General features: G+C 38.1%; 1 protein-coding gene across 1 annotated transcript; it reads right to left on the bottom strand.

The window, feature by feature from the left end:
- Positions 1-26,374: 26,374 nt before the first annotated feature.
- On the bottom strand, positions 26,375-30,856 carry LOC149158003 (high mobility group B protein 13-like). The gene is made up of 12 exons (XM_089436082.1): positions 30,274-30,856; positions 29,382-29,519; positions 28,855-28,989; positions 28,657-28,764; positions 28,257-28,285; positions 28,053-28,158; positions 27,894-27,959; positions 27,713-27,778; positions 27,364-27,468; positions 27,126-27,223; positions 26,903-26,987; positions 26,375-26,812 (listed from the first exon to the last, which is right to left on the bottom strand). The coding sequence occupies exons 1-12, from the start codon at positions 30,769-30,771 to the stop codon at positions 26,621-26,623; spliced, it is 1,626 nt and encodes a 541-aa protein (XP_089292208.1). The 5' UTR covers positions 30,772-30,856; the 3' UTR covers positions 26,375-26,620.
- Between the last annotated feature and the right edge of the window lie 41,233 nt (positions 30,857-72,089).

The raw sequence follows: 72,089 nt of genomic DNA on the forward strand, positions 1-72,089 counted from the left end.
CTTCACGCCCAGATTAAATACAAGGGGAACACAAGGAGGCCGCAAGTTTTTAAACCATTTGGGACGTGATCATGGCTACAGCTCGCATCCAAGGTTATGCTCATGGTCTTAGTTAGGGATGAGACAATAAATTTTCATGGTCGAGTCATCTTTCCAGAAGTTGTGGCTGCACTTGTGATCTTGCGGAGGTTGAGCTGCCAAAATTTACCTGTTTGTTGTAGAATTAGGAATCAGCATCGATGAGTTTCTAATGAATTTTTGTAGCATGAGGATCGAACCTTACAGAGTGTGATCCGGCGTGTTGGTTATCCGTGTTGGATTCAACTCAAGCATAGTAAGTACTTCTTTGCAGACTTAATAAAGCTAATTGAAGATGCATCTACATTGTTTATATTACTTTGAGAGAAGATTATTGCTTCACTCTGAGTGAGTGATCTATGTTTAGGGAGGGTCTGATTGTTGCGTCTTTAAGTCATTAAAGATAGAATGTTGTATGGCATGATGAAAATAGTTAAGCCTCAGTTAGAGGTTTCATGGTTTAGCTACCACTAGCAATGTTGCTAGGATGGTTAGGTGTATGCAAGGACTAGTTTGATGTTATCTATAGAGTTGCTTTTGTTGTATTACTACCATATTCAGCCACAACTATCGAGTGAACTATTTATATTGCAAAGGTCTTTATGTTATTGTGAGTATAGGTTTCTAGTTGTATGATGATTATACAGGAGTAGAGTCATGTCTATGAGGTCAAATTTATGTCGCTGCATATCAAATCAGTTATAATCATTGTTGAAGTGCTATGACATTGATATAATCAAGGTATGAGTGAGTGCCATGTGAAGTCTTGTGTATTAAGTTGGTTGGTTATTATTGTGTGCTTATGTTGTGTTGTCATGGTCTTGTATGAGTCAGTTGATCATTATTTGTTCTTGTCCTCATTAAACTAAACCATGGAGAGACTCACAACACCCATGAATGAATTGAGAAGATTGAACAACACATAAATGAGTTCCTTGAACCACCATGCATCATTGGATCAGAAACCCAAGCAAGACAATGAAATTTTATCAAGAGGGGTATGTGTTATCCTTCAAAAAGAACAACCAAGGGATCTACAGAAAGGGCTGGAGATTGGACGCAATATCCTAGCACTTGGGATAGATTTGAAGCACATGAGGGTCACATGGAAAGTTATTTTCAAACTAGATGAAGTAGATGCACTCACGGGGGCTTCACTCAATGAACTTCTGACATATCACGTGCGTTCATGTCATATTAAACAATACCCTTAATTTGAATACATATTGGAAAATACCTCTAAACATCACATTATTTAACCCCCTACCAATACAAACCCAATACACCTTCCCAATTTAAAAACCCCTACTTTCACTGGATATTGTAGGTATCCATTTTTTCATTAACATTTTTTATACCCCTTTATATTTTTTCATTAACTTTGGACTCCATTTTTAATACCTGCTAATATAAAAACCCTCTGCTCTCTATATATCCCCCAATATATTATGTCATTTTTTCCTCAATAAATATCCTCCAATATGAACCCACGTGGTATGGTATTTCTCCCCAAGTGAATCCCCTGTGGATGCACTCCTTTCCGAAGTGAACCAATTAGAAGGGAAGAAACTAATTTGGGCTCTAAAACTAGCTATGCTTTCTCTCATACAACACAAGTTCTTGGGGGGACTTTGTGAAGGGATCAAACTTCCAGTTGCATCTTGTCTCAGTAACATTATGAGGTTGACCACACCTATACCTCCTTACAACGATGATGTTATGAGGAGAGTTTTCAAATTGATAGTAGAGACCTTTCAGGACTTGGATAACACTATGGGTCTTACCTTTGGGAAAAAGCTCCGGATTTTGGAAGATATGGCCAAACTCCAAACCTATGACATCATGTTTGATCTAGAGTGTGATGACTTGATTCTTCAAATGTTCTAATCCTTTTTCAGCATTAATAAACATCATCCAGACACGGTCAAAGCACACATGCAACCCATCTTGTCTTCAGTTATGGGAGACCGTGATGCCATCTGTAAGAAGTTACGATCTAAGTTGTTGGCCATTTGGAGAGAGGAATAGATGGTCTTTCCCACTGCTTATGAGCTATTCGAAAGTTTGGTTGAGCATAATATTAGATTGTTCCAGAGACAGATTACTAGGGAGGAGATGCTTAGGATTGGTGGACCTTGTAGCAAGAATGAGTTAAGGAGGAAGGGTCTTTGATTCACCTGCAAGGAACCTTGGGGACTTGACCACCTATGCAAGATTAACACAGAGGTGATGGAAGAGGTAGATCAGGAGGAGGTTCCCTCTGACATTCCAGCTGAGGATTCCTTTTTTAGTTGTGTCCATGGGTTCTTATGGGGATGCCTTCGAGGAGCACGAGAATTCATATGACAGTAGCCCAGATATGCATCCATGTGTGGTAGAGGGGTGTGATGAGCAATCGATTATTCCCATGAGGGAAGGAGATCAAGGAGCAGATGAGTGATTGATGTTTCAGCATAGAGAGCACATAGAGGAGCATGAGTTAGATGATAGACACAGTGTGTTGGATGGGCCATTTTTGGAGAGTTAGCTAGTGGCTTATGTCGAGACCATGATGGAGGATGAGTAGAAACCCTTGGAGCCTGTTATGAAACCAGCTCAAGAAAAGATAGAAAAGATAAACCAACGCCTTAGAATTCAGCCTCTTCGAGGGGGCAACCTCCTTTACATTACACAAATGAACAATTCTTGGATGATACAAATGACAAAACCTCATTTCTATATATAGGAGTCTAAGGAGTCACAATATAATCCAGCCGACCTAACAATAATAATATAAAGCCACAAAAATAACAATAGAGGGATTCTATGGGGCACAGTAATAACAATATGAGGGCAATAGGGGCACAACAATATTAATAAGGGGTATAACTACAATAGTAATGGGGTAATCACTAGTATTATAGGGACCCAACATGCCCCTCTCCTTCAAAAAAGTGTTGTCCTCAACGCTTGAGTAGTTCTAGATACTTCTGCATAAAATTCTCATCCTCCCATGTGGAATCTTCAGCAGATAAGTTCTTCCACTTGATAAGATACTTTGAAATTGAACGATTTCATAGCTGTCAAGTTCTTGTTTCTGTGACTGCTTCCGGTTCCAATATAATTTTTCCTTCCTCGTCAAGTTCTGGCAATATTGTTTGAACTGGGAGCTTGTCGCCTATAACCTTCTTTAAACATGAAACATGGAAAATTGGGTGCAATCGAGAAGCTGCAGGAAGCTCCAATTTGTATTCCATAGTACCAATCTTTTGCAACACCTTGTACGGACCATAATACTTTGGTGATAATTTATTATCCTTCTTAGCTTGCTTGAGGGACATTTGCTTATATGGTTGTAGCCGTAGGAATACCCAATCACCTACATCAAAACTTCTTTCACTGCGATGTTGATCTGCCTGTTGTTTCATTCTATTCTGTGCCAACACGAGGTTATCCTTTAAGAGTTGGAGGACTTGTTGTTGATGTTCGATGTGAGGTTCCACTGCTTGAACCTTAGAATTTTCTCTTAAATATGATGTGATGGATGGTGGTTGATACCCATAAAGTGCCATAAATGGGGTCATTTTTGTTGCTGTATGGAAGAAGTGTTATACCACCATTCAGCCAGAGGCAACCATTTGACCCATTGTGTCTGTTTATCAGATACAAAGCAATGAAGATATCCTTCCAAACATTTGTTTACTATCTCAGTTTGCCCATCAGATTGAGGATGATAAGATGAGCTATGAGCTAACTGAGTACCGAGACAAGAAAATAATTCTGTCCAAAAATTTCCAGTGAAAATGGGATCTCTGTCACTTACAATAATCTTTGGGTTTCCATGTAGCTTTTGAATTGTTTCCATAAATGCAGTAGAAACTGTACTGGCTTTAAATGGATGTGATAATGCACAAAAGTGTGCATACTTGGTAAGTCTGTCAACTACCACCATGATGACACTCTTTCCATCAGACTTGGGTAAACCTGTGATAAAATCCATTGAAACCTCCTCCGAACATTGGCTTGGGATGGATAAAGGTTGTAATAGACCCGGTGTCTTAATTGTTTCAACTTTATTTTGTTGGCAAACCAAACATTCCGCCACAAACTTTTGAATATCTGATTTAAGGCCATCCCAAAAAAATTCCTTCTTAACCCTGTGGTAAGTTTTTAAAAATCCTGAGTGCCCTCCTAAGGGAGAAGTGTGCAATTCCGTAAGAATCTTTTGTTTTAGCTGGGAATTCTTACAGAGGTATAAGCGATCTTTGTACCATAACGAATCATTTTGCCAGCTAAATGTATCAGACGTACTAGAATCTTGTTGTAACTTTCGAATAAGTGCCCACACTTCTTCGTCATTCTTCCATTCCTCCCTTGCTTCGTTTATCCAATCTGGTTGGATAATAGAAATGGCGCACAACAATGCTTCCACATCCTCATCCTTTCTTGAGAGTGCATCTGCCACCACATTTTGCTTCCCTTTTTTGTAGATGATTTCAAAGTCATAACCCAACATCTTTGTGACCCACTTTTGTTGCTCTTCAGAGGATAATCTTTGTTCTAAAAAGTATTTAAGGCTATCATGATCCGTTTTTACCTTGAAGTGTCTTCCCATTAGGTAGGGTCGCCATTTCTTAAGTGCATGGAGTATTGCCAACATTTCCTTCTCATAAATAGCTTTGCTTAAAAACTTTCCCTTGATTGGACGACTTTCAAAAGCAATGGGTCTTTCATCTTGCATTAGAACAGCACCAATTCCATTTCCTGAAGCATCACATTCCACAATAAAGGTTTTTGTGAAGTCCGGTGTAGCTAAGACCGATGCTTGGCACATTGCCTCTTTAAGATGTTCAAAGGCCTTTGTTGCTTCCGGAGTCCATGAAAATGCATCTTTCTTCAATAATGTTGTTAGAGGTGCTGCTATTCTCCCATAATTCTTAACAAACTTGCGATAATACCCTGTCAACCCGAGAAATCCTAGCAGATGCTTTATGGATGTGGGGATTTTCCATTCCTTAATGGCTTTAATTTTGCTAGGGTCTACCTTAACTCCTTCATGAGATACAATATGACCCAAATATTCCACCTCCTGGACTCCAAAGAAACATTTGGATCTTTTTGCATATAATTGTTTCTCCTTCAATAGTTGTAGCACCCTGTCAACATGTTCAACATGATCCTTCCAAGACTTGTTGTAGATTAGTATATCATCAAAAAATACTAACACAAATTTTCTAAGGAATGGTTTGAAAATTGAATTCATCAAACCTTGAAATGTTGAAGGTGCATTGGTAAGGCCAAAAGGCATGACCAAAAATTCATAATGACCCTCATGAGTTCTAAATGTTGTTTTCGGAATGTCTTCAATCTTCATTCTGATTTGATGATATCCTGAACGAAGATCCAACTTGGTGAAGTAAATTGATCCATGCAATTCATCCAGTAATTCATCAATGACAGGAATGGGGAACTTATCTTTAATAGTGAGCTTGTTGAGCTCCCTATAATCCGGACACATGCGCCATGATCCATCCTTCTTGTGCACCAATATTACTGGAGCAGAGAAAGAACTTTGACTCGGTTGAATTATACCAGCCTCTAGCATTTCTGCAACCATACGTTCAATTTCACTCTTTTGGACATAGGGATATCTGTACGGCCTGATGTTTGGAGGAACACTTCCTGGAATCAAATGAATAGCATGATCATGATCAAGCATAGGTGGGAGACCTTTGGGAGTCTCAAATACCTTGGAATGATTTTCCAGGACTTTTTGGAGATCTGGAGAAATAGATGATTCCGATGTGGAAACATCTAGCGAACATAATTGTGCAATTACACCTCTTTGCTCCTTTTTTAGAAGCTTTGTCATACCATTAGAGCTGATTATCTTTCCTGGTTTCCCTGCAATACCCCTTAATTCAACTTCCTTTCCTTCCGTAGAAAATTTCATGAAAAGTTCTTGAAAATTAAAAGCTATTGTACCCAAGGATTGTAGCCATTGAACTCCTAGTACAACATCAGCACCTCCCATTGGAATAGAAAGCATTGGGCTAGTCAATACATATTCTCCCATGGATAGCTTGATATTATGGCACTTTCCAGAGCAATTTATTGTTCCTCCATTTGCAATCATTACTTGACACTCTGGTGCTGGATATAGGAAGCAATTCAATTCTTTTGCTACCTTACAATGAATAAAATTGTGGGTGCTTCCTGAATCAATCAAAACTATTACCTTTTTCTTCTTGATTTGTCCTTTTATCTTGATGGTTTGAGGAGTGGTAATTCCCGCTAATACATTACAAGATATGGTTGGATTTATTTGTTCTTCATCTAGGCTTTGTTCCTGGAGTATATCCTCTTCTTTTGACCTTTCTTGCTCCCTTTCTTCCTCTTCACAATCTATGTAGAATAATTTCTTCTCAACGCACTTATGACCTTTAGTGTATTTGCTATCACAACTGTAACAAAGCCCTTTTTCTCTCTTTTCTTCCAATTGTTGTGGTGTCAACCTTATAGGTTGTGGAAGACTAGGGGCAACAACACTTCCGTCTTTATAGTTGTGAGTGGTATGCTTCCTGGTTGCCATAATTTTGCTTTCCATTTTTCTTGCTAACCTGAATGCCTTCTCTAATGAATCAGGTTCCCAAATGCGAACATCATGTTGGATATTATCCTTTAAAGACCCTATGAACACATCAATCCTATGCTCCTCTGGAATATCTTTTACCCTTATGTTCAATTTTTGGAACTCCTCAATGTGCTCCATTATTGAACCCTTTTGTTTGAGACTTATCAATTGGCTAAAAAAAGTGTTGCTTTTTGTATCCTCATAATGTGCTACCAATTCTTCCGTAAAAATGGCCCAAGTGATAAATTGTTTACGAGAGCAAAGCCATTGATACCATACAAACTGATTTGGTTCCAAATATAAAGTTTTCATACGTACCTTTTGTGTGTTTTGCACATTATTGAGATCGAAGAATTGCTCCATCTGTAATATCCATGTGGCAGGATCCTTGCCATCAAACTTCCTCATATCGATTTTTGGAATATGGTGAGTCTTCGATCCAACATTAGCATCTATGGAATCATGATTAACATTTCTTTTATTCTCATCATGAGTTTCCTTTAGTACCCTTTCACCCTTAGTGCCCATTTCTTGTAGCAACTTATTCATATTTATCTTCAATTCGTCCATGTCTGTCTTCAAATCTGTCTTCAAATCTGCCATGTCTCTCTTCAAATCTGTCTTCGAATCATCCATCTTAGCTTCCATGCCCTTTATCTTAGATTCCACACCATTTATCTTAGCTTCTGTTAGCTTTTGTGAGCGTGACATTTGTTGCACTTGTTCTTGTAATTTTGATATATCATGTAGCATTTCTTCTTCTTCTTCATGAGTCATGCTAGAGCTTTCAGGTTCCTTACTAAGTGTTTGCATTTTCTTTCCTTGAGGCATCAGTTACCGATAATAATGCTTTACTATTCCCTTTGAATTTCTTCAAACCAAGCTTACGCAAAAATTTAAAAAAAAACTACACACCTTTTTTCACTTTGTAGAAGCCTGATATTGAATCTGATGTATCTCTGTAATTTCGGATCATCCAGTTTTGAAATTGCGACCTGTAGTAGCCTTCTGCGTCCTCTTTCCAATGCCACAAGTCTAACCCAAATTGGATTCTCCAAGGAAGAGTTATGCGAAATCTCCCACAGTGACTTGATTTTAGACTAGTTCAGTAGAGCAAACTTGTACGACGTGCCACAAGTCACTGTTTCGACCTATGGATCTAAAAAATGCATACAAAAAACTACAGTCCGTCCTCTTTCTGTACCTTCTTACGAAATTTCAATCCGATCTTCAGAGAGAAAGTTATGACGATTTTCCCCAGGTCACCTGTTTAGAATGTAATTCAGGAGTCTACAAAAAGACCAACTTCCTCAGATCATATCTCCGCAAATATAGTGCGAAAATATCTGAAATTCGGACCCAAGGTTCAGCGCGATTTCTTCTCAAATGGGTTTTGTTTGCGACTTCTGAAACGTCACAGAAAAAAAGTTATAGCGAAAATTCCACGATGACCTGTTTGGAGCAGCGAAACCCTAGAATCCAAAGCTTTGATACCAAATGTTATGAAACCAGCTCATGAAAAGATAGAAAAGATAGACCAACGCCTTAGAATTCAGCCTCTTCGAGGGGGAAACCTCCTTTACATTACATAAATGAACAATTCTTGGATGATACAAATGACAAAACCTCCTTTCTATATATAGGAGTCTAAGGAGTCACAATATAATCCAGCCGACCTAACAATAATAATATAAAGCCACAAAAATAACAATAGAGGGATTCTATGGGGCACAGTAATAACAATATGGGGGCAATAGGGGCACAACAATATTAATAAGGGGTATAACTACAATAGTAATGGGGTAATCACTAGTATTATAGGGACCCAACAGAGCCAACCATTAGAGAGGAGTAGGAAGATGTGCAGGAAACCACCAGGGAGGTAGTATTTGCATATATTGGTCATCAGGAAGTGTTTGGGCCTGACAGGACAATTTTGTAGGTGACGTGTTAGGTCCCTATACTACTAGTTTAACCCCTTATTATTATTAGTACAACCCTTTTATTATATTGTTGTGCCCATGTAGTCCCCATATTGTTATTATTTTGCCCCATAGAAGCCCACTATTGTTATTATTGTGCCCTTACATTATTATTGTTATGTCGGCTCTGATTATATTATGACACCTTAGACTCCTATATATAGAAAGGAGGTCTTGTCATTTGTATCATCTAAAAATTGGTCATTTGTGTAATGTAAAGGAGGTTGTCCCCTCGAAGAGGATTATTTCTAAGGCATTGATCTATCTTTTCTATCTTTTTGTGAGTTGGTTTCATAACATTGGTATCAGAGCTTTGGATTCTAGGGTTTCGCTGCTCCAAATACGTCAGCATGGAGTTTTCGCTATAACGTTTTTTCTATGATGTTTCAGAAGCGAAAAAAAAAACCCATTTGAGACGAAATCGTGCTGAACCTCAGGTCCGAATTTCAGATCTTGTCTCATTATATTTTCGGAGATATGATCTAAGGAAATTAGGGTTTTTGCAAGCTCCAGAATTTCATCTAAAACAGGTCATCGTGGAATTTTCGCTATAATGTTTTTGCTATGAAGTTTAAAAAGCTAAAGACAAAACCCATTTGAGAAGAAATTGGTTTAAACCTCGGGGCCAAATTTCAGATCTTGGCTCGCTATATTTTCGAATATATGATCTGAGAAATTTAGGGTTTTTGCAGACTCCCGAATTACATCCTAAACAGGTGACCTTGGGAAAATCATCATAACTTTCTCTTTGAGCATCAGATTGAAATTTCGTAAGAATTTGCATAAAGAGGACGAACTGTCTTTTGTTTGGGTATAATTTTCAGAACCTAAGGTTGAAACAGTGACACGTGGCATGTCGTACAATTTCACTCTATTGAACTAGTCTATAATTAGGTCATCACGGGAGATTGGGAATAAATATTTCTTCGGTTATCCAATTGCGATCAGACTTGCAGATTTAGAAAGAGGACTCAGAGGGCTATTACAGGACAAAATTTCAGAACTTAAAGATCTGAAAATACAGAGTTACAATCTCCTAAAATCAATAAAAAGCGAGATGAGAAAGTTTGATGGCAAGGATCTGGTAAATTGGATACTACAGATGGAGAAATATTTTGATCTACATGGTGTACCACTATTACAAAAGGTAAGTATTGCATCTAATTATTTAGAACCGAATCAATTTTTATGGTATAAAGGGCTTTGTTCTCGTAAACCACTTGTCACGTGGTCAATTTTCACAGAGGAAATGATAGCACATTATGAGGATACCAAGAGCAACACCTTCTTTAGCCAATTGATAATTCTCAAATAAAAGTGGTCAACGGCCAAGCACATTGAGCACTTTCAAAATTGAATATAAGGGAAAATGTTATTCCAGAGAAGCAGAGGATTAATGTCTCCATAGGGACTTTAAAGGATAACATTCAACATGAAGTTCGTCCTTGGGAACCTAATTCATTGGAGAAGGCATTCATATTGGAAAGAAAAATTATGGCAACAAGGATGTCTACCCCTCACAACTATAAAGATGGAATTGTTGTTTCTCCTAGCCTTCCACAACCTACAAGGTTGACACCACAACAATTGGAAGAAAAAAGAGCAAAAGGGCTTTGTTACAATTGTGATAACAAATACATTAAAGGTCATAAGTGTGCTGAGAAGAAATTATTTTACATAGATTATGAAGAGGAGGAAGAAAATGATCAAGAAACATCAAAAGAAGAGGATATACACCAGGAACCAACCCCAGAGAAAGAATAAATGAATCTGACCATATCTTGTAAAGCATTAGCAAGAATTACCACTCCTCAAACTCGCAAGATAGAAGGACATATCAAGAAGAAAAAGATTCAAGAAGTGAAAGATCACATCAAGAAAGAAGAAATGAATCCGAACATATCTTGTAATGCATTGGCCGGAATTACCACTCCTCAAACTATCAAGATAGAAGGAAATATCAAAAAGAAAAATGTTCAAGAAGTGAAAGATCACATCGAGCATCAAGAAATGAATCCAACCATATCTTGTAATGCATTGGAAGAAATTACGACTCCTCAAACTCTCAAGATAGAAGGACATATCAAGAAGAAAAAGATTCAAGCAGTGAAAGATCACATCGAGCATCAACAACAAGTTCTCCAACTTTTAAAGGATAACGCCACTTTGGTGTAGAATCGAATGAAACAACGGGAAGATCAACATCGCAATGAAAGAAGTTTTGATGTAGGCAACTGGGTATTTTTAGGGCTGCATCTCAAGCAAGCTATGTATGAGAAGGAAACGTTCGCAATGCTACATGCACTTAAGAAATGGCGACCTTACCTAATGGGAAGACACTTCATGGTAAAAGTGGATCATGATAGTCTTAAATAATTTTTAGAACAAATATTATCTTTAGAAGAACAGAAAAAATGGGTCACAAATATGTTGGGTTATGACTTTGAAATCATCTACAAAAAAGGGAAGCAAAATGTTGTTGCAGATGCACTCTCAAGAAAGGATGAGGATGTGGAAGCATTGTTTTGTGATATTTCTATTATCCAACCAAATTGGATAAATGAAACAAGGGATTAATGGAAGAAGGACGAATAAGTGTGGCCACTCATTCAAAAGTTGTAGAAGATCCCAGTTCAAACAATATTGCCAGAACTTGACGAGGAAGGAAAAATCATATTGGAACTTGGAGCAATCACAAAAAGAAGAACTAGATAGCTACGAAATCGATCAATTTTAGAGTATCTCATTAAGTGGAAAAACTTACCCGCTGAAGATTCCACATGGGAGGACAAGAATTTTATACAGAAGCATCAAGAACTACTCAAGCATTGAGGACAACACTTTTTGAAGGAGAGGGGCATGTTAGGTCCCTATACTACTAGTTTAACCCCTTATTATTATTAGTACAACCCCTTTATTATATTGTTGTGCCCATGTAGTCCCCATATTGCTATTATTGTGCCCCATAGAAGCCCACTATTGTTATTATTGTGCCCTTACATTATTATTGTTATGTCGGCTCTGATTATATTATGACACCTTAGACTCCTATATATAGAAAGGAGGTCTTGTCATTTGTATCATATAAGAATTGTTCATTTGTGTAATGTAAAGGAGGTTGTCCCCTCGAAGAGGCTTATTTCTAAGGCATTGATCTATCTTTTCTATCTTTTTGTGAGTAGGTTTCATAACATGACGAGTAGACCAGAGGAGTATGGAGCTTCCAGACAGATGAGAGAGGATCTTCTGGAGATGGTGGTGCACCCATCTTTTGGCTTACCCATAGATGAGGAGTAGATAGGTGCAATGGAAGCTAGAAGAGCTGCAATGTTTCCAGGAAGCATCCCTCTCCAGGAATACATAGACAGGGAGTGTAGATCAGTTTGGCTACTCATACCCATTGTAGGGAGAGAGGAAGGGTTATCTCAATGGATATTATCGATTGAACAGGTAGAGAAACATGAGTTGAGCGTGGACCAGCATCAGCATAGTAGAATTTCTCCTTACACAAGTGTCCATGCATTGGATTAGCGAGAGATCATGAGTTGGTATCCTATTGATGTTGCGATATTCTTAGTCAGGGGCGTAATAGAGCGGGGACCCTTAGACATCTCAGATACTACATTCCCTAGTTGATAGTGGGATACAAGTCGACAAGTCTTCATCATTCCATCCCAGCATCAGGAGAGTGGGATTGGAATTGGATGGAGTCAAGAGTTGGACTGGAGAGAGTTGATGAGTTGGTATTCGCTTTATGAAGTAGCAGCTATAGTCGTAGATAGACCACAGAACGAGCCATGGGACTTGGGAAATTATTTTCCATGGTGGCACAGGGATCCAGGAGGTTTGGTTGATGACATGTACAAGTATAGATCATTTTGGGATCTGATCATTGAGGGGTCCATTCATGATGGGTTGACATAGAGGCAGAGCATCACCCAGTGGTTCGTATGGGATCCAGGCATTGGGTCTCAGTTGCATTGGGCCACCAGAATGGTCCATAGGTTTGGATTTCTTGAGGGCAAGCAATCTTGGGGTGGGAGGATTTGTAATGTTCCTTTTTCTGGTGTTCCTTATGACATGGTTAGGATGGACTTTCAGAGTTGGGAGCAGACAGGTCATAGGTGCAGGTTGGTGTCATCAGCAGGCCCAGGGGATTTTAGAGGGGTTTTGAGGAGTTTCTATGAGGTATGATGGAATTCGCTTGGTATATTCCATCATCAGCATAATTTTCCTTTCGTTCTGGCGCATTCAGAAAACAGAGTTATTATTGGGCCTGACTCAATTAATTACACTTACGGTGGCATTCCAGGAGGAATACTTGACAGAACACCTTAGTGTAATAGATCGTTAGAACCGAAACAAGAATATCTACATGATGGGATGGCTAGATGTGAGTTTCAGTGACCTAAGGAGACATGGTGGCCAATTTACACTTTTCCCACATTAAAAAGAATATTTTGATTAAAATAAAAGAGGGAAAAGTGATCCATGATTAAAATAATAATAAAATAGGAGGTTCTACAGGGGTCCATCAGATCTATAAAAGAGGAGGAGGAGGCCATTGGAGGACATCTTGGATTTTACATTTCCTTGTATGATAGGTTGATAACTTGATTCTCTACCCCCTTGGTAACCCCAAGATGGAAACCATCAGATGATTTAGTGAGATTGGGTGAGAACCCATCTCCCCTTGGTGAATTCATCCATAATTCATAGGAGATCTTAGCAGTGGCAGTGCAGTTCAGTTTTGGTGGAGGGCCTATGCAGCATTGGAGCAGATCCTTGAGGCCAGTTCTACCTCAGTTATATCAGTTGTTTTTTTATTTCAGCATGTAAACCCAGTTCATATATTATAATAAAAGTTGAGATTATTTCTACTCATTGTATGATTGAATTGCATGCCTTCTCTTGTTCTATTTTACATGGAAATCTTATGTAAATTGAATGGAAATTTTATGGAAAATTTGTGGTTAAGATAGATTTTTGCAAAATTAGCAAAATATCATGTTTGGTACATTACAAATAGCTTCTTCAAAAGTGGATGGCTTTGCTTCTATTAGTTTTTTCATGTAGGTTGCATACCTAGAGTATCGTTTGGGATTCTTTCTCTCCATGAATGTGCCTTGAGATGCTTCATGACATTTTGCATCAAGTAGTGTAGACTTCAACTAGTTAGGTCTCTTTCTAGTTTCGGGGATAACCACGGGTTGTAAAGGTTCACTGGGACCTTCATGATTTGATTCTTCTTCTTCCCTAATAATGTCTTCTTCAAATACTGGAAGTTCTTCATCATCAGAATCCATTGATTTCATGAATGCACTACTTTCATCAAATATCACATCTCGATTGACTTCTATTCGGTGTCCTTCATTTATGTAGATCATATAAGCCTTAGAGGAGTTACTATATCCAACAATGTTCCCTTCATGCCTAATGGATCCAACTTATTTCTTTTGTGCTTAGGTATATGAATATAGATGGGACAACCAAAAATTTGGAGATGATCTACGATAGGTTTCTTCCCAGTAAATACTTCTTCAGGAGCTATGTTATCTAGTGACCTATGGGGACTTCGATTTTGTATGTATACAACTATCTTTGTAGCTTCACCCCAAAGAAATTTTGGTAAGTCTTGATCATGTAACATTGCTTTTACACTTTCTTCAATGGATCAGTTCTTTTGTTTTGCAACTCCATTTTGTTTGGGATTATATGGGACTGTCATCTCCCTCTTATTTCCAGACTCCTTACAGAAAGCTATGATTTCCTTGGATGTATATTCTCCTCCATTATTGGATCTTAATATCTTGATTCTTCTTTCTGTAAGGTTCTCTACTTCATCTTTGAATTCTTGAAATTTTGTAAATACTTCATCCTTGGATTTCATTAAGTAAACATAAGTTTTCCTTGAATGATCATATATATATGTGACATAATATAGATGACCTCCAAGTGATTGAGGATTCATAGGACCACAAACATTGGAATGAATAAGATCTAATATTTCTTTTGACCGTGAAGCACTTCTTCCAAATGGTCTCTTGGTGTTCTTACCTGATTCACATCCTTCGCATACTCCTTCGTGGTCTTCCTTTAGTTTAGGGATTCCATCTACTATTGAACTTAGAGTTGGAAGTATTTTGAAATGGAGATGACCAAATCTTCTATGCCAAATCTCACATGGGTTGATTTCAATATGAACCAGGGCTTGAGAAAGAGGAGATATCAACCTGTAAAGTCTTCCTTCACGAATTCCAATCACTCTAGCATTTTCTATGCTTTAGCTTTTACTCCATACTACAACTTTTCTATCAATGAAAGCCACTCTATCACCTTTGTCTTCTGGACTTGAAATGGAGAGTAAATTCTTATGCAAAGCCACAGGTCAAGCCTGGAGGAGGATCACAGAAAAATAGGATGTTGTTGAGATGAATATTGCCTCCATTCTCCAGTTCTATCGAGGTTGATCCAATTCCTCTTATGGGGTAGCTCTTATTATCTCCAAGGTCTACAGAGTAAGAAGATTATCTTTTTGACAATTTCTTTAGTTACTTGTGATGACCAGTCATGTGTCTTGATGCACCACTGTCAATCACCCAAATGTTCTCATCTTGAAATGTGTCAGTGAGTGTTGAGAAGAGTCCTTCATCCTTTGTCTTGGTCACTTCCTTCTTTGGAGTAAATAGAAGATTCCATGCTTCCTTGATACCTTTCTTGAGATGTATTGCTACCTTTGAACACTTCTTGAGAAATTTCTTCAATGTAGTAGAGATCTTCATAATGCCCTTAACCAACCGTAGCTCTGATACCATGTTGGGAAATCTAAAGGGTAATGATCAGAGTGATTTCTCTTTCTTTGATAATTGCTTGTGATGTATTTTTAATTATCTTACTTATTAGCTGCACTTATTATTATTATGTTTGAATATCATCAAACAACTACCCAAAAAAAGAAGAACAAGAACACAAAATATAGGTTGCAAGCCAGGGCGAAAACCTCTCCACTTGAGAGGAAAACTCGCAAATATCTTCTCTTCCTTATAGATTCTTCAATTAACGAATTCCAAAACCTTTAGACCAATACCAATACCAATACCCTCCAAGACCAAGTCCAACCTTTCTGGATGATGTGCTTTCCTTTCCTAAGTCAAACCCAGTCAAATCTCTTACAGTATCACAACTTCGACCTCTAGCTGTAGAATTTTGACCTGCATTGTAGATAAGAAATTTTCGGCCCTCCTACAGTTGTTGCTACCACACGTGTGAGCTTCTTTTATCCTCCCAGGACTTCCTTAGACCTTCGCTTGGATTTATTTGACTTCTGGAGCTTGAGGTTGGCTTCTTCTGACCTTCTTGCCTTCTCTTATTCAAGAACGAACTTGTAGAGGAAAACCCTAGATTTGTTGCAGAAACCCTAGCCTTCCTTCACCCGTGTGAGAGAATTATCCCAAAACCAAGTCTTCTTTGTTCTCTTCCTTCTTCATTGCCTTCTTCCTCTTCTTCCTTCACTTGAATGAGTGAGAGATAACTGTTCCCCAAGGAGGTCGAGTTTCCTCCTTTATATAGGCTTCTCAAAGGTAGACGTGGCTCCTCAAATTAGGATGACTTGCCAACTGCCAGACCAACTTGATTTTGGAGGGTATTTTGACACTTTGAAGGACTAAAATAATTTTCTTTCCAAGTTACAATGTGCCCGAAGGAGTCTTCAACTTATGACAATGGCTGTTTTGACTTCTTGACCTAGGAAAAACCCTAGAAGCACTCAATGGATGTTTGACCTATAAAATAAAAGACCTTGAGCATGAAACCCATGCTCTAATAATAATAATAATAATTTTCTTTCATTTTACAATTTACAAGAATCAAAAATACATTTCATATTTATGAAGACCTAACCTAGTTACAAATTTTTCAACACACACAATACTACAAGGTATGTCTAACGATGGATAATATATTTCAATCTTGATTAATAGAAATTACTCTGGGTTTATTATCCATATCCCCATTCTTCCCATGTTTTTTTCAATGACTTCTTAGTGAAATCTCATAGTTCATCAATTACCCGACCTCCTCGTTCGAGGGCACTGTAAGAGTCAAGGACTCATCTCTATAATTTTAAGGTCCTCACTCAGCTTGAAGTCAATGACATTCTTTAGATTCTAATCCCAGGTATCCCCTTCGGCATGTAGAAAAGATAATTTTTAGTTTTGTCTTGTCTTGTTATACCAACCTATTTTATTATAAAAAATTATTATTATTATGATCTATATATTATGTTTTAGTTATTATTCTTATTATTAATTATGTTGACCATTTTTCATTTTTAATAGCTTCAATTTGTTTCCAAATTTTATATATTCAACATTAGAAAATAATACATCTTAATCTATAGGATGTAGATGCACCTGAGTGGTAAATGCACGTGAACCCAGAATAAAAACTAAACAATCACATTGTGCATAAATCTACTATAAAAATCCGATTTACAAACTAGGTTCTTTGCACATGAGAAGCAAAATTTTATTGCCAAAAATATCAATTTGATGATCATAATATGCATCAATGATAATCAACTAATATTAAACTATATTTTGATAGAGAATTAGCCTTCCTTCGCTCGTGTGAGAGAGAATTAGCCCAAAACCAAGTCTTCTTCGTCCTCTTCCTTCTTTGTTGCCTTCTTCCTCTTCTTCCTTCACTTGAATGAGTGAGAGATGAATGTGCTCCAAGGAGGTCGAGTTTCCTCCTTTATATAGGCTTCTCAAAGGTGGATGTGGCTCCTCAAATTAGGTCGACTTGCCAACTGCCAGGCCGACTTGATTTTGGAGGGTATTTTGACACTTTTAAGGACTAAAATAATTTTGTTTACAAGTTACAATGTGCCCCAAGGGATCTTCAACTTATGGCAATGACTCTTTTGACTTCTTGGCCTAGGACAAACCCTAGAAGCACTTAATGGATGTTTGACCTATAAAATAAAAGACCTTGAGCATGAAACCCACTTGATTTTGGAGGGTATTTTGACACTTTGAAGGACTAAAATAATTTTCTTTCCAAGTTACAATGTGCCCGAAGGAGTCTTCAACTTATGACAATGACTGTTTTGACTTCTTGACCTAGGAAAAACCCTAGAAGCACTCAATGGATGTTTGACCTATAAAATAAAAGACCTTGAGCATGAAACCCATGCTCTAATAATAATAATAATAATTTTCTTTCATTTTACAATTTACAAGAATCAAAAATACATTTCATATTTATGAAGACCTAACCTAGTTACAAATTTTTCAACACACACAATACTACAAGGTATGTCTAACGATGGATAATATATTTCAATCTTGATTAATAGAAATTACTCTGGGTTTATTATCCATATCCCCATTCTTCCCATGTTTTTTTCAGTGACTTCTTAGTGAAATCTCATAGTTCATCAATTACCCGACCTCCTCGTTCGAGGGCACTGTAAGAGTCAAGGACTCATCTCTATAATTTTAAGGTCCTCACTCAGCTTGAAGTCAATGACATTCTTTAGATTCTAATCCCAGGTATCCCCTTCGGCATGTAAAAAAGATCATTTTTAGTTTTGTCTTCTCTTGTTATACCAACCTATTTTATTATAAAAAAATTATTATTATTATGATCTATATATTATGTTTTAGTTATTATTATTATTAATTATGTTGACCATTTTTCATTTTTAATAGCTTCAATTTGTTTCCAAATTTTATATATTCAACATTACAAAATAATACATCTTAATCTATAGGATGTAGATGCACCTGAGTGGTAAATGCACGTGAACCCAGAATAAAAACTAAACAATCACATTGTGCATAAATCTGCTATAAAAATCCGATTTACAAACTAGGTTCTTTGCACATGAGAAGCAAAATTTTATTGCCAAAAATATCAATTTGATGATCATAATATGCATCAATGATAATCAACTAATATTAAACTATATTTTGATAGAGAATTAGCCTTCCTTCGCTCGTGTGAGAGAGAATTAGCCCAAAACCAAGTCTTCTTCGTCCGCTTCCTTCTTTGTTGCCTTCTTCCTCTTCTTCCTTCACTTGAATGAGTGAGAGATCAATGTGCTCCAAGGAGGTCGAGTTTCCTCCTTTATATAGGCTTCTCAAAGGTGGATGTGGCTCCTCAAATTAGGTCGACTTGCCAACTGCCAGGCCGACTTGATTTTGGAGGGTATTTTGACACTTTTAAGGACAAAAATAATTTTGTTTACAAGTTACAATGTGCCCCAAGGGGTCTTCAACTTATGGCAATGACTCTTTTGACTTCTTGGCCTAGGACAAACCCTAGAAGCACTCAATGGATGTTTGACCTATAAAATAAAAGACCTTGAGCATGAAACCCATGCTCCAAAAATAATAATAATAATTTTCTTTCATTTTACAATTTACAAGAATAAAAAATACATTTCATATTTATGAAGACCGAACCTAGTTACACATTTTTCAACACACACAATACTACAAGGTATGTCTAATAATGGATAATCTACTTCAATCTTGATTAATCAAAATTAATATGGGTTTATTATGCCTATCCCTTTTCTTCCCATGTTTTTTCCAATGACTGCTTAGTGCAATCTCATAGTTCCTCAATTACCTGACCTCCTCGTTCGAGGGAACTATAAGAGTCAGTGACTCATCTCTGTCATTTTAAGGTCCTCACTCAGCTTGAAGTCTTCTTCGTCCTCTTCCTTCTTCATTGTCTTCTTCCTCTTCTTCCTTTGCTTGAATGAATGAGGGATAAATGTGCTCCAAGGAGGTCGAGTTTCCTCCTTTATATAGGCTTCTCAAAGGTGGACGTGGCTCCTCAAATTAGGTTAACTTGCCAGCTGCCATGCCGAAATTACTATGGGTTTATTATCCCTACCCCCTTTCTTCCCATGTTTTTTTCAATGAGTGCTTAGTGCAATCTCATAATTCCTCAATTATCCTTCATCCTCGTTCGAGCGCACTATAAGAGTCAGTGACTCATCTCTGTCATTTTAAGGTCCTCACTCAGCTTGAATTCAACGCCATTCTTTGGATTCTAATCCCAGGCATCCCCCTCGGCATGTAGAAAAAATCATTTTCAGTCTTGTCTTATCTTGTTATACTAACTTATTTTATTATAAATTTTATTATTATTGTGATCTATTATGTTTTTGTTATTATTATTTTTAATAATTATGTCGATCATTTTTCATTTTTAATAGCTTCAATTTTTTTCCCAATTTTATATATTTAACATTACAAAATAATACATCTTAAGTTGTAGGATGTAGATGCACCTAAGCGGTAAATGCACGTGAACCCAGATAAAAACTGAACCTAGGTTCTTTGCACATGAGAAGCAAAATTCTATTGCCAAAAATATCAATTTGATGATCATAATATGCATCAATGATAATCAACTAATATTAAACTATATTTTGATGTTACGAATCATTCAAAACAATGAAAGCATTATTTTATCAAATAATCATTTCAAGGCAACAATCCCAATTGCTTTGCCTATCAATTGGAAATCAATTGACAACAATACATGCACACACTTCCAATAAATGTATTTTGAAATTTAGATTTATCTTATTTAGTTTTCGATTAAATAAACAGTATGAAAATCCAATAAATCAATTAATACCAATTCCTTATATACATGCATTCACTTCCAATTTCCATTTTATCTGAATTTAACTTATTTTGTTTAAGGTTAAATAGACAATATGAAATTCACAAATTTTACTGCAGGGGATCAATTTTTGTGAGAGAACTTTATCAAAGGGAATCAATTTTGTGTGACTTGGATCAATTTCTCAAATCATAACATGCAAACATCAATAGGTTTATCATTTTTCAACTACTTTAAGTCATCAATATACATATCACAATAAGTGATAAAATCATAATAATAATAAAACTAGCAAACAAAATTGTTTTTTCCTCTTTGGAAAGCTTAGAATCTATACTTAAAATGCCTAATTGGATAAGAGTAAAGGGTCACTTTTAATATCAATATATGCATACACTTCCAATAAATGTATTTTAAAATTTAGATTTAACTTATCTAGTTTTAAGTTAAATAGATAATATGAAAATACAATAAATTTAATCAATTAATCATTTCAAAGTAACAATGTGAATTCCTTATATTTTCCCAATCAACAATACATGCATTCACCTCCAATTAATGCATTTTCAAATCTAAATTTAATTTACCTTGTTTTAGGTTAAATTAATGTCTTGTTTTTTGTGGGAGAACTTTATCCAAAGGGAGTCAATTTTGTGTGACTTAGATCAATTGCCCAAATCATAACATGCAAACATCAATAGGTTTATCATTTTTCACCTACTTTAAGTCATCTATCTACATATCACAATAAGCGATAAAATCATAATAATAATAAACTAACTAGCAAACGAAATTATTTTTTCCTCTTTAAAAAGCTTAAAATCTATACTTAAAATGCCACATTGGATAAGAATGATGGGCCACTTTTAATATCAATACATCCATACACTTCCAATAAATGCATTTTAAACTTTAGATTTAACTTATCTAGTTTTAGGTTAATTAAATAATATGAAAATCCAATAAATTTAGTCAATTAATCATTTCAAAGTAACAATGTCAATTCCTTATATTTTACCAGTCAAGAATACATGCATTCACTTCCAATTAATGCATTTTCACATCTAAATTGACACTATAAAGTCTCACATATGATACCATAGATTTTATCTTGGGGGGGTTAATTTTTCTATGTCCTTATATTTTACCAGTCAAGAATACATGCATTCACTTCCAATTAATGCATTTTCAAATCTAAATTGACACTATAAAGTCTCACATATATGATACCATAGATTTTATCTGAGAGAGATCAATTTTTTTGTGGGATAACTTTAATATAGAAGGAGTCAATCTTTTTACAAATATTCAATTTAATTCCATACAATCTATACAATATCAATCTACATTTATCTTAATTTTAAATTAAAATAAATTTATACTAACTTATTTTATTATTATGATATTATGTTTTAGTTATTATTATTATTGTTTTAGTTATTATCATTAATTAGATTGATCATTTTTCATTTTTTATAGCTTTAATTTTTTTCCATTTTTATATTATCTAACATTACAAAATGATACATCTTAAGCTGTAGGACATAGATGCACTTAAGTTGTAAATGCCCCCGAACCCAGAATGAAAACTGAACAATCACATTGTGCATAAATCTCCTATAAAAATCAGATTTGCAAACTAGGTTATCAGATTTCTATTGCCTAAAATATCAATTTGATGATCATAATATGTATCAATGATAATCAACTAATGTTAAGCTATATTTTGGTGTCAGGAATCATTCAAAACAATAAAAATATTATTTTGTCAAATAATCATTTCAAGGCAACAATCACAATTGTTTTGTCTATCAATTGCAACAGTACATGCACACGCTTCCAATAAATGTATTTTGAAATTTAGATTTAACTTATTTAGTTTTTGATTAAATAAATAATATGAAAATTCAATAAATTAATTAATTAATTCAAAGTAACAATACAAATTTCTTATATACATGCATTCACTTCCAATTTATATTTTTAAATTTAGATTTATCTGGTTTAAAATTAAATAGACAATATGAAAGTCTCATATATGATACCACAAATTTATCCTAAGGGATTCAATTTTGTGCGAGCCTTGAGATCTATTTCCCAACTTACAATATGCAAATATCAATAAGTTTATCATTTAGTATTTATCTAGTATCTATTATCTAGGTGAAGTCTTTATAGTGGGTGATTTCAATGCTAGGATTGCAAGTGAGTACGCTAGCATTCTTTGTTGTAAAGATGATTGCGACACTATTTGTCTTATAGAAGAGAGTAATCATCAGTGGGAAAGAATTTCAGAGGAAAAGGGTTGCAATCTCTTTGGTGAACAATTGCTTACTCTATGTGGGGCCTTTGATTTAGTCATTTGTAATGGCTTGATTAGATGGGCAAAGTCCGGTAATTTCACTTGCAATACTTACAATGGAGCAAGTGTAGTACATTATGTAATTTGCTCGCATGGTTTGTGTGAGAAAATGGAGGAAGTTTTGATTGGAGATCAGCTGTGAGACTTAAAATCATATCACAAACCAATTTATTTATGTTTCTCTTGGACTGGAAAGAAACAATTAGAGTAAAAAATTCAACATGTCCAACAAAATCTCCCACAGGGTAGAATTCTTTTGACTCCAAAAAATTGTAATACTTTCAAAATGACACTAGAGAGACTCTTAGAGAAGGAGAAAATCACAATTCACAACCTTCATAGTCATGAATTAACACATTTAATTCAATGCGCACTTGCAAAGAGCAAAAGAGAAAAAATTAAGAAGTCTGAAACAAATTGCTTTCATGTTAATGCTTGGTTTGACGAGGAATGCAAAAAGGAAAGGAGAATGTGGACAGAGTCAAACAAGGATAACATAAAGCTCAAAGCTTACAAGTAGTTATTAAGCAAGAAAAATGTTGATTTCATGGTTTCAAGGACGGAAGAACTAATCTTCCTTGGGAAAAATAATCCCAAATTATTTTGGAAGGAACTCCAACAAAAAAAGATACAAACTGGAAATAGTATTACAGCTTCTAAATGGTTTGACTATGCAAGACAACTCTATGAGCAAGATCCCAAGGTTGACCCTCCCCCCTTGGTCAAAACTGATACTGAACTCTTCACGGTGCAAGAGGTAGAGATGGGTATCAAGACGCCGGGTGTTGGAAAAGAAAAAACTTAACTTAACTCCATGCATAATATCTACAATACATCATACAATAGGGGCTCCCCATAGATTGGACAACTACTCTGGCAATACCTCTTTTCAAGAGCGGTGATGACAATAATCCGTCCAATTATATGACCATCATGATAAACCCTTTGTTTGCAAAGCTATTTGGAAGCATGCTAGAAAATAAAATTAGCAAGTGGGCAGAAGAAAGAAATAAGCGTGCTAAAGTGCAAGTAAGTTTTAGACCTAAATATTCCATAGTTGATCATTGTATAACTTTAAGGCACATCATTGAAAAATTTTGGGAGAAAAATGAAGAAGTCTTTTGTTGCTTTGTTGATTTCATAAAAGTGTTTGACTCGGTTCCTGGGGATAAGCTTTGGCACAGAGTGGAGGAACTTGAGATTCCTAAACATTTGAGAGCAGTTGTGCATATGCTATATGAAGAGGTGAAAGTCAAAATTAGAACTTCAGCAGGCATTTCTGAAAGTTTTAGAAGCGATATCAGGGTCAAGCAAGGTTGTCCATTGTCTCCTACCCTTTTTGGTTTATATATCGACAAGCTTGAGGAGTGGTTAAATTCACAAGGGGGTGATGGTATTTATTTGGGCAAATTTGTTATAAGGTTTCTTTTGTATGCAAATGACCTTATTCTGATTGCTAAATCGGCTCTTGGTTTGCAAGAGCACTTACTATCCCTTGAGCATTTTTGTAGAAGCGTGGGGATGGAAGTCAATATTAGCAAAACGAAAGTAGTGGTTTTCTCTAAGAAAAGAAAACATAACCAACATAAGTTCTACTTGAAGGCAACACTCTGGAAGAAGTTGCAGATTACAAATAGCTAGGAATTGACTTCAACAAATATCTAAGCTGGAATGGTTGTAGAAAGAAAAGAACTTTGGGGGCTTGGAAAGCATTTTATGCTTTTCCAAAATAGGTGTAGAGAGGCAAAGTTATGGGACTGAAAAACTACTCAAACTCTTTTTGGGCTTCTAGTGATTCCGGTGATTCTCTATGGTTATGAACTATGGGCCAGCAGCGCATCCGACATGCAGTGGAGACAAATTGAGAAAATTCAAAAGCGTTTGATTACAAACAAATTCAAGATTAAAAGTACAGTTCTTTATGCTATCTTGTTAAGTGAAACAGGGGTTGCTCCTATTGAAGCAATTGCTATGGTGCGAGTCATAAGGTATTTAAAAAAATTGAAAAAATGGAAGAGGATAGATGGCCTAAGGTTGTCTTTAATGACAGATTGTGCAACAAGAAAAAAAACTTGGATGCAGCAAAATAACAAATGGTTTAGTAAATGGGGTATTTTCTTGAACGCATGTCCCATAAACAGCAAAGAAATAAAAGCTTTTATTATGGAAAAGTTCCACAAAGTACTTGGGATAAAGAGTTAGGAAGAAAGAAAAAGTACTATATTGAAGTGTTTAATCTCACTCATAATCAACAACCAAAAGCATACATAGAGGCCAATATCTCTTGAAAAACCAAAATTAATTCTCATCAACTCCGTCGTGAAACATGGCGCTGGAAAAGGCCAAAAGAAGTGTGGGAGGAAAAAGTATGCATTTTTTGTTCTGCCTCATTGCCTCATGGATGTTAAAATAATTTCTTTCTTTCTTCTACTTATCATAATAAGTAATAAAATAATAATAATAATAATAATAAAACTAGGAAATGGAATTAGCTTTTGCTTTTTGGAAAGCTTAAAATCTATACTTAAAATGCCGAATTGGTTTTTGTATGTTTTTGTATGCAACTGAGCTTGCATCTATCATTTGTTAGGCAAACAATGGAAAACCCAGACGGAAAAAAGTTACATGTTTCCATTTGTTATGCAAAACAATGGAAAACCCAGACGGAAAAAAGTTACATGTTTCCATTTGTTATGCAAAACAATGGAAAACCCAGACGGAAAAAAGTTATATGTTTCCTTTTCTTTGGACGAAAATCCCAGGACTTCTTCACATTTTGTGGACTCATATAAACCTGCCAACACTTACTGCAGTATCTGACTCAGTAAAGACAGATTGCAGTATCTGACCATGCAAACAAAGACGGCCGATGCAGGGAAATCAAGCATTCAACCAACTCAGAACCTTCTTTTTAAATTATGACACAGAAATGCCCTTTGTTTGTACATCTATACTGTTTGAAAATATCAACTCAACTAGAGTTTTGGTTTCTCTACTGCATTTCAATTGAGAAAGCCCTATTCCTCACCACCTTTACTAAATAAACCTGGTCTTTGTAACTTCCTAGTTTTTCCCGGTCTTTGTAACTTCCTGGTTTTTCCTGGTCTTTTAATTAAAAATAGGGGACAACTACTGTTTCCAGATCTATGCTGTTTGAAAGCAAACGAGTTAACTCCTCGCTACTGCATTTCCATTAAAAGGTGTTTTGTAAAAGCATGCTTGAAGTGAGATTGATTTCCGTTCATCTCAAATGCAGTATCTTTGAACTCACAAAAGCAGTGCAGTGGAGGGAGATTTTGTTGGAGCAACATGAATCATTGCTAATGGGGCTTTTGAAATCAATTTTGCAGTTCCACAAAAAAGTTACACAGCTTCACACAATCTAGACAATACTAACTTAAGTCCATCTGTCAGATCTAATAAATAGAAATAAGATTAACAAGGATCTCTGGTGGGTTGTAATTATTATAGTTTTGTTTTTATTATTATGGTCAGCTATCTTTTTTATTTTCATATTTCTGTGCTTTTTTCCTATTACAGATTTTGCAGTAAAAGCTAACAGACATTTTACTACATGATAGCCTGGTCATATTTTGTGCTGCCAATCCAGACTTGCTGTATTTTATTTAACTGTAAAAGTATAGCCATATTCAGGAAATACTGCATAAATCTGATCCAAAAGATAACATATTTTGTGCTGCCAATCCAGACTTGCTGTATTTTATTTAACTGTAAAAGTATAGCCATATTCAGGAAATACAGGAAAAGCAGCCAGAAAAGGCATTTATAGCCAAGACTATCCGTTTGAGGTATCCATCAATGACGATTACAAAGTATTCAACTAATACTGTTGAACATGCCTAAGCCTATTGCCTAGATCTAGCTGTCAGGAATCTTTCACAAAACAATGAATTGAAATGAATGAGCATTCATTTATCAGTTGGTAGTTGGAGCGGGATGAGATCCATCCAATTTCATTTCGTCATGGTCGAAGGAGATGTGTTCTTGTATTTGCTGTTGCTGCTCCTTCACATGTGATTTATTGTATTCTTCCACCTCCTTCTTGTATTGCATCATGGCAACTGCGGCCTCATCTGCCCATTTTTGCTTTTCTGCTGTGTCCAGTTCCTGAAAAGAAAGAGAGAGCGAACTTCAGTTATTATTAATGAAAAGGAAATTGGCTAAAGAGGAAAGCCAGTTTCCTTCGATTATTATTACCTTCCACTTTAGAGAAATGAGGGCATTCATGGTTGTGTTGTTGATGCCTGGTCTTTCCTGCACTAACTTCTTCCGAGTTTCTTTGCTGTAAACAAACAAGGAAATGATTTAACCATACCGCTTTCCCCAAACTTCACTTTACTTTCATTCAAATGGCGAAAAATAGAAAAATGATTTAATCAACTGAGAGCAGTAATTCATTAGGCAGCATCAGTTTTTGCACCTGAAAAGAAAGAATGATGTTGGGGGCTTTTTTGGCCTATTGGGGTCAGAGTTTTTCTCTTTCAGCTGCTTCTTTTGGTTGAGCTTTATCTTCATAGTCTGCATCACACAGAAATGCAAGACATAGGTGCCTCAGTATGATGTATATATCCAGTGGTAAAATAATGGAAAAAGAAATAGACAGCCAGAGTGTTTCCCTAAGCTGCATTCGAGATGATTTGGGATAGATGAACACAGACCTTTTTCAGTGTCTCCGTTTTTTCCTTTTTCCTGAGCAGTTGCAGTCCTTGTTCTCTTTCAAGTTTCCTCAGTTCCTCCTCCTCTTTGGAAGCAGAGGCTACTTCCTGTGTGGCAAAAACCATATATCAATCATATGGATAAACAAAAATCTATTCTTGTTTGATGGTTGTCAGATTAAGTGCATGAAAATTACATTGTGCTATCCTCAGCATATCTTCAACCGTGCAAGGAACATTTCTAGAATATTTATAGTTACAATATTAACGTAAGCTTCAAATCCCTTCCATTTGAGTTCATTAATAGGGCTCTTTCAATCTTGCAATTTCACTTTGTAAAACATCCACTTACCTCAGCCTTCTTCTGCTTGTACAGCTCCATTTCCCCCATGTACTTTTCTTTTGCCTCAGCAGCAATCTTTATAAAAACATTTAACAAAGCCTTTAGTTTGGTGCAGTAGATGTGAACTCTAATATTCTACCTGGACTTGCTATGTTCCTACGACTTAATTCTACCAAGAATGAGAATGTACCTGCTCATATGGAGCTCTCTCTTCCTTGGTCATGTTTTTCCATTCCTCCCCCAAAATTTTTGCAATCTGCCGCAGCTCATCCATGAATACAAGATAGCTAGAGAAACAGAAGGAAAAAAAGGTGATGTCTGCTATTAAGGGATTTAAAACAACACAAACCTGCAAAACATTGTGATTCTCTGCCAGTAAGGCGGCACGGCGTTCATTGGTGAATGCAAAGAAAGCAGTAACTGGATGTTTTGGCTTTGATGGATCTTTCTCTTTCCTGCAAAATAGGATGCTAGTGATTATGTTCCTTCAAATACAAGACAAAATATAACTGAGAACTTCTGGGAAATGTTAAAAGCCTATTAATAGACCCACCTCTTACTCTTATCATTTCCCTCTACATCCTGCAATAACCACAACATGGTTAGCCAAGTTTTTGATAAGCGCAACAGTTCACATGCATATTAGATTTTCATTTTTAAAACGTGTAAGGCAATACCCAAATGAACTAATGGGCAATTTTTCCAGTTCATCTTCTCGCAACAGGTCACCAGGACCGTTGCTTGTTATACACACGGCCATGGCGACGTCCCAAGCCACAAAGAGAATGTGTGTACCTAACAATTGCGGAATTAAATTTGAGCCCTTCTTCTCAACAGCTCAAAATTAAAAATAACTTTTCAAGGTTTCTTAGAGAGGTGTTGGAGTTTGTAGTCTTCATTCCTTTATCGCAATTGTAATTACGGAGAATTCATGTGAAGTTAATGGACCTTACCTTCTGGTATTGTAGATATTGTTCCAGAAGCTCAAGTGCTGTCTTCTGCTTCTGTTCATCATGGAGAAGCTTTAGTGCTTCAGTCTCACGCTTCTCTTGTCCCACAACCTTCAAAAATACAATAGCGATAAGCCCTCTGAACGTCTGATGGGAAAAACAGAGGTCCATAGTAATACTTTTGGTGGATCCAGAATTTACCTGCAAGTATGCTTCCTTTTCGGCCTCATATTTCTCTTCATATGGTTTCTTCTCTTCTGCGCTCAATGCTTTCCATTTTGCTCCCAAAATGGCTCCCATATCCTTGAAAACAACATTTGGATTTTCTGATTTCACCTGTTGGTTGTATAACAAAACAAATTTGAGCAAAGGATTAAAATGAGCAATCTGAAGAAACATGTGAAACACTCATATAATAAAAAACAAAGCCTTTCTTCTAATGCCATAATCAATTTGCAGAATGAAATTAGAAGACAATCAAAGATCCATCTGTCTTAGAAAAGACCAAAATGATCTATGACATGAGGGAAATGCATATTCAGTATGCACATGTGATGATAAGATTGAAAACTTAAGTTGCAAAGGAATCTGAATTCTCTTCAGGCCTAGTATTGTAAGGAAGTCAATCAAACACCATTCTCAGATAACTTTCGGGATATTTCCATTGAAAAGAACAGCAATTAAGATAAGCTTGCCTTCCACACCTACATTTTGCAAATAAGACCTACCTGATTCCATTGTTCTTGGCACCATAAAATATATGCCGGAGAAGGTTTCTTTGGCCTGTTTGGATCCTTTTTCTTTTTGTTCTTCTCTTCCTCCTTTGCAAGCTCACTCATGCGTAGCGACTGCCCCAAAGGATGGCTCTGCTCCAACCAAAAAAAAAATCAAGTAACATATTATGTTAGCACAAAGTTGTGTATCATAGTTTAAACACAACCAAAGAAAGAATAATTCCTCTTAGAAGCTCTGCTCTAGCAGCTAACCCAGATTTCCGATTTAGTAACTAATTAGAATACTCCCACAAAAATCCCTTCACCGAAAATGATATAAGACTAACTCCCATCAAATGACAAGGTGCACAGATATGTTCCTACTGAACTTCGAGGACAGAGAAGGAATTTGACATCTGGGACATAAGAAAAAGCGTGGAGGGGTCATAAGCATAGAAAATGTATTATTCAATGGCCAGGACAGAGGAAGGTGTTAACAGCAGGAAACAAGCCTGTAGCACTCAGGCTTCCAGGGTACACCTTCTTTTACGAAATAGATGATATAGTAAAAGGGTGAAGAGTAAAGGTAATTCTTTAGACCCTGGCCCTAAGCAACACCAAGATTCATAATATGAGATAACCCTCTTGCTTGGACAACCACTCACCCACCCTACCCTTCAAGAATTTCAATCTCATAACATAGCCGGCAAACCACATTTTGCAAATCCACCTACACCCCCTCAGGGTCGGATAAAGAGAAAAATCTTCAGCATGGACCTAAAGCTCTGTAGCAAAAACCTAGATCAAGGGTTGGAGGGTTGAATCCCTTCAATTTCTGGAGCTTCTTGAGCTCTATAGCAAAAACCTAGGCGAAGGGTTGGAGAGAAAAGTAAGAAAAAACTATTACCATGACAGGGTTGAATCCCTTCAATTTCTGGAGCTTCTTGAGCTCCAACTGAAGCTTCTCTTGAGCCTTCGCTTTGAGCTGCAACTCGGCCTCCTTCTCCCTAAGCAACGCATCGCGTTCCTCTAGCAACTTGTCAGTCTTCTCCTTCTCCATATTCAGCTTTTGGAGTCTGATCCGCACTGCTTCCAACTCCTCCTGCAATGAATTAGTTACAGGGGGAGGGATAAGGTTTGACACATTCTGAAGAGCACTTTTCTTCCTCGATCTCCCAACCGGCTTGGGAGTCGAAACCACCCTGTTCTCCTTCTGTGCTTCGTCTTCCATTAGAATAGCAGGAGAAGAAGAAGGAAATTTCTGGTCCTCTTTCGGCTTCTTCCCCGCCGGAGAAGCAACAGTGTTTTCAATCACTGGAACAGTTTTTGGCTTCACAGCAGCCTTCCTCCCTCCCTTTCTGGTGGGCTTATTCTCGTCGCTCATTTTCTCTACACAGGTAGCCATCTGTTCCTCCACTAACTCACTTCTTTGCTGTTATTTCCTTCAAAGCTCTGGCTCTCTACGTTACACAGTGAGGGCATCAACCACTCGATATATAGCGGCCGGAAGGATAAGGATTTTGAAACTGGAGTCTCAACGGTTATCATTCAACGGGTGGAAATTTCAAAATTTGAAATCCACCGTAGCGGTTAAATTAGAATAAAATCACTGTACATATCAGTGGCATTTACGAATTAATTTGGTAAACAATTTTTTACATTATTCTTGACCAGTAAGGTTGTTATTTTCTTTAAAATGTGATTTTTTTTAATCTAATCATATTTTAAAGGTTATTATTTTCTTTAAAATGGGATTTTTTTTTTAATTTAATAATATTTTAAAGGTTGTTATTTTCTTTAAAATGTTATTTTTTTGTAATTTAATCATATTTTAATGGTTATTTCTTTAAACCGGGAGAATGTGATAGGTAGTTAGTATTAAATTGGATTTAAATATTTAAAATAATAATAGTAATTTTGGATAGATGGTATTTGGGTGTTTTATTAAGGCACTCCTTGATGTGAAGTCACAATTCCCGGCCCAATCGGGGTGATATATTGGACATGATGAAGATGTAGTCCTCCCAAACTTACAAATAATAATAATAATAGTAATAATTTTAAATTTATTTTGAAATTATGGTTTTTGTAAATGTGATTAGGGGTTTCTGGGCTCTGACGTGGCCGCAGGCGGGCAGGTGGCGAGCGCGTCTTCCTGCACTTGCCCAGAAACAGTTCTGAATTAATCCACAGTTAATTCGCAGTTAAACAGGGTTAATGCGATCGCGGTCACCCTGTTTATTCAACCGGACGACATCCGTCCCACCTTTCTCGGGCGACTAACTCCTGCCTGGCGTTTCGAAGGCGGTTTAGGTCAATGGAAGACATGGAGTATGAAGAGGAAGCGATCGACTATTCCCAGGACCCGTATGAAGGTCAGTCTATTTTCTGCGGCCGCGGTGTTAACCCTAGCACTATTGAATCTGCACCTCCTCAACCGGCTAACTCTCTGGCCGCTGCGCTCCCTGGATCCTCTACGTCGCCGCTGCGTTTCGGTTCTCTCTCCCTGGAGTCCCCGGGTCTAGACATCCCCCCTCTATCCCCTGGCACGCTCAATCTTCTCTCTGCTATCATGCCTCCCTCCCCCAATTTCGATCCGCTCCCCTCTTTCAACCCGGTGCCTCCCCAGAGATCGCCTCATCCGGACTTGGCAAACCCTAACTTCCTCCCTTCGGGATGCTTCGACTCTCCTGTTATTAACCCTAAAGTGGCGGCTCACCTGAAGGATTCGGGATCAGATCCATTAGCGGAGCACCCATCGGCGCCGAGAACTGGAAAGCGAAAGATTAAGTGCATGAAGAAGTCCTCAAAGGATCTCACCATCACCTTCGGCGAAGATATTCCTATGGGTGAGGTGGTGGAAAGGGCCAACAGAGTACTCGTTGGGCATGTGAGAGGGAGGGCTTACTCAGCAACCAGGCTCACGAATTGGGTACAGGAGATATGGGGTGGCATTCTACAGGAGCTGCCGGAGGTTCAGAGCTTGGCACGGGGATGGTTTTCCCTGCATTTTTTGAGAGCAGAATACACAGATCTGATCCTGGCCAAATATTGGCACATAGAGATGGCCCCGGTTCTCCTCAAGCGCTGGTCTCCATTATTCGACCCGGAGAGGGAACAAATTGGGGCGGGACCTATCTGGGTACGTTTACCCGGTCTACCTCTACAATTCTGGTCTGAAGCAGTGTTTATCAGGATTGGTAATGCCCTTGGAACATATTTGGAATATGATAAGACTTATGTACAGTCAAAGAACCGGGCACTGGCAAGAATTCTGGTGCATTTGGACACAAGGGAGGGCTTGGAAGAAAAGATCACTCTGAAGTGGAGGCATTACACCAGGATCCAGATATTGGATTATGAGGGGGTACCGTTTCGTTGTAGAAGGTGCCATAAGGTAGGGCATGTATTCAAAGAATGCCCTCTGCTCTCGAAAACATCGGACTCCACAGGCCCGCCCTCATCTCATAAAGGAAATGCTCCAGTGACGGCTTCACAAGCCCCTGTTTCGGCTTCGCGAACAAGATCGTTGACTCCCAAGGATCTCAGTGTGGGAGGGACGTCGAAGGAGGCTGGAGAAGCAATCAGGATGCCCTCGCCACCTTTGACCCGGGCTAGGGCTGCAGCAGCTGCGGAGGTAGCTCGGAATTCGGGTACATCTTCTTCTTCCCCTTTGATATCTCCTACATTCTCTAATTCCGTTGATGCTCCTTCGGTAGCTTTTGTTTCTCTGGTTACTTGTTCCATTTCACCCCCCCCCCCCCCGCCCATCAATGCACCATCCTCTCCTTCGGTCCATTCCACTTCACTTCCTTCTGAGGTAGAGGCCTCGTCATACCAGATACTGCCTCACCCTTACAACCTGCGGTCAAGGCCCTCACAGGGTTCCGACTCTCAATCTGGGCTGGGGGTGGTCTACCCGGGACCCCCTGCCCTTTCAACCCGGGGGCGCAAATCTAATCTATCCAAAGCTATTCAGAAAGCTGGAGTTGAGGTAGTAACTGGCAAACAATCCACTATGGAAGGGGTCCTTAGAGCACTAAAAGCCCCAGAAGGGGTTCCACCATGAAGTGCCTTTCCTTTAACTGCAGAGGTCTGGCTAGTACCTCCAAGAAACTAGCCATGCGGAGGTTGATTGAAAATGAACCTATTGATATCCTTATGCTGCAAGAGACCTTGGGCAATGCTGAAGCCATTGAGCACTCCCTCGCCGGCCTGCGACCTGGATGGCATCACCATGCACTGGATGCCATTGGTAGGGCTGGAGGATTAGCCATCGGATACAATCCTCGGACAATAAATGTATCTGCCACCTGGGGGGGAGTGGGATACATAGGCATGGATTTCTTCTCGGCGGAGTTAGGGGAGACCTTGAGGATCATCAATGTATATGGTCCATGCCAGAGGAGGGAGGAATTCTGGCAGAATTTTCTTGGTACAAACTTGACATCTATTGACCAGCTAATCATCGGGGGTGATCTCAACTTCTCAATGGGATTCGGGGAATCCTGGGGTTCGCTCGCACAGATAGACCCCTTGTCCAATTTCTTTAAAGACATCCTGGAACAACATCATTTGGCTGATATTCCCATGAACAAGCCGATGCCTACTTGGAGGAACCGGAGGATAGGAGAGGTTGCCCTGGCTAGGAGACTTGACAGATTCATGATCAAGATCCCCCTTCTCCAGAGACTGTCCAGATATAGACAATGGGTAGGGGCAGGGGGTAAATCCGACCACTCCCCTATATATTTGGAAATTATGGGACCTGAAGCCAAGCCAAGGGCTCCATTTAAATTCAATCATGTCTGGCTACAAGATGAAGAATATATTAAGCTAATCAAAGACTACTGGGTGTCCCATCCTATAACGAATCACAGGACGGCAGCAGAGGGTTTCTGTCATAATCTTTCAAAGCTTAAACAAATAACCATGACTTGGGCCAAAGAGAAGAAGGTCAAAGATGATCGGAAGATTCTGGACATAGAATCAGAGCTGGAAACCCTGATGGATGATAGGAATCTTGGATTTTCCTCAGCTGAAGGAAAAAACAGATTGATAGAGCTTGAGATGCAGAAAGACAAGATCCTCAAGGAAAGGGAGGAAGCATGGAGATTGAAGAGCAGGGCCGTATGGTTGAAGGCAGGAGATGACAATACCAGATTTTTCCAGAATTATGCCAAAGGGAGGAAGGTCACCAATACGATCTGGAAGCTGCCCCTTCCCAATGGTGAATCGACAGACAATTTCCAAAAACTCTCCAGACTGGGTACATCACATTTTTGGAATTTATTCAAAGTTCCCCAAGAAGCCAACCTGGCAAATATTATTCATGTGGCTGGACTCTTTCCCCGGTTTGTAGGTGAAGAAGAAGCAAATGAATTAAGCGTGCCGGTTACCCTGGAGGAACTGGAGGGGGTATTGAAGTGGTTCAAGAAGGATAAAAGCCCGGGACCAGACGGGTGGACTATTGAATTCTATTTGGCTTTCTATGACACAATGGCCTCGGACCTCCTCCAGGTCGTGGAGGAATGCCGCTCATCTGGATGGATGTACAATGCTATCAATACCACCTTCATAGCCCTTATTCCTAAGAATGACTCCCCTGGCTCTTTTGATGAGTTCCGTCCCATATCTCTCTACAATTGCCTCTATAAGATTATTTCAAAAATCATTGCCAATCGTATCAGACCTATTCTTTCTCAGCACATACTCCCTGAACAATTTGCTTTTCTTGAAGACCGCCAAATTCATGAAGCGATTGGTACTGCACAAGAAGCCATACATTCTATCCGAGCTCGTCGTCTAAAAGGTATCATTCTCAAGATTGACTTAGCGAAGGCTTTTGATCGGGTGGACTGGACTTATATTAAAATGTTGCTTATCCATCTGGGCTTTCCTCTGCCTTTCACAAACTGGATAATGGCATGTATAACCTCTCCCACTTACAGTCTGCTCATTAATGGTTCCGCCTCCCCTTTTTTCCATGCCGAAAGGGGTCTCAGACAGGGATGCCCTCTCTCTCCGCTTCTTTTCCTTCTTGTAATGGAAGGGCTGAGCAGACTCATCTATCATGAAAAGCAGAATGGCAGATTATCAGGGTTGAAGATTACTGATCAGTGTTTCTTAACACACCTACTATTTGTAGATGATGTTATCATATTTTTGGATGGGAGTGTTCGGGATTCGACTACCTTTGACAAGATTCTTGCCTCTTTCTTCAAGGCAATAGGCATGATGGCCAACCACACAAAATCAACTATTTCCCAGGTCTTTACATCTGCTCAAGAATCCGAACTGGCCTTGCAGCGTTTCCCGTATAATCCTTGACCATTGGAACAGGGGTTCAAATATTTGGGTTATTGGATCAAACCGACGGGTCACAAGATTGCGGATTGGACTTGGCTGATCACAAAATTAGAAAATCGGATATCGCACTGGAGCCATCGCTTCCTATCAAGAGCAGGGAGGTTAGTTCTCATTAAATCAGTCTTGGAGGCCACACCTGTTTTCTGGATGGCCTTAGCCTGGATACCCAGAGGTATTCTCGCTCGTCTCAGGCAAATTTGTTGTAGATATCTCTGGAATGGGAAACAGGACAAAAGAGTTTTTGCTTGGATCAGTTGGGATAACATCTCTCTACCAAAAAAGTGGGGAGGATGGGGCCTAAAGGACCTCACACACTTTGCTCACGCTCTGGCTGCGAAATTGGGATGGACTTTGCTTACGAAGCAAAATCTCTGGACAACAATCTCATACCACAAGTACATATGGCCACTACATCTCATGGATTGGATCTGATTACCTGGGTGGAACAGAACAGGTATATCTACAGTATGGAAAGCTTTATTGTACTCGCTTCCTCTCATTCGAAGCCATCTAACTTGGAGAATAAATGACGGATCCAGGGCTCGTATTGGTATGGATCCATGGACAGGAGGTGGCGGGAGGTGTTATCTCCCACATGAGCTCGTTCAAATACTTGAGCAGCAGAATACTAGAGTTATAGCCCACATAGCGGATCAGGAGAACTCTTCCATATTTACACAGGCATGGAAATCAGCAGCGCAGCTAAATCTGCCTCCGGAATGGCATCAAAATTGGGAAGATTACACTAATGCATTAAGTGAGTCTCATATTCACATTAAAGAAGGTCCAGACGAGCTTATGTGGGATAAGGCAGAATCTGGATTTTATACCCCTAAGGAAGGCTACCTGTGTTTGATTAGGAACAAAAAGCCGGAAATAGTGCAGAGCTGGTGGAAGATCATCTAGCAATTAAAGACCCCTCCCAGAACTAAACTCTTTTTCTGGTGCTTACTCCGGAACAAGATCCCCACTGGGGAAGCGCTCATGCGCAGATCTGTGCATGGCCCCACTTGGTGCATTCTATGTAAGCAGCAATCAGAATCAACCACTCATCTTTTTCTTGCATGTGGAATTACTAAACAGATATGGAAGATGCTGACAGAGGAGCTCGGTATTGTGAGTAACTGGGAGAGTGAAAACATCACTATAGCATGGGAGAATTGGTATCAGCACACTCCGGAACAAACCGTGCGTGTCTTCCCCTTATCATTAGCTGGGCAATTTGGTTGGCGAGGAACAAAATGATTTTCGAAAATGGCTCGATTCGCTGGCAAACTGTCACCGCCAAAATCATCGCAGCATACCATGAACTGCCGGCAATTACCCCTCCTCGCACCCGCAGACCAGCCGCCCCGGATCCCATTGACCAATCTATTCCATGGGCCTTTTTCGATGGCGCTGCACAACAACATGGATGTGGTGGGGGGTTCATTCTATATTTAACAACGAATCATCATTACAAAGTGAAGATGGGCTTAGGCATGGGAACAAACAATTTCGTTGAACTCATAACCATCAGACACCTTATGCATTTTGCATTAAATCATGACTGCAGAGATTTACAGATTTTTGGGGATTCAAACATTATCATTAATTGGATCAATCTGAAATATAGATGCCATGCACACACACTCTTAAATATATTGGATGAAGTGATGCACCTCAAAGCACAATTTAACATCATCATTGTTCGTCATATTTACAGGGAACACAATCACTGTGCCAACGGATTATCCAAGGAAGCCACGCACATACCAGGAGGACAATGGATAATCAACGAACAGAGGGGCAACACTCAGTATCAACACTACCACAGGCCCTACATAGATCAAGTCTACCCTCGGGTGGACGACCATTGATTTTGCCATGTATATAAGCTGATAAATAGAAATCTAGTAACTTATGAGCAGCATCCTGCGAGATGCAAGTATATATTTTGCTTACTATACATACATCCTGTGTGGTGTTTATTTTTGACATTTTGATACAGTATCATCCTGCGTGATGATTTTTTGATTATGATATAGACATGTACAGGAAGGACCATAGACTTTTAAGTCATGAAGGAATCTGCATATGCTGAATAGCATTTACTACATGTAATTTTTCACCATATAATGAAAGATTACGATTTTTCCTTGGAAAAAAAATAAATAAATAAATGTGATTATAAATGTGATGATAGTTATTATAAATATAATAAAAAATTATAATTCAATTTTATTTGAAGGAAAAAATAATTAAATAAAAAGGGTGTAGGATAGATAGTGATAGGATGTTTTAATAAAGTACATTGTGATGAAAAGGTCATTAGATTCAAAACTGTTGTGGGTAAAAATACAACCATGCTAATGTAGCCTAGTCCAGGTGTGATCCTCCTGTGATGTCCCCAGTAATTGTAAATATTTAATTACTGCAATTAAACAAACTGGATATTATTAATTGACTTAAATTTTATACATTTATTTATTTTGATTAAGCTATGTAGGAAGTGAATGTCTTAATGATGACAATCATGTATTTCTCACATGTCAGGTAGTTAGGGTAGGCGGTTACCTATCCCTAACTACTTCCTTGAAGATTTATTCTCAAGGAAGGGATCAAGAGGGTATGCGTACCTGAGATCAAAGAAAGGTTGAACTAAGAATGAGAACACTGTGCTGATATGTCAGACAGGTTATTCTGGCTTCATGAAGCTAAGTCTGGTTAGGACCAGATAGTTGTAGCATGTGAAGACTGATAGTTTAAAGAAACATCCTACATGTGAGGAACAGCTCGGGGGGAGACTCAAGCTGGAATAGCTGGTCTCATGGTTGGGAGGAAATTGGCAAGTGACTTTAGAGTCTGGAACTAAGCAGTCGACAGGGATTTAGTGAATATTCAGATAAGTATATCCTTGTGTTGTATAGGTAGAAGGCCTACTTTATAGTTGAAAGATTTAATGTGTTGAATTGAAAGAAAGGCTTGCTTAATGAAAGATTTATTATTAACATATAGTTAAAGAAAAGATTTACAAATTTGTTGAAAAGAATTAAAGTACAGTTCAAGTAAATCCTTTAAAATAGGATTGCAAGAAATTTAACTTATAAACATGAAATTAGCCCCTACAGGGAAAGAGAGTAAGGAAAACTAAAAGTGTAAGATTAGTAATTGTTTCGATGGAAACAAATCCTTACAAAGCATATAGTTTATACAACTTGAATTGTTACAATGTAAACAGAATCGCAAGAACGGACAAGATTTTGAGTAGAGAATTAGGTTACAGTTCTAATACAGAGAAAAACTAGAACTATCCTAAATATTGCTTATCACACATAACAGGTAACCATTATACCTTTAAAGCTAGCAAATAAATATGAATTGCAAGTTATCAAACATCTGTCAACCAGAAGGTAGACTTATCGTAACAATCCCTTAAAATCCTCGACACTGTTAATATACAGGAGGAAATGCTTTATGACAAAGTTAACTATACAATCAAAAACCGAACTCAATTGCATAAAAGAAAACAGTCCGTTCATGAACTCGAGGGTTATGTCTTAGTAAAGCAGGGACATGCCCTCATAAACATAATATTTCTGGGTTACCCCTACGGGCAAAAACATGTCTTAACACTCAGGAAAACTGAGAGTAAGTCGGTGTCGAAAGACCCGGCTGGACATAAACTTATCAAAAAGAAATAGAGAAGCAGCTCTTGAAAGACTAGTCCGAACATCTATGTCGGCATAATAGTTTCCAATACAGCAAGAGTCCATTCTTTACAAAAAAATGAGCTTAAGATTATTACAAGCTGGAATGAAAATTTAACTGAAGACTCAAATGGATTAGACCCTCTCTTCTAACTCTAAACACCAAGGGGGTATCATAGCTTGAATGATACACATTACCTGGCAGTCAAGCATGGTTGTAGCTCTGCAAAGCTCGGTATACCGAATGGCAGACTTGAACCCCAGCAGTCATTCCAGACCAAAAGGGCATTGAAACCCTCTGGCGATACCTAAACAAGAAAAAAAGCATAATCAGAATAGGGAAAGTGACAGAGTAAGCGAGTAAGTAAATGCATCGAGAGTGAAACACTGTACCTGGAGTTTGACTTGGCAAGGAATCCGGTAGACCTATAGAAGGGAGCAGAACCTTAAAATACAGCACACAGACCATTATGGAAGCCAGAGGAAGATGTTAAGTGTAAACCCTACCTGTTCGAAGAGCTTGAAACTTTAGACTAGGGACGAACACCCCTACAGGAATCAGGAGAATGCCAAGGGTAAGCTGCAGTAGAGTGCCATAGGGAGGAGAGTTTCCATATCCATCGTCTGACGGGTATGCCCTCCGGAGATCCATGGATGAGGAACTCTTAACGAGGGCATGGCCTACAGCTATGTTGCACTCTGAAAATTCAAGAACTCTTTCCGCTAAATCTAGGGGCAAACCATAACCTTACAGTTAGAGCTTGGTGTAGGTTATGTACCCAAGGTCGAATTAAACGAATAGAAGTGGAACTTTAATGCTAGGTACTCAGATAATTAATTGATTGTAGGTCGTATGGTACCAGGGGGTGACTTTAATATTATATGCTCATACATTTAAATCACAGAAGAATTATAGGATACTGGAAAGATTATACCATACATATGTTACGCAATCATTTGCATGTAATGTCTTTTAAAAAAAAAGTATTCTATTAATATAAAGTATGTGCCTTTAAGGTGTAAAAAGTAACGAAAGGTAAGAAATTGACAGTCTCATGCTTTATTTTATTTTTGTCTATTTGTCTTTACTTAGGCATATTAACGTGGGACAAGTGGTATCAAAGCCAGATTGCAAAGTTGCGACCCTTGGAAAATGATTGAATAACAACATTTGTGATGTGCATAGAAAAGCAACCATCATGAGGAGGACTGGATTCACACCCTTCAGACTTGTGACAGAAATCGGACCAACATCCTTTCTAGAAACCAATCCTGAAGTATGGGTATAGTTGGGGGAGGAGTCGTGCAACACCAATGTTGCCATTTTGGAAATAGTACAAGAATTGAAGAATGAGATGGCCCGATTGTGGGCAGACAATGAGAGACTGATGCAAGAACAGGAGAAGATTATGAAGAGTTTGTCAAACAGACAGAATCAACGACAACCGATTCCCAGCCCCGAACATGGGAACATGACTGGTGATCAAGAGTTCAGAAATGAAAATCCGGAAATAGAAGGCAGTGAAGAGAATCAAGAGGAGGAATCCAACAATGTATCGGATCACAAAACGCAGAAACGGAAGAAAATTGAGTTACAAGGAGAATTTCGAAAAATAAAACCTCCCCTCTTTGATGGTGAACAGGAGGAGGTTGTTGAAGCCTGGCTTATTAATATGAATAAGTATTTCTAGTTGTATGAATATGATCATAATCTAAAGGCTCACTTAGCCATCTATCAGCTGCAAGGAAAAGCCACCTTATGGTAGGAAGAAGTGAAGACGGTACGTGGAGTAAATGAGCATAACATAATTTGGGAAAATTTTCAAAAGTATTTTAAGGAGAAATATTTAACTGAAAGATTTTACGATGAGAAGGCAAAATAGTTTCATGACCTTCGACTGGGTCAGTTGTCTATGGACGAATTCATAACGAAATTCACATCTTTTCTATGATATGTCCCCTACATACGGGAAGAAAAAGCTAAAGTGCAAAGATTTATCAACATTTTTCCACTGTTCATGAAAGAATGTCTCGAATTCGACAATCTGAAGACCATGGATGAAGTTATATGAAAGGCTTGTCTGTGTTATCAACAAAATAGGCAAAAGGGAGATGGAGGAAAGAGATGGACTGATAAAAAGGGAATTAAGTTTACCCATGGCAGCAAAGGAAATAAGATTGTTGTCAACAAAGGACCCCATAAAGGTCAACCAATTAGAAATATGAACAGAAATCAGCCCAGATTCAAATTTCCAAGTGAGTCCAAGACAAATGAGCAATCTGGAAAAACTGAAGTGGAAACAACGGCTAGACCCCCAGTACAGTGTTGGGGATGTGGAGGACCACACTATGTTAAAAATTGTTCGTACCGTAAGGGAACTGATCAAGTTGTGCAAATCCAAGAAGCATCAACTGTGGGAGAAGTGGCAAGGAGTATTCCTAAAATCAACGCTGCCCTCGAAGATCATCAGGCGGAATACCAACCACCATGGTGGAATTTGAAGGTAAGATCTTCGACCGAACTATATCTATTTTGATTGATCCAGGAGCTACTTTGAGTTATATTAGTCCCAAAGTGGTTGAACAATGTTGCTTACAAGCTGTCAATTTTAAGAACCCTTGGTTAGTACAACTCGCCACAGGAGCAAAGAGAAGGGTGTTGGCTAAAGTCAGCAATTGCCCTTTAAAGCTAGCAGGTCAACCTATTATGGCAGACTTGAATGTCTTACCTTTAGGATCATATGATGTCCTAATAGGTATGGACTGGTTGGAGAAACGTTGGTCCCTCATTAACTGTAAAGAAAAAACTATTAACTACATGGATGAAGAAGGAATAAGGCAGGAAATTCAGGGTATACAAAGACCACTAAAATTAAGACCAGTAACAGCCTCTCAATTAGAAAAATGTATCAGAAAAGGATGTCAAATTTATGCAATACAGGTAGGGTATACTAATTCAAAGGAAAAATTTGTTTCTTTAGAAAATATACCTATGGTACAAAATTTTCCGGATGTATTTCCTGAAGAAATTTCGGGACTGCCTCCAAAGAGGGATATAGATTTTACCATTGAGTTGATCCCTGGAGCTGCCCCGGTATCCCGAGCTCCTTATCGCATGAGCGTACCAGAATTAATAGAATTAAAAATGCAGCTATAGGAACTACTTGATAAAAAGTATATCTGCCCAAGTGTATCACCTTGGGGAGCTCTGGTGCTTTTTGTCAAGAAGAAGGATGGAACCTTGCGAATGTGCATGGATTATCGACAGCTAAATAAATTGACAGTCAAGAATAAATACCCTTTGCCTCGTATTGATGAATTATTTGACCAAGTGAAGGGAGCAACCATGTTTTCAAAAATTGATCTTCGCTCGGGTTACCATCAGATTAGAATAAAGGAGGAATATATAGCCAAAACAGCCTTTAGAACTCGCTATGGACATTACGAGTTCATTGTATTACCCTTCGGGCTAACTAATGCTCCCGCGACCTTTATGTGTCTAATGAACAATGTTTTTCATCAATATTTGGATAAGTTTGTATTGATTTTTATTGATGATATATTAATCTACTCTCAGAATATAGAAGAACATAAAGAGCACCTATGAATTGTCCTGCAAACCTTGAGGGAGCATCAATTGTACGCCAAGTACAGCAAATGTGATTTCTTTAAAGAGAAAATTCAGTATCTAGGACATATTATCACCAAGGATGGAATTGTTGTGGACCCGAAGAAAATAAAAACTATAATGGAATGGTCAGTGCCAAAGAACGTAGCTGATATAAGATCATTTATGGGTCTGGCTAGATACTGTAGATGATTTGTTGAAGGGTTTTCTCGGGTGGCATATCTTTGCAAAAGAAAGTAAAAACTTTTGATTGGACCATGGATTGTCAAAGGAGTTTTGACCAGCTTAAACATTTACTTACCACTGCACCTATTTTGAGCATTGCAGACCCGGATAAAGACTATGTGGTTTGTACAAATGCCAGCAAGGAAGGAGTAGGTGGCGTATTAATGCAGGAGGGCAGATTTATCGCCTATGAGTCTCAGAAACTTAAGGAGCATGAACAAAAGTATTTGGCCTATGATTTGGAGCTAACAATAGTAATCCACATGTTAAATATGTGGCAACATTACTTGATGGGTAAGAAATTCTTATTAATGACAGATCATCATAGTTTAACTAACTATTTTAAGCAGCCCACCCTGAATGTTAGGAAAGCCCATTGGGTCGCTTTCCTGAGTGAATTTGACTTTGAAATCAAGCACTTGAAAGGAAAGGAGAACCGAGTCGCGGATGCCTTAAGTCAGAAAGTAAATTGTATTTATGAAGTCTCTTTTAGTGAAGTGCATACCACTTTTAAAGAGCAGATTAAAGAAGTAGCAATACAGGATCTTGAATATAAATTTTTATGGCAGCAAGCTAAAAATCCGAACAGGACTGAACAACAGTTGAGGTATGAGGTAAATCAAGAAGGTATGTTGATTTATAGAGGGAGAATGTATATACCTAACCAGAAAAATATTAAACAATTGATTTTAGACGAATACCATAAAATTCTGTTGGCATTATGATACATGTGTTATCCTTGATGGCAACCCACTCATAGAAGAACATCTCACTTATATATAACTAGATGAATCTACAGAAGAGAGATCAGATGTGACAGAATACATGACAGCTCAAAGGAAGTTGTAATGTACAAAGATGACAGTTCTCAGTATGGCAAGTTAACTTTGCCATCAAGTCCAAAGGGGGAGATTGTTGGCATTATGATACAGGTGTTGTCCTTGATGGCAACTTGCTAAGATAACAGATCACAGTTCAGGATCACAGAATGAAGAAAAGTGATATACGCAGGTTCCCTTTGATAAGGCCGCGTATACACGCGTGTTAGCCGACCGAAAGGTGTGTATACATATACACGCACTTTCATGCAAGGAAAGGCGCGTACATGTCGGAAAACTAAGTTTTGGGTCCGTGGTATTTGGTCCATGGTATTTTGGTATTTGGTCCTTGGTATTGCGTCCGAAGTGTTGAACCCAAGTATTGGGTCCCTAGTATTGGTTCTAAATGGTTTTGGACCATGGTATTGAGTAAGGCCTAAGACTATAAAAGGAGAAGAATATCATTAGGAAAATGCACGAAGAAAGTCTTGAATATCTGATGATGTATGAGATCTAGTATGCAGGTTATGGTTTCATGATGCTTTGCTTGATCTGAGCTAAGGAGGAATCTCAGCAGTTGATGGAGAATAAGATCTAAGGATAGATCAGGATCAAATGGTTTGGAATGAATCATCTCTATATGGTTTGATCATGCTTGTTCTAGATCTGTATACTGACGCATGTAATGTTCTGATCTGGGTATAACTTAAGATTGAAATAGCTGCAAAACATGAATGAATATTTACAGATGTATACGCTGGTTGACTTTGATAAAAGTGCGTACATACGCAGGTTAGATACATCTAAGTAGCGTATACAATATGAACTATGATGTTTGAAGTTACAGGTGGTTCTGGTTGTTGATGCAAAGTCTGAGTTCTGGTGACTGTTTACTAGTGTCAGTATTCTACATATTCAGATTGGTTGATTATGTTTAGCTTCAGTTTTGATGGATGAGATCTATAATGGATCAGGATCATAATGACTTATCTTTATGTGATCTGATGGACTAGATCTGGTTGCTAACATATGTATTATCCTTGTATATGTAATGATCTGGGTATGTCTGAAGTCAGGAAGTGCAACAAAGTTATCAGTAAGTAATTGTTGACATATACGCTGGTTCACTTTGGTGAAGTTGCGTATACACGCTGGTTCGGCTCTTCCAAGTAGCGTATGCATGATTTCTGATGATACAGTTGGTTCTGAATATTGTTGCAGAGTTCTGTGTTCTGCTCTGTGTTCTGGTGATTACAGTTTGTTGACAGGGTTTCAGTGATTTAGTATTGAGTGATTCAGAGATTGATGATGCTAGTGTTGATTGATTTTGTGCTTCAATGATATTGATGGGTCCAGTATGAAAATTGGATGAAACGTGGCCTTTCAGATTATGGTGTTGTGCTTCAGGAGTATCCAGTCTGAAAATTTATGAAACGTGGTACCTGGAGGAAGAAAGAGAAGGTTGTAGCCTTCTGTAGGTCAGCACCTACGTACTAGTACATCAGCTAGTACAAGAGCTAAGGGGGTGGTAGCTCCCTTCCAGTAGTAGCTAGAAAACGAGTGAAGGTTGGAGCATTCAGTAGGCCGACACCTACGTACTAGTAAAAGGATCGGCTAGTACAAGAGCTAAGGGGGTTGTAGCTCCCTTCCAGGAGAAGCTGGAGAACGAGAGAAGGTTGTAGCCTTCTGTAGGTAGAAGCCTATGTACTGGTATAAGACTGCACCAGTACAAAAATATTGTAAAAAGAAGTTTCTTATTAAAAGAAGATAGAGACGACTTGCAGCAGGTGGTTTTCACCCACATTGGGTTTCCACCTTATATCATGGTGTTCATGTGTGCTTCTTGTGTGTGATGATCTGTTTTGTTTTACTGCTCCTGTTTACTGTTCATATGGTTAATAAAAGTTCTGATGCACTAACTAAAGATCAACATTTAATGGATTAACTGAATCATAAGTTTACTGGATATATGCTAGTTGCATTAGACACAATTGCATGTACACGCAGGTTCCCTTCTCTGAAGTAGCGTATATGAATCTGAGTATGAAAATGAAAAGGTGTTTGATTTAATAATACTGATTCACCCCCCCTCTCAGTATTATTCCCAACAATTGGCATCGGAGCAGGTCCTTTGGTAGAAGCTTGATCGCTTGAAGGAGATCCGTAGATCAATGGGAAAGAAGCTTAAGAAGAAATCGCCTAAGAAGAAGAAGACATCTTAGAAGAGCTATGACAGTGGGAGAATCGATTGGGGAATATGTGGAAGAATCACTTCAAATTCAGAATCACTTCAGAATGAAGATGAACAAGCAAAAGAACTATTAGGTATGAATTTGTTATCCTCTGGTGACACATTTATCCATCCATTTGAAGATGATGAAAGTGATAGCGAAACAACTGAATTTGCTCTTATGGGTGAGCAAGAAAGATATCAAATAGAGGCAGAATTTAAAAGGCTTACAGACAAAATTAGAGATCAACAAGATCTATTGAACAAAAGGGAATGTGCCTTCAAAGAAGAAGCTACCAAACTAAAAGCTCAACTAGAGGAAGGTAACAAGGTAAGGAAGTTATTCAAGGATAAGGAAAATCAATGTCAAAAGTTGCAGGATGAAGTGACATCATTAAGAAATGAAGTCAATAAAAGAAGCACAACAATCAAGAAACTCAGAGATAGATCCAGTTACTATGAAAGTCTTGAAGCTACGATCCTCTCGCTAAAAGAAGATCTTGAAGAATCAAATAAGCAGAATAAAGAACTACTCCAGGCTCTTGAAAAACAAGAAAACGGAGTTCTTGAACTAAGACATCAGTTGGAAGAAGGAAGAAAAGCTGAAGAAAACATGAAGAAGCAGTATCGTGAAAAGGAGGAGCAGCATCAGGTTGAGGTAAATATTCTAAAAGATAAATTAGAAGAAAAGGATAAGCTCTTACGATTTCAAGATAGTGCTAAGATCTTGGATGATATTATTAGTAGTCAAAGATCTCCTGCTATCAAAATTGGTCTTGGTTTTCATGAATCTGTTGAAGGTGAATCTAGTTCACAAAATAAGACAAGGAACTCTAATGCACAATCTGAAATACTCAACAAGAAGATGAGAGGTCAATCCCATCAACAACCAAGGAAAGAAATTCTTCAAAGAAAATCTTTTACTCCTTCGATGAATAATGTTGAATGTTATGTATGTCATAATCTTGGACATGTTGCAGCCAGATGCAGAAGTAGAATGGTTCAAGACCATCACACAGAAAGATCATCACATTCCAGGTACTTTAAGGGATATTGTTTTTCTTGCAATATGTTTGGTCACAAAGCTGTTGATTGCTACAGAAGGAATATGAAACATGTAAGATGTTATGCATGTAACAAGCTTGGACATATAGCAAAGGAATGCAGGAACAAAGTATGGGCACCATACCAAAAGGAGAAAACATCATCACACTTGAAGATATGGAAGAAGAAGGAAGTACTATCAGAAAGATGTGGCACAGCACAATGTACAGACATAACAGACTCAGAGGAAGCTGAAAGTGTAAAACTTCAGTGTTCTCAATCTCATACGCAAGTTTCATAAAGAGAAGTCACGTATATACGCGAGTTAGACAGTGCACAGTCGCGTATATGTCAGTTTGAGAAAAGCAGTGGGACAGGCTCAGGAAAAGGGTCTGATATGATTCAGTCCATTACTTGCTCTGTTTGATAATGGTTACAATCTGCTGATGATGGGTGGAAATGTCTTGATACTTGTAAGATGTTTTTTGATCCTAACTTGTTGATGATGATGCCTTGATACTTCTTGTTGATATATGCATGATCAGATCTGACGGTAAACAAGATGGCACAGGTTCAGGGGAAGCATATACTTTTAATAATGCATCATTATGGTTAGTAGTCCTTGGTGATGATGCTTATATGGCTAAATGATACATCTTGCTATGATATGGTTATGAGTTTTCCATGATAAAATCTCATATGATTCTTGGGGTTACATAGTTGGTGTTCAGATCAGATTTGTGGTTGATTCTCTGATGATGCATATATGGTGCTTACATGGTGATCTTCATAAGGATAAGGAGAAGTACAAAGCTTGAATACACAATTTCATTACTTGATGATGAGTCACTCATATGCTGTTGTCGACATATAATACAGTTATGATGCAGGATTCCTATAGTTCTTGGCGTTCACATGGATGAGGATTGTTGTTGTTGATGATATCAAGAAGTCTTGACAAAAGATCTTGAGCTCAAGATACATAGTGCTATATACAGTATGCTGGATACATGGATGATTACTCAAAGTTGCTTTGTTGGAGACATGATGATGATGAGTTCTTACCCATATGATGACAGGTTGATACTTACATATGTTGATTGATACAAATGAGGGATGTCCCCGAGTGATGATACATGGATGATATATAAGATCTTGATATTGATGAGATGGCTATGGTGTCTTTCGCATATGATATAATGTGAATGATTTTATAATGCTCAAGATCAAGAGGATGAATTGATGTTTATATGCAGACATATCTTGTCACAGGTTGATGCTATCTACACTAATGGTCATATATAGGTTGCTGGTCTAGATGCTATTGACAGATGCTTATGGAGCAGATCATACACTGTGTATGATAGTTGCTGATGACTATCATGGTCTTATATAGATGTTTGGTCTCTGTTATAAATATCATGTATATCATTCAATATAAAGGTCATATCAAGACTCATGATGTAATAGTTTGTCTCTGTCTATTGTAGTCATTTAATGAATCCCTTTTGGTCATATGATGTAAATTGTACCCCCACTATGCATGGGAAGAATGATGTAATATTTCAGTCATGTATAAGCAATTGGTATCTGGTATATCCCCACTTGGTTGGGTGGATGAGTCAATATTGTTATATCCCTACTTGGTTGGGAGATGGATGTATGTATGAGTCTTTGGTGATAGGAAGGTCATTTATGATGTATAGAGTCATGTTCTTTTTGTAGAACATCTTTTTGCAGACCTTGCTTATAGTCAGGGGGAGCATGAACAACACACTTCAGCAGAGCAGAGATTTCAGCATGTATTCAGAGGGAGCATGGACAGATTGGTACACCTTGGCATATACAAAGGGGGAGCTCATTCAGAGATTTCAGCAGATACTCAGGGGGAGTATGGACAATAGAATGTTTATCAAGGAAAGAGAATATCCTGGTCCACCCTTTGCCCTTGATGTCAAAGGGGAGAGTGATTTGGTGTTGTTGCCATCAAGTCCAAAGGGGGAGATTGTTGGCATTATGATACATGTGTTGTACTTGATGGCAACCTACTCGTAGAAGAACATCTCACTTATATATAACTAGATGAATCTACAGAAGAGAGATCAGATGTGACAAAATACATGACAGCTCAAAGGAAGCTGTAATGTACAATGACAACTCATTAAGATGACAATTCTCAATATGGCAAGTTAACTTTGCCATCAAGTCCAAAGGGGGAGATTGTTGGCATTATGATATAGGTGTTGTCCTTGATGGAAACTTGCTAAGATAACAGATCACAGTTCAGGATCACAGAATGAAGAAAAGTGATATACGCAGGTTCCCTTTGATAAGGCCACATATACACGCGTGTTAGCCGACCGAAAGGTGTGTATACGTATACATGCACTTTCATGCAAGGAAAGGCGCGTACATGTCGGAAAACTAAGTTTTAGGTCCGTGGTATTTGGTCCATGGTATTTTGGTATTTGGTCCTTGGTATTGCGTCCGAAGTGTTGAACCCAGGTATTGGGTCCCTAGTATTGGTTCTAAATGGTTTTGGACCATGGTATTGAGTAAGGCCTAAGACTATAGAAGGAGAAGAAGATCATTAGGCAAATGCATGAAGAAAGTCTTGAATATTTGATGATGTATGAGATCTAGTATGCAGGTTATGGGTTCATGATGCTTTGCTTGATCTGAGCTAAGGAGGAATCTCAACAGTTGATGGAGAATAAGATCTAAGGATAGATCAGGATCAAATGGTTTGGAATGAATCATCTCTATATGGTTTGATCATGCTTGTTCTAGATCTGTATACTGATGCATGTAATGTTCTGATCTGGGTATAACTTAAGATTGAAATAGCTGCAAAACATGAATGAATATTTACAGATGTATACGCTAGTTGACTTTGATAAAAGCGCGTACATACGCAGGTTAGATACATCTAAGTAGCGTATACAATATGAACTATGATGTTTGAAGTTACAGGTGGTTCTGGTTGTTGATGCAAAGTCTGAGTTCTGGTGACTATTTACTAGTGTCAGTATTCTGCATATTCAGATTGGTTGATTATGTTTAGCTTCAGTTTTGATGGATGAGATCTATAATGGATCAAGATCATAATGACTTATCTTTATGTGATCTGATGGACTAGATCTGGTTGCTAACATATGTATTATCCTTGTATATGTAATGATCTGGGTATGTCTGAAGTCAGGAAGTGCAACGAAGTTATCAGTAAGTAATTGTTGACATATACGCTGGTTCACTTTGGTGAAGTTGCGTATACACGCTGGTTCGGCTCTTCCAAGTAGCGTATGCATGATTTCTGATGATACAGTTGGTTCTGAATATTGTTGCAGAGTTCTGTGTTTTGCTCTGTGTTCTGGTGATTGCAGTTTGTTGACAGGGTTTCAGTGATTCAGTATTGAGTGATTCAGAGATTGATGATGCTAGTGTTGATTGATTTTGTGCTTCAATGATATTGATGGGTCAAATATGAAAATTGGATGAAATGTGGCCTTTCAGATTATGGTGTTGTGCTTTAGGAGTATCCAGTTTGAAAATTTATGAAACGTGGTACCTGGAGGAAGAAAGAGAAGGTTGTAGCCTTCTGTAGGTCGGCACCTACGTACTAGTACATCAGCTAGTACAAGAGCTAAGGGGGTGGTAGCTCCCTTCCAGTAGTAGCTGGAAAACAAGTGAAGGTTGGAGCATTCAGTAGGCTGGCACCTACGTACTAGTAAAAGGATCGGCTAGTACAAGAGCTAAGGGGGTTGTAGCTCTCTTCCAGGAGAAGCTGGGCAACGAGAGAAGGTTGTAGCCTTCTGTAGGTAGAAGCATGTGTACTGGTATAAGACTGCACCAGTATAGAGCTATTGTAAAAAGAAGTTTCTTATTAAAAGAAGATAGAGACGACTTGCAGCAGGTGGTTTTCACCCACATTGGGTTTCCACCTTATATCATGGTGTTCATGTGTGCTTCTTGTGTGTGATGATATTTTCTGTTTTACTACTCCTGTTTACTTTTCATATGGTTAATAAAAGTTCTGATGCACTAACTAAAGATCAACATTTAATGGATTAACTGAATCATAAGTTTACTAGATATACGCTAGTTGCATTAGACACAATTGCGTGTACACGCAAGTTCCCTTCTCTGAAGTAGCGTATATGAATCTGAGTATGAAAATGAAAAGGTGTTTGATTTAATAATACTGATTCACCCCCCCTCTCAGTATTATTCCCAACAAATTCCTTATGCAGGCCATCTCGGATATCAGAAATTAATCACTGCACTCAAAAAGGAATATTTCTGGCCTGGTATGAAGAAAGAAGTGGCTGAATATTTGGCTCGTTGTTTGGAGTGTCAACAAGTGAAAGCAAAACACCAGCATCCAGCTGGACTACTCCACCCATTGCCTATTCCGGAATGGAAGTGGGAAACTATTTCCATTTACTTTATTACAGGACTACCTAAGTCCAAAAAGCAGAATGACTCAATAATGGTGGTAATAGATAAGTTGAGCAAGTCTGCTCACTTCATACCAATACAATCTACTTTTAAGGTTGTTCAAATTGCTAACATATTCATGCAAAATATTTTTAGACTACACGGAATACCGAAGGTTATAATTTCCGACCATGATGTTAAATTTACATCGGATTTTTGGAAAGCCTTATTTGGAGGTTTAGGCACGCAATTTCATTTTAGCACTGTCTATCATCCTCAGAAGGACAGGCAGACTGAGCAAGTGAATCAAATAGTGGAAGCAATGTTGTGAACTTATGTGATGCAACAATAACAACAGTTACCATACATCTTTGCAAATGAGTTTGTTTGAAGTATTATACGGACGCAAGTACAGGACACTCTCAAAATGGGGCAGCCCAGAAGATAAATTAATGCTGGGACCTGACATGTTAAAAGAGATGGAAGGTATGGTTAAAAAATTACGCTCAAATTTTAAAACCACTCAGGACCAACAAAAGAATTATGTTGACCGGAAGAGAAGTTTCCGGGAATTCCAAGTTGGAGATCATGTGTACGTTCGAGTATGAGCTAAGAAGAGTACCCTACAATGGGGAGGGTGTGCTAAATTAGCACCCCGATTTTGTGGTCCTTTCCAAATCCTGGCCCGAATTGGACCTGTGGCCTATCAGCTCATGTTTCTGTGTTATATATATATATATATATATATATATATATATATATATATATATATATATATATATATATATATATAGATATATATATATATATATGATCCTAACCATATAATCAATTGGCAGGATATATAGGTAACTTAGATGATTCATAAGGGACATTGTTATTATAAACAATTTGCAAGGGTTGACTACCAAAGGAAAGGGTTGACTAATTTTTTTTCATACTATGTGTAGGTCGAATCAGAAGGCGAGTTCTTGGTCGAACCCTTGGGTATACTCGATCAGAGAGAAGTAATGCTGCAAAGACGAGTTATCACCCAAGTTAAAGTGCAATGGCAGCACTTTGGGCCAGAGGAGGCCACCTGGGAGGATGAACAGGTTATGAGGGAGGCTTTCCAAATCTATTTGCAGTAGATAAACATTGGGACGATGTTTAATATTAGGGGGGAAGATGTGATGTCCCCAGTAATTGTAAATATTTTATTACTACAGTTAAACAAAATGGATATGATTAATTGACTTAAGTTTTATACATTTATTTATTTTGATTAAGCTATGTAGGAAGTGAATGTCTTAATGATGACAAGCATGTATTTCTCACATGTTAGGTAGTTAGGGTAGGCAGCTACCTATTCCTAACTACTTCCTTGAAGATTTATTCTCAAGGAAGGGATCAAAAGGGTATGTGTACCTAAGATTAAAGAAAGGTTGAACTAAGAATGAGAACACCGTGCTGATATATCAGACGAGATTATTTCGGCTTCATGAAGCTAAGCCTGGTTAGGACCAGATAGCTGTAGCATGTGAAGACCGATATTTTAAAGAAACATCCTGCATGTGAGGGACATATCGGGAGGAGACTCAGGCTGGAATAGTTGGTCTCATGGTTGGGAGGAAATTGGCAAGTGACTTTAGAGTCTGGGACTGAGCAGTCAACAGGGATTTGGTGAATATTCAGATAAGTATATCCTTGTGTTGTATAGGTAGAAGGCCTACTTTATAGCTGAAAGATTTAATGTGTTGAATTGAAAGAAAGACTTACTTACTGAAAGATTTATTATTAACATATAGTTAAAGAAAAGATTTACTAATTTGCTAAAAAGAATTAAAGTATAGTTCAAGTAAATCCTTTAAAATAGGATTGCAGGAAATTAACTTATAAACATGAAATTAGCCCCTACAGGGAAAGAGAGTAAGGAAAACTAGAAGTGTAAGATTAGTAATTGTTTCGATGGAAACAAATCCTTATAGAGAATATAGTTTATACAACTTGAATTGTTACAGTGTAAATAGAATCGCAAGAACATACAAAATTTTGAGTAGAGAATTAGGTTACAGTTCTAATACAGAGAAAAACTAGAACTATCCTAAATATTGCTTATCACACATAACAGGTAACCATTATACCTTTAAAGATAGAAAATAAATACAAATTGCAAGTTATCAAACATTTGTCAACCAGAAGGTAGACTTATCATAACAATCCCTTGAAATCCTCGGTACTGTTAATATACAAGAGGAAATTCCTGATGACAAAGTTAACTATACAATCAAAAACCGAACTCAATTGCATAAAAGAAAACAGTGTGTTCATGAACTCAAGGGTTCTGTCTCAGTAAAGTAGGGACACACCCTCATAAACATAATATTTATGGGTTACCCCTGTGGACAAACCATGTCTTAACACTCAGGAAACCGAAAGTAAGTCAATGTCGAAAGACCCAATTGGACATAAACTTATCAAAAAAAAATAGAGAAGCATCTCTTGAAAGACTAGTCTGAACCATCTATGCCGGCATAATAGTTTCCAATACAGCGAGAGTCCATTCTTTACAGAAAAACGAGCTTAATATTATTACAAGCCGGAATGCAAATTTAACTAAAGACTCAGATGGATTAAACCCTCTCTTCTAACTCTAAACACCAAGGGGGTATCATAGCTTGAATGATACACATTACCCGGCAACCAAGCATGGTTGTAGCTCTGCAAAGCTCGGCATACCGAATGGCAAACTTGAACCCTAGCAGTCATTCCAGACCAAAAGGGCATTGAAACCCTTCGGCAATACCTAAACAAGAAAAAAAGCATAATCAGAATAGGGAAAGTAACAGAGTAAGCGAGTAAGAAAATGCATCGAGAGCGAAACACTGTACCTAGGGTTTGACTAGCAGTTTAGTCGCCACCTTCTGGAGTTGAGAGCTTGGCAAGGAATCCGGTAGACCTGTAGAAGGGAGCAGAACCTTAAAATTCAACACATAGACCATTATGGAAGCCAGAGGAAGATGTTAAGTGTAAACCTTACATGTTTGAAGAGCTTGAAACTTTACACTGGAGACGAACACCCATGTCGGAATCGGGAGAATGCCAAGGGTAAGTTGCAGTCGAGTGCCATAGGGAGGAGAGTTTCCATATCCACCGTTTGATGGGTATGCCCTCCAAGAGTCGTGGATGAGGAACTCTTACCAAGGGCATGGCCTATAGTTGTGCTACACTGAAAATTCCAGAACTCTGGTTCCACCAAATCTAGGGGCAAACCATAACCTTACAGTTAGAGCTTGGTGTAGGTTATGTACCAAAGGTCAAATTAAACGAATAGCAGTGGAACTTTAATGCTAGGTACTTAGATAGTTAATTGACAGTCAGTCATATGGTACCGGGGGTTGACTTTAATATTATATGCTCAGGCATTTAAATGACAGAAGAATTGTAGGATATCGAAAATATTATACCATACATATGTAACCAATCATTTGCATAGTAATGTCTTTTAAAAAAAAAGTATTCTATTAATATAAAGTTTGTGCCTTTAAGGTGTAAAAAGTAACGAAAGGTAAGAAATTGACTATCTCATGTTTTATTTTGTTTTTGTTTATTTTTCTTTACATAGGCATATTAACGTGGGTTAGTGACAGATCCCCAGGGGATTTTGACTGATTAGATGTATCTGGGTCTTGGCTACTCAAGCCATAGGTTCCTTATGCCAGTGATCTCAAGACTCACATCACCTAACAAATAAACTAAAAAGGGGAAAAGAAATTAATAAAATAATAATAATAATTTTATTTTAAAGTTACTATTGAGTTATGTACGAAATTGATGTATGAAATTCTTTATTCTCATCAAATTTACCATATTTTGAAAAGGGAAAAAAAAAGTATGCAAGTGTATATATTTTATTTCACTAATTTGAACCTATAACTTCTACTATAAAGAAGCACGTATGTTTTTTTGACTTTATTTTTAATAAATTAAACATATTTTCAAAATCATTCAAAAGTAGAAATAAATATAATATTTGAAATAGCCTCGAGGGTTATCTCAATTGGTCACTAAAACATCGGGGTCAATTCTCCTCAAAGCCCTTAAGGTTAGGCTTTGCTAATAAGCCACCGTGAGGTGAGATCCCCTCGCTAAAGCACCTCGATAATGGGAGGCCATCTGAAGGATGTAATCCCTTCAGGTGGATTTGCCTAGATATTTCCTCAGGAAAAAAAATATGAAATTTATGAAAATCATACTTTATCTAAATAATTAACTTTTTTTTAAAATAGGGTAATATGTAAATTTAAAAATTTTTAATAAAATATTCTTATTAATTATTTAATATTAATTTAATAATTACTTATTTTAAAGTTTATTTTAAAAAATATGTTTTATTGTGTGTGTTCGCCCACTAACTCCTATATGGCTTACCTAACCTTAAGATAAGAGATTAATCTGTTTTTTTTTACATTTTACTTTTATGTTCCGAGGACCAAAAGAACTCTGAGAAGATCACCATAGTTATGTTGATTTAAAAGGTTAGGAAGGTTGGTAGTGTGATAAATATTTTGAAAGTAACAAATGTTAGTATAAGATGGCCAATTAGGAGAAAGTGTTTTCATCTTCAACCCTCTACTATAGCACATGTGACAGACTCTTTCATCCCATGGCATTTTCGAAATTGACCACCACCCAATTTCACTATGAAGCTCATGGGAATTAGTTCTTATCTTAGCAATGTTCATTTTATTGTTAACACTAGTCAAGACATATAGATATTTTGGGTTTATCTTAGTTTCATTTTTCCACGTGAGAGACTCTTTCATCCCATGGCATTTTCGAAATTGACTGCCACCCAACTTCACTATGAAGCTCATGGGAATTAGTTCTTATCTTAGCAATGTTCATTTTCTTGTTAACACTAGTCAAAACATATAGATATTTTGGGTTTATCTTAGTTTCATTTTTCCTTCCAACTCTTTATCACTCCACAATTTCTCCTTTAATTTGGAAGTAATAATATTTTAAATATTATCTTTACTCTGCAAGACTATCTCCTCCTTTATCCCCCATGGTTTAGCCACTATTGAGCATCTTTATGCCATCCTTGCTTGAGTCAAAGTTGAGGGTTTTGGTTAGAATTATAAGTAATTTTAGTAAACCTCTTGGCTTCCATGTTGTATGGCTCCTTCTTATACATAAGATACCTAATCATAGCCATGCTTTCAATGGGGGAAAGGTTGGCTTCAATCAAGAGAATAGTGTAGGGAGTATTTCCTTTAATCTTAATGTTGTATGTCATAAACTACTTTTATGGAATTTTTCCTTTAATCCTGATGTTGTAGGTCATAAACTACTTTTGGATCAGTTCAGTCTTCCTCCATGACTTTCTAGATATATATTGCAACCCCAAATCTCACAACCATATAAAATAACAAGACTCAAAATATTGCAACCCCAAACCTCACAACCATAAAATAACAAGACTCTCATGAGTCTTAAAGAGGAGGCTTGCAATTGTTTTCAAGCCTATTAGTAAGTTTTTCAACCTCCATTTATCATTTTCTCAATGCTATAATTCTAATTGAATTTTGATGAATATAGATTCACAAATATTTGCATGAAGGGACTTGTTAATGCTCCAGGAAACTCTCCTAGGTTGTAGCTTGGAGATGCCTGGTAACATATAATCTTTAATATGGTTCTAAGAACTTATTGGGATGGGTGATGGTTTGGTTCAAGCTAGATAACCACTTCTACTCTGTTTTCACTCCAGACATGCATGAACACCCTCAGACTACAAGGCTTTAGACCACCAATGCTCAACAATTTGGGAATTAGGTGAATAGACGAAGAACACTAACCACACCAGCAGATGCATACAGAATGTATGATGGCCAGCTGCAACTAGTAAAGAAACTTGCAAATCTAATCTATCAATGCAGAGATAAGATGACAGTTATCTTGCATTGGATACAGAAGAAACCTAAGTGGCTTACTCACTGATACATTCAATTGTCTAATCCAGAGATAAGATGACAGTTATCTAGCATTAAACATAGAAGAAATCATGAATACAATACATCAGGCACAAGCTTAGAACAGAGAAGAAATGAGCATTGAGAAATTAACAGCAAAAGAAGCTTGCATTGCTGAAAATGAAGATGAGACGCTGCAAGCTACAGAATATCTACAATCTCCAGAAGTTGAACCGAAACACATTTGCCAACCATGATTACATCTTTCTTCTGGTTATTTATAATCTATCATTACAATGGCTCTTAGCCATTTAGGGATGGAGGGATCATAATTGACCACCAACCACCATTAACTGTCTGTTAGCGTCTTTGAACATAGTTGCTTTCTTCACTATGAAAACCTGATCAGTTCTGGTACTGTGCTGTCCTTTAGGTGGTCGGATTGATTATGGCAGTGGAGTTCCATGACTGTTTAATTCGGTTGTTGAGTCATGTTGTGTCCTTTATCCTTCGGCCATGCTCTTCTTTTAATTCAGTTTCATGTTCAAGCTGTCACCAGACTGACAGAGGCGGCCATCTTCTCCTTCGTGCAACAGACAGGGAGTGGAGTATGGAGTGCATGGGCAGATGAACGGTTGGGAGAGATCGTGAATGGTGGCCATCGGATCAAGGGAGGTGTGCAGCGGAGATCGTTTTTTTGGAGGCTAGTGGTCATGAGGTGAGCGGAATATGTCCGGGCCGTTGGATCTTCAGGCAGGCAGATCGGACTGTTATCGGGCGGCGGAGATGCACGGACGGTAATGTGCGGGGTGGTTTGATTTAAGTGGAAATGGTTTTTATGGGGTAGGCATCGGGTGGTAAACGGTAAGTGTTAGAACTCGCCTAATGCCATTCACTGGATGATACGTAGCAGTGGGAGAAAGAAAAACCGCCCTCATCATGCGGGTACCTTTCGCACTTGTTGTCTGCGCGATATGGGCGCTGACCGTTAGATTTGGTGGGGTTGATCTAACAGCGGTAAATGATTGGGTATGTTGGTGTATCGGATGGGGCATGGACCGTTGGATCGGCGGGAAAAGATCGACGGTGGAGGGAGGTAGTGAAGGTACGGGATGTCTTCGGGGAATGTGTTATGAGCGCGTAAGACATATGGGTAAGGTTTTATGGGTATATTTGGCTTTCACGCTTGGAGCTAAGGATAAAAAGGATTTTGTCGGGGTATGAAGGTGAATTCAGGAAATGGGACGGGTAGTGTGTGAGAGGGGTAAGAGAAGGAGGGGAATAATGGCCCATGTGGGACCTATTTAATAACAAAGGAGCAGACCGAAGCTTTCCTTTAACCTTCAAAAAGTCAGCACTGCATCTCAGGGCTAACATTGGCTCCTTCTAGGGATGAAATCCTCCCTGTGAGGTTTCAAGAACTGTAGACCACTGCCTTATACATAAGAAACAAGATTAGAAATATTGCTTAGTGTTCCATTGGGCATGCAGTCTATCTAAGCCTACACTAAAACTTTGAAAAATAACATATTTACAATACTGAGGCCTAAAAGCCTTAAACAAAATAAACTTTCAAAAACCGCCCATTGACTGGGCCATCAAAAATTGTTTCTCCTTCCAAACTTTGCAGCATGAAAGTATTGTTCCCTTGGACCTGAGAAATGACAAAAGGTCTTGTCCATAGAGCATCAAATTTACCATGATTGCCTTTCTTTTCCTTCAGTGCATCCCATTTGAGAACCCAGTCACCAACCTGAAAATTGTCCATCTTTGCCTTTCTGTCAAAAGCTTCCTTGATTTTCCTTTGATGTACTACAGACCTCTCAATCAGTTGATCTTTGATCTGATGAACTTCAGCCAAGTCACTCATCCTCCTTGCCATGTCACTTTCCTCGTTCTGTTCTTCCTGCAAGAATTTGGCCACAGGGAGGATCAATTGGATTGGGAAAACTACCTCAGTGCCATATACCAACTTAAATGGAGAATTCCTTGTGGACTTCTTGGTGGTAACCCTGTCAGCCACAATGCAAACTTTATTTTGGAATCCCAACTCCGCTTGTTGTCTTCCAGCAGCTTTTTGATTATCCTTACTCGGCTTGTATTGGATGATTCTGTCGGGCCATTACCTTGAGGATAATATGAGGTGGAATGCACTAGTTTAATGCCCATTGAGTCACACATGTCCACCAACTCTTTTGCCCTGAAAGCTGTTGCATTGTCTGTAACCAATTTGGTTGGGCAACCAAACCTGGTGAAAATGTTTTCTGTCAAGAATTTCATGACAACCTGGTGATCAGCTTTCTTAGTGGGGATGGCCTCGATCCATTTAGTAAAATAATCAGTGGCTACTAAAATCCATCTATGCTGGCCACTGGAATGTGGATTAATCTCCCCTATGAAATCCAAACCCCACTACTGGAAAGGGCCACTGGTGTGTATTGGCTTCAGGGGCAAAGATTTCAACTGCTATCTTCCTGCAAACCTCTGGCATTTGTCACAAGACTTCACAAATGAAAATACATCAGAGAATAGAGTGGGCCAATAATACCCAGCTCTCAGGATCTTGTGGGCTGTGGTCTTCCAATAATGATGCCCTCCACAGATGCTAGAATGGAACTGGTGCATGACTTCCACATATTGCTTTTTGTCTAGACATCTTAAGAGGATTCAAGATGGGTCCCTCCAATAAAGTAGGTTCTTATTAATACAAAACTTGGCTGCTCTGAGCTTGATGATTCTGGCATGACTTGAGCTAAGGCCTGGGGGAACCTCTAGTTTCGACAAGAAATGAGCTATACTGGAATACCATTCACAAGTAGCCAAGTTCTCATCCAATGACTGGCTTTGCCTTTGTTCTTCTGTTGCCTCCTTTGCTCTTTTGACCTCTGAATCTGCGCCTATGCAATTTATGTCCAATAGACTGCAATTTTCTTCACCCATAAGCTTAGCCAGGCCCTGGCCTTTGACAAGCTTGGTGGGCTTCAATTCTATGTTGAACTCAATGAGCTTTTCCATCCATTTATCCCTTCTCTCATCAACATTTGACTGTGATAGGACATCCTTTACTGAGGCAGAGGGTACATAGGCAATCACATGGGAGTGCAGAATGTAGATTCAGAATGCCTTTAAAGACTTAATAAGAGCATAAGCCTGCTTTTCAATTATGTCATATCTTAATTCAGCATCCCTTAAAGTTTTGCTGAAAAAGGCCACTGGGTGCTCTGCACCTTCATCATCCTTCTGCAATAAAACTGCTGCAAGGGTGTCACAAGAGGCAAAAGAGAAGATATGGAACTCCTTGTTATAGTCCGGGCTGATTAGAGTGGGGGCTTCCATAATAGCTCTTTTGATGGCCTCAAAAGATTTTCTTGCTGCATCGGTCCATTTAATCTCTGATCCCTTTTTCAGCATGGAGGTGATATGTTTCACTAGTTCTGCAAAATTGGGAATAAACCTCCTCACAAAGTTGATCTTGCCCAAAAAGGATTGAATGTCCTTTTTCGATCTTGGGATGGACAACGTTTGTATTTCTTTAACTCTTTTTGGATCAATCTTGACACCTGCAATAGAAACCATATGTCCTAGCAGTTTCCCTTCTTCTAGAGCAAACTGTGACTTCTTAGGATTTACTGAAATCCCAAACTTTCTGCACTTCAGAAACACTTTCCTCAAATGTTACAAATGATCCTGATGACTGCTGGAGTAAACTGTTATATCATCAAGGTAAATTAGGACAAACTTGTCCTTCTCTCCTACAAAAACTATATCCATGGCTCTCTGGAAGGTGGCCCCAGCATTCATTAGTCCAAAGGGCATCTTGGAGTACATAAAAGTGCCCCAGGGAGTGGTGAAGGCAGTCTTTTCTTGGTCCTTTGAATGTACAGCAACTTGGTTATACCCTGAAAACCCATCCAAGAGAGACATGACTCTAGCCCTTGAAACCTTTTGCAGCAAATGTTCCATCTTAGGCAGGGGATAGTTGTCTTTCTTAGAGCATCTGTTCAGGTTCCTGAAGTCAACACAGAGCCTGATTTCCCCACTTTTCTTCCTTACGACGACCAGATTGGCTACCCACTTCAAATACCTCAGGGGAACTATGATCTTGGTAGCCAACAATTTCTTAATTTCTTTTTCAATCAAAGGAAGTAGTAGAGAGTTTATGGGTCTCAGCTTTTGCTTGAAGGGGATGGTGTCTTTCTCCAGTGGGATCTTATGTTGAATAATTTTTTTGTTATAGGTCTTAAGGTCACTGTATTCCCAAGCAAAGACATCGGCAAATTGCTTCATTAGGGTGCAGTATTCAAAACTTTGGGCAGTGGACAAGTGGGTGGACAGATTTATATACTTTGGATGATTTGGGCTCCCTATGTTATGCCTATGGATTGCGGACTTATTTTCTTTTTGGGCAGTCTTATAGGGTACATCATTATGATCAAATAGCTTCTCTAAAGGCACCAACCCTTTAGGTATATGGTTACTTGGCAACTGTACAATGCTATCTTGGCCAATTTTGTTTCTTAGCTGAGACTGGTGACGTTCCTCCATAGCTTCATTCTCTTGATCAATTTGCATTTCAAAGAATTCGTGAATGACTTACAGAAACCTATTGACTTCATCATCATCCTCAAAAACTTTCCAGTATTTGACATTATCAGGCAGAAATGGTCTATATTTTACCTGGACTTCATAAGCCAATTTAGGGGGCATGGGAGGGATGAACATGCTAGCAGACACAGCAAGGGAGTCACCAAGTTGGTTTTTGACTCTGGGGATGTATGAGATACAAAAGTTACTAAAAGAATCTTTGAGCCTCCATACCTCATCTCTGTACGCTTTCAGCCTGGGGCGCTTTTCTTGGAACGTTTTGTTTACTTGTTGAATGATGAGATCAACATCTCCAAACACTTTTATGTCTCTGATTCCCATTTCTTTGGCAGCATTTAAGCCCAATATCAAAGCCTCATACTCTGCTCTATTGTTGGTGACCTGAGAAGTCAACTTGAAAGACAGATGTATATATTCCTGTGTTGGGGATACCATCACTACACCTGCTCCAGCAGCTTCCCTAGAGCAAGCTCCATCAAAGAACATATCCCAAACCTGGGGCCCTTCCTCCTCCGTGACCTGGCATACTGGTTTCTTGAGCTGCACTGAGGCCAGTTGGGATTCTTCAATTTGGAGAATACATGCTCCAAAATCAGTGTCCACAGCATAAATGGGACGATTAGTGGGATTGTTTTCATCACTGATGATATATGCCAGCTAGGCTTCCCTGTACAACCTCTTGCTTTCTCCCCCATAAACCGGAACAGTGGCATAAGACAGGTCATTTTGCAATGTCCCACCCAACCTCTTAATCCATCCTCTGGAAAATAGCATGCCAAACTTAGGGGGAACATCTGCTACTACAATATCCATCATCATGCTCTTCATGGGCAACTGAGATAAGGTGATGGCCAAGTCTTTGATCAACCCTAGACATTTCACTTTTCTGGAATCGAAAGAGAACAAGTCGTGATAAGGTCTGGTGATATCAAGGCCTAACTCATCCATGACGGCCTTAGGCATTAGATTATGACTAGCACCTGTGTCCAGCAGGCAATTGTGGAGGATTTTGTCATGGATGGTCAAAGAGACATAAAATGATGGGGAATTGTCATCAGCAGGTTCAGTCATTGGGCTAAGCACAACTGCAGGTTTGTCATCTTATAAATTAACACAACCATTTGATGCTTGTGTGGCTTTGAGCTCAAGGGAATCAAGGATGGGTTTCTTAGAGGCCTCATTCTTTACTAGTTCTATCAGAGGTACAGATATTTTCAACTTCTGAACTTTTGATTCAAAACTAAAAGGGTAAGGGGACTTGTCAGGGCCTCTTACCTCTTGAGCTGGTGCTTTTAGGATGATGGGATTAGCTACTGGTCGCTTCTTTTTGCTAATCTGCTGCTCTATGGGAATGGCAGCTCTTTGGACAGGGCTTTCTTTGACATTACTCATCCTTGACCTCAGGTTATATCTCTGCTGATCTTCAGTTTGCAGAACAGCTTCTCTGTCCCACTCTTGGCTGGTCTGGTCCTTGAGTAATGACTCCTCATAGGCAGCTAATGTAAAAAAGGAAGCACTGCCTTTGTCTTCCATGCAGTGGATCTCATCCTCTTCATCAAACTACTCCTCCTCCATGACTATGTTCTGGAAAGGAGTCTTCACCCTCTATTCTTCACTGGCCTCTTTGCTCCTTTGTGTGATTTGCAATTGTTCATTTTCTCTCCTATATGGATTTGGATTTCTAGGAGCAAATGTATTAGGACCCCTTCCTTTCCTTGAATTTTGCTCAACCTTCAGCTTGGAGATTTCAGAGGCCAATGACTCTATCATCTTGGTCATTTTATCTATTTTGGGGTCTGAAGATGAAGAAGATTCACCCCTCTGTCTCCTTCGATCAGCATGTCCTTTGAGTTTCTCTGCAGCCATGATATTGGATTCTACCTCCAAGGCTGCATCTTGCATTTCAGCCAGAGAAGCACATCTTCTTTCTCTCAATAGCAGGCAGAAGTCAGAATCAAAGGCATTGGCATAGGTGAGTTTGGCAGAGGTGGGGGTAGGTTTCACTTCGGCTGGGATCTTGCTGTACATGCGGTTGAACCTTTTATTGAAATCAGACAATGACTCCCCATTTTCCCTTTTTAGGTTGCCAAACTCAGTATGATAATAGAGCAGGTCTTTCTTATCCCACAATGCTTTAGGAACACATCATCTAAGGCCTCAATGTCTGTTATAGACCTAGGGGCTAATTCTATGAACCATTTTCTAGCCATCTAGGCTTTGGACGAATACTCTCATCCAAACATCATCTTCACTGATATCTAGGTTATCAGCATAGGTATAGAATGACTCAAGATGTTCTTCTATTGTGAGTCCCTCTGTCCCAGTGAACTTAGGCATGTACTTCTGATATTCTCCTACAGGCATGGCATTCAAAGGAGTAGGCAATACCAAGGGCCCATACCTAGCAGCTATGATTCTTTCCATTTTGGTGGGTGCTTGTGGGCCTACCATGACTGCGGTAGATGAAAGAGTGCTGGCTGTCTGAAAGGTAGGGAGTTGAGAAATGACTGGCAGGGCTAAAGGAATGTGATGGACAAGAGGGGAGGTTTCCTTTGGGCTGTAATCTAAAGGAGGACCTAAAGAATAAGGGGCTTTATGAATCTCTGAAATTTTTTCTTCATTGCTAGTGCTAAAGGCTATATCCTTGACATGTATGTGCTCTGTTACAAGCCTTTCTTGCAATGATGCATAAGATTGCTTAGGTTTACCTGATCCTGACGCTCCCTTTTGTGATGCCTTTCTTTGCCTGATAATCTTCTTAGGGTTAGGCACTGGGTCAACTGGTGATTTCTGAGGATTTCTCCGAGTGTGCCTTACAAACTGAGCCAGAACTGTGATGTGGAGTTGCCAAGAGTTTTGGCCTCCAGTAGAGTTGCTAGACAGATGATTACAACCAAGAATGTGTCCAGACTTTGTCTATCATCAAAGCTGGATCTGTGTCGTCTCCCAAGGAAGCTGAGCTTCAATCTCCTCTCCCCGGCAACGGCGCCAATTATGTTAGTGCTCCAGGAAACTCTCCTAGGTTGTAGCTCGGAGATGCCTGGTAACATATAATCTTCAATATGGTTCTAGGAACTTATTGGGATGGGTGATGGTTTGGTTCAAGCCAGATAACCACTTCTACTCTGTTTTCACTCCAGACATGCATGAACACCCTCAGAGTACAAGGCTTTAGACCACCAATGCTCAACAATTTTGGAATTAGGTGAATAGACGAAGAACACTAACCACACCAACAGATGCATACAGAATGTATGATGGCCAGCTGCAACTAGTAAAGAAACTTGCAAATCTAATCTATTAATGCAGAGATAAGATGATAGTTATCTTGCATTGGATACAGAAGAAACCTGAGTGGCTTACTCACTGATACATTCAATTGTCTAATCCAGAGATAAGATGACAGTTATCTAGCATTAAACATAGAAGAAATCATGAATACAATACATCAGGCACAAGCTTAGAACAGAGAAGAAATGAGCGTTGAAAAATTAACAGCAAAAGAAGCTTGCATTGCTAAAAATGAAGATGAGACGCTGCAAGTTACAGAATATCTACAGTCTCCAGAAGTTGAACCGAAACACAATTGCCAACCCTGATTACATCTTTCTTCTAGCTATTTATAATCTATCATTACAATGGCTCTTAGCCGTTTAGGGATGGAGGGATCATAATTGACCACCAACCACCATTAACTGTTTGCTAACGTCTTTGAGCTTAGTTGCTTTCTTCACTATGAAAACCTGATCGGTTCTAGTACTGTGCTGTCCTTTAGGTGGTCGGATTGATTCTGGCAGTGGAGTTCCATGACTGTCTAATTTGGTTGTTGAGTCATGTTGTGTCCTTTTATCCTTCGGCCATGCTCTTCTTTTAATTCAGTTTCATGGTCAAGCTGTCACGAGATTGACAAAGTTAGCCATCTTCTCCTTCGTGCAACAGACAGGGAGTGGAGTATGGAGTGCATGGGCAGATGAACGGTTGGGAGAGATTGTGAATGGTGGCTGTCGGATCAAGGGAGGTGTGCGGTGGAGATCATTTTTTGAGGCTAGCGGTCATGAGGTGAGCGGAATATGTCCAGGCTGTTGGATCTTCAGGCAGGCGGATCGGACGGTTATCGGGCGGCGGAGATGCACAGACGGTAACGTGCGGGGTGGTTTGATTTAAGTGGAAATGGTTTTTATCGGGTAGGCATTGGGCGGTAAACGGTAAGTGTCAGAACTCGCCCGATGCCATTCACTGGATGACACATAGCGACGGGGGAAAGAAAAACCGCCCTCATCGCGCGGGTAACTTCATGCTTGTTGTCTACGCGATATGGGCGCTGACCGTTAGATTTGGTGAGGTTGATCTAACGTCAGGAAATGACCGAGTATGTTGGTGTATCAGATGGGACATGGACCGTTGGATCGGCGGGAAAAGATCGACGACGGAGGGAGGTAGTGAAGGTACGGGATGTCTTCGGGGAATGTGTTATGAGTGCGTAAGACATACGGGTAAGGTTTTATGGGTATATTTGGCTTTCGCGCTTGGAGCTAAGGATAAAAAGGGTTTTGTCGAGGTATGAAGGTGAATTCAGGAAATGGGACGGGTAGAGTGTGAGAGGGGTAAGAGAAGGAGGGGAATAATGGCCCATGTGGGACCTCTTTAATAACAAAGAAGCAGACCGAACCTTTCCTTTAACCTTCAAAAAGTCAGCACTGCATCTCAGGGCTAACAAGACTTCTTCAAAATAGTTGTTGTCATAGATGAAAGTTTAATAGTTGTATAATAATCATGATTTAACTATCATTATTTTAGTTTTGCATATATATATATATAGGGTAGATGTGTAGGTGTAATGTAAGAAAGTTTGTTAACATTTTTACATGTGGGCTTAATATGTTGAATTTATAAGATGTAAAGGTTCTGTAAAACTTAGTAAAAGGTTAAAAGTAATATAGAGCATAGTATGAGGGAGATGTTGTAGTCCCTAAAAAAATAAAAGTAATAAAAATAATAAAGTTCAACTTGTTATATTGTAATTTTGTTTACGAATGACTTTTTGGATAAAATAAAATAATAATATATGTATCACATTAAAATATATAACATACCCATTTTACTTGATAAATTAAAATAATGATTTTGTAACCACATTTAGATTTAATTAATAAGCACATAAAAACTTTAATACCTTACAATAAACTTACCATATAACAATATTTTAAACCATGAATATTCACGCCAACTTACCATAGATATTATTAGTTGTATATAACAATATTTTTAGCCATGGATATTAGCGTCAACTTTACCATAGATATTATTAGTTGTAAATAGACTTTTTTAGAATACCATCCACGAAAACCATGGCTCGTCAATACCACATGCCCAAAAACCATCTCTCATTTCACAATCAAAATATTTTATTTGAATTTAATTTATAATATTTTTCTAATTAAATTTAAAAACAAAAAGATTATAATTACTTTTGAGGCATATCTAAACTCTCTATCACATTAATATATAAAAGATATAAATAATAGCTATAAATTATGATTCATTTTACCATATAAATTAAAATAATAATTTTGCAACCACATTTAAATTTCATTAATAAGCACATGAGAACTTAATACTTACCATATAAAAAGACTTTTAACCATGGATATTCACTCCCACTTTACCATGGATATTATTAGCTTTGTTACAATACCATGGGTCACTACTATGGCTCATCAATGCCACATGCCCAAAAACCGTCTCTCATTTCATAATCAAAATATGTTAGTAAAAAAAAAAATTGACATTTTTTTGGTGAACTTGTTCAAATTATATATAAAAAAATAAAAAATATAATTATTAATGATTAATGAATAAACAAACCTACACCCATCTTAACTTTGGATCTTTCAAGCTCGGATCAATTATTCTCTCAAGGCGCAAACATTTCCTCAAATTTTTCACTCAAAAAAGAAGCTTGCACCTCCACGAACAATTATTCTCTTGAGGCAAACATTTTCTCAAATTTTTTACTAAAAAAAAAAGTTTGCACCTCCAGAAATTGATCCCTCTCAGTGCTTAATAGATCCAAAATTAAAATAAATCTATACTAATATAACTAAATAAATAAATAAATATATATATATATATATATATATATTATTTTATTTTAAATTAAAATGTATTAGAAATAAAGTTTTGAATTTTTAAATATTTTTTTATTTTTAATAAATACATGGTCAATTTAAAAACTAATTATGATTTTAAGTTAAATGTGTCGTGGAGTTTCTAAAAACTAATTAATAATCAAATTCCCACCGATTCAATTTTAAGTTAAAATGTGCTTGGAAATAAAGTTGTGAGTTTTTAAAATAAATTTCACTTTTACCGAGCAAATGGTCAATTTAACCACTAATTATGATTTAACTTAAAATGTACTCGACATATAAAGTTTCTAAACACTCTCACTTCAAAGTCTTAAAAATAGATTCGAGGGAGTAAAATGGATTGAACATTAGGTTTTAAAGAAGTCTCCATTAAAAGTTTTAAAAACATTTAAAAATAGATATAATTAAATATTTTTAATTTTGAAAATATATTTGATATGATCAAATGTATTGAATAGGGGAGAGTCTCGAGTATATTTTAAATCTGTTTTTTTTGTTAAGTGTTCGTCTTCTTCGGATGTAAGGAAATATGTTAACGTCCCAAGACCCAGAGGCATCTGGCAGGAGTGAAAGCTTGCCCCCTTACGGATTTTAGGTGGCGTGGTTTCCTTGAATAACGGTGATGAGTCAGTCGCGTTAGCAGCTAGAGATAGGTGTCCTCACTAGTCCTCACTATTGGTTTGACAACTGAGTTATGATAGGTTTTCCAGCTAAAGATAGGTGTCCTCACTAGTTCTCACTATTGGTTTGATAACTGAATTATGATAGGTTTTCCCACTTGTTGAATTATTGGACATGGAGTTTTCTAAAAAGTTTCATTTGAAAATTTATGAAAATAAGGTTTTCCCTAAAAAGTTTTATAGGAAAACTTATGAAAATAAGTGTTTTAAAAATCTCATTTGGAAGATGTGAAAATAGGTTTGATTGAGCATATTTAATTTTTAAGTACATTATTATTATATTGATTAAATATGTTGTTTCACATTTTTTTTTAAGCTTGGCAGGTTCTTTCTGTTCCATTTCAAAAAAGCAGGCAAGTTTTACATCCAAAACAGGGTCAGATGGCCTCAACCTACCCACTGGGAAACCAGATATGTTGGCCATCTAACTGCATTGTAAGCCATCCAAAATTTGAAAAGCCTAAGACTGTCTAGCAGTACAATATAAGTTTAAATGTCTTTAATTTTCCTATTAGCTATGTAACTATAGCAAAATCTAAAAGTTTGTAAAGTAAATACTTCTAATTTTAAAAACAAATATAATTAAATACTTCTAATTTTGAAAATATATTTGATGCAGTCAAATGTATTAGACATGGGAGAGCTTGGAGTATGCCCTAAAACTACTTATTTTTGGTTAAGAGCTCGTCTTCCTCGAATGTAAGGAAATAGGTTAACGGCCCAAGACCCAAAGGCATCTAGCAGGAGCAAAAGCCTACCCCCTTACGGACCACCAATGGGTTATTCTAGGTGGCATGGTTTTTCTTGAATAATGATGATGAGTTAGTCTGCATTTGCGGTTAGTAGCTAGAGATGGGTGTCCTCACTGCTAGTTTGACAACTGAGTTATGATAGGTTTTCCCAATTGTTGAAGTATTGGACATGGGGTTTTCTAAAAAGTTTCATTCGAAAAGTTATGAAAATAAGTTTTTCCCTAAAAAGTTTCATAGGAAAACTTATGAAAATAAGTGTTTTAAAAATCTCATTTGGAAGTTGTGAAAATAGGTTTGATTGAGCATATTTAATTTTCAAGTACATTATTATTATATTTATTAAATATGTTGTTTCACATTTTTTTAAATCTTGGCAGGTTCTTTATATTCCATTTCAAAAAAGCAGGCAAGTTTTACATCCAAATCTAATAAGGTCGAATGGCCTCAACCTACCCACTGGGAAACCAAATATGTTGGCCATCTAACTGTATCGTAAGCCATCCAAAATTTTAAAAGCCTAAGATTGTATAGCAGTACAATATAAGTCATAATGTCTTTAATTTTCCTATTAGCTATGTAACTATAGAAAAATCTAAAAGTTTCTAAAGCAATCATATAAAAATCTCAAAATTTTAGCAAAACATAACAATGTTGATCAGCAAATTACTCTTTAGAAGAGTCTATGGGCGACAGATCTTTGGCGCTGGACCTTGATAGTTCGGTTTGTGGGAGGCAGGGGATGTGCTTCTCAATTAGACTAAGGCGAGCATTTTGTTGTTGAATCTGACGTTGAATGAGTTGAAATTCCCTATAAATTTCTTGCATATTTATGTATGGTTTGGTTGAAAAGATAGAGAAGGACGCCATTTCTTTTGCCACGATGTTCTTCATTATCCATTATAAATAAACCATTTGTTGGAATTGAGTAAATTTGCCTCTAGAATGGCCTGGGTCCTGGACCAAGGTCTATCAATCCTCCAAGTCCAGGTCGGTATTCTCAGCGTGTTGGTTTAAATCTTATTCCTACCCTAAGATCAATTAACAGGCCTAAGGAGGCTTATTGAGATGATATGCATGTGTTGCTTCCCTGGTCTTCCCAGTGATGCTACATCTCCCTCTAACCCTAGACTGTCGAGGTTGAGATTGCCCAACACCTCGACCCCGTCCACTACTCCGGCCCCGAACTTGGCCCTCTCGGCCTGAGTTCCCTCTATGCAAGGAGGGTCATGCCATGATACTGAATTGTATACCACATAAGATCACATGAAACAAGAATCTGAGAATCACAAAAATTGTCGTTGAGGAGCCTGACCGAACTGGCAACCATCTCGCAGAGAGACAACTTGGCACAGTAGCCTTACGAGACCAGAAGTGTTGTAGCCTTGGAAAGGTAAAAATACATGATACATTATGATAGTAAGCAAGAGACTCAAAAAATAGAGTATTCCTCATGGAGCTTACCTAACCCTGACGCAATGAGCCACCATCTTTTGCCTTCAATGCACAACACCCCCATGAGGCTGAAGCTACTAACCATTCATGGGAATTCCTCTTATAGTTTCCCCATACCAATCCAAGCAAATGGTTTATCTTTAAGGAAACTAATTGAAATAAAACCCATAAACCCGAGACACAGGCTAGAGTCCCAAAATCATTTGTAGAATGCAGAGCCATCAGAGAAAGAAAAATGCCATAATAAACAGACAAACTATCAAGATGTGTGGACCTTTTATCAAAATTGGAATTTCTTGTCTCCCATACAACCCGGGAACCCTCGTAACTTTCTCGTCAGATCAACTTAGAAACAACCATCTTAATATTTAAGCAATTATAGTTAACTAGAACAAGGGGGGTGTGTTTAGAATAGACGAAAAGTACATACCCATAGCAAACGCTCGTAGATGGAGAGACGAAGTCACGCTGGTGCATCCTTTTGCAAACCCCCTTGGATCTTGAGAGAATTGGTTTACCGCTACACCAGGCCACACTGGAATTCTTAAGCTAGACCCAAGAGGCATGCTTGATGTTTGAAGCTCGCGCCTCATAATAAACCTATTAACATTCCTTGCCACCTTACGCATGTAGGGGAATAAATGAGGGTCACCATCTGACCACCCATCATTATAACTCATTATTTCTC

Source organism: Pinus tabuliformis, chromosome 5_2 (assembly GCF_031772625.1).
Source record: "Pinus tabuliformis cultivar Carrire ecotype Pingquan chromosome 5_2, CPIR1, whole genome shotgun sequence".
Classification (NCBI taxonomy): Eukaryota; Viridiplantae; Streptophyta; class Pinopsida; order Pinales; family Pinaceae; genus Pinus; species Pinus tabuliformis.

Coding starts and splice junctions, on each gene's coding strand:
- LOC149158003 (XM_089436082.1), bottom strand. CDS start 30,771: ATGGCTACCTGTGTAGAGAAAATGAGCGACGAGAATAAGCCCACCAGA. Junction 28,765..28,854: donor AAAAGGAAGCATACTTGCAG/GTAAATTCTGGA, acceptor GTATTTTTGAAG/GTTGTGGGACAAGAGAAGCG. Junction 27,469..27,712: donor ACAAGCAGAAGAAGGCTGAG/GTAAGTGGATGT, acceptor TTTGCCACACAG/GAAGTAGCCTCTGCTTCCAA.